We start from the raw sequence: 72089 nt of genomic DNA, 5'->3' as shown, positions 1-72089 counted from the left end.
GAGTTATATTCTTAAAAACAGTAGGACTTTATTCTGACTAAACACAACTGAGCTTCGGGCTAAAGTGCTTAATACATTTAACTGGAATTTCTATTGAAGCCATGAAATCTTCCCCGTTTGAATGTACCTTTATCATTCAGATGAAGGTTGATGATAACATCACCCTGAGCCTGCCTTGGCGGGGAGGGCGGGGTATAAATAAAAACTTATTATTATTATATTATTATTATTATCACTACATAAATTTTTGTTCAGTTTTCAAAAATAATTTATGTTCCTATCAAAATCTGACCAGAGTCTCTTTCTTACTGTACATATGTGCAAGGAGTTCTCACCAGCTCTTCAGTACTGTCATTACAAGTTAAAAACAGCTGGGCTCAAGACAGAAGGGCTGACATAAAAGGACAGCCAGCATCAGAAGAATGTATTCCTTCTACTTTTGCGTGTGTGAGGTGTCTGCAAAAAGAAGATTAGGGTTTCTTAGCTAGCTCAAGATGTATATTTATTTTGTGTTTACGCAAGATAATATTTTAATTAATAAACAGAATCTTAATTTTTTTTTAAAGGCACCCCATTAAACAGAGCTGCCTGAAATGAAGACCACCTATCAGAGTTATGCATAACCTCACTCCCTGACATTTTGTTGTTAGTTCCACTTCCTGTGGCAGCCATGTTGTGGCTGTAATATTAACTGAAAATATTGTGAAAAATAACTAATACTGAATTTTATTACAACTTATAATAATTATATACTAAATCAATGTAGAAGTCTCTAATAAGTCAAACAAGCATTATAACAATGCAATGGATTTCAAATGGCAGTGAGCTCACAATAATGCAATCCAATAAAGTGCTTGTGCAAAAATGTCTCTATAATCCTTCAAAGTCCATAAAGTGCCAAAAATGTAACAACTGGACATCACTGCCCACCTCCGACGTAGCTTGCTATCTGTTCAGCTTGTTTCAATCATCTTCCTCATGGAGGGGTAGTTGACAGTCCATAATTTTCATGTTCTAAACCTATATTCATAATATAATAATAATGGACCAATATATGAAAATAAACAAATTATGACTATGATATAATAATAGATACACTCAACGACTTGCAGGTTTTAACAGTATGAACCAGCACAATATTCTTCCAGTGGAGCAAAAATCTCTCAATGAACAACCAGTGCCTGGAGCTTAAATGATTACACACCCAATTGACTAGGAACAATAATATGCATTATTAAAGCTTCAAACCAGAATTCCACATAACACTTTTTAACAAATTATAACAAAAACCACATATTAATCAGTTACAAAAAACAAGAGAAAAGCACAGAAAAAAAGAGTAATCCAAACTGTTGTTCAACCCTGGAGAGGCAAGGTATGCTCCTCAAAGTAGCCATTTTCTGTAGGGAAATTGATCTGACTTCAGCTTTCCATCTCCCCCTTCTCTCCTGCAGACTCTGCTTAGGAAAAGTACAGTTTTCTCCACAGTGTGAACCAAAGCAGGAGAGAAGGGACCTCAGCAGGTATAATGACACAGAATCTGCCTTACAAAGCAGTTGATTTGAAGACACCAATGGTGGGGGCTGTGAATGCCTTCATTTCGATGGGTGGGTGGGAAGACGCTTGCCCAGAGCCTCTTTCTAGAGCCCATTGTAGTTTTCCTCACAACAGGCCTTATTCCTAGTGATTAGATATCATAGAACCAGCACACACATCTTGCACAAAGAACAGGAAGCTGGGAGTCTTCAACACAAGATCTATCCTAGAATAACTATTTTGAATGCTTGAAAAGAAAGTATAATCTCTTTTTGTTGGATTGCAAAATACCATGGCAATATAAAAGAATTTAATATTCGAAGAATTTAAAATTGCCAGCAGGAATAATCTCACCTACAGTGTACCTGTGCCATTCATCAAAATGTTATTTGAAAAATTGCTTTGATTCTGTACTTGGAACATAAATACATATTAATGTGATGCTAAAACCCCATGCTGTGTGACTGAACAACAACAACAAAACCCCATGGACAGTAACAAAAGGCTAAAAGATATGGCACTGGAAGATGACCCCTCAAGTCCAAAGATGTCCTTTATGCTACTGGGGAAGAGTGGAGAGCAAGTACAACTAACCACAGAAAGAGTGAAGTGGCTGGGTCAAAGCCGAAAGGATGCTTAGCTGTGGATGTGTCTGATGGTGAAAGGAAAGTCCAATGCGGCAAAGAACAATACTGCATTGGAACATGGAAAGTAAGATCTATGAATCAAGGTAAGCTGAATGTGGTCAAACAAGAGATGGCAAGACTGAACATCGACATATTGGGGATCACTGAACTAAAATGGACAGAAATGGATGAATTTAACTCAGAGGATCACTACATCTCTTACTGTGGGCAAGAGTCCCATAGAAGAAATGGTGTGGCCTTTATAGTTAACAAGAGAATGAGGAAGGAAGTAATGGGATACAATCTAAAAAATGACAGAATGATCTCAGTCCATATCCAAGGCAAACCATTCAATATCGCAGTAATCCAAGTCTATGCCCCAACCACTGACACAGAAGAGACTGAAGTGGACCAGTTCTATGAAGAACTACAACACCTTCTAGAACTAACATCAAAAAAATATGTCCTCATCATCATAGGGGACTGGAATGCCAAAGTAGGAAGTCAAAAGGTAACCGGAACAACTGACAAGTTTGGCCTTGGAGAACAAAATGAAGCCGGGCAAAGGCTAATAGAATTTTGTCAACAGAACAAGCTGGTCATAGCAAACACCTTCCAACAACCTAAAAGGTGACTCTACACATGGACATCACCTGATGGGCAACACAGAAATCAGATTGATTATATACTCTACAGATAGAGTATATAAAGATAGAGAAGCTCCTTACAGTCAGCAAAAACAAGACCTGGTGCTGACTGCAGCTCAGATAATGAGCTACTCATTGCAAAATTCAGGCTTAAACTGAAGAAAACTGGGGAAGCCATTAGGCCATTCAGGTTTGACCTTGATCACATCCCTTATGAATATACAGTAGAGGTGAAGAATAGGTTTAAGGAACTAGAATTGATAGACAGAGTGCCTGAAGAACTATGGACGGAGGTTCGTGACATTGTACAGAAGGCAGCAATCAGCACCATCCCAAAGGAAAAAAAAATGCAAGAAAGCAAAGTGGCTGTCTGATGAGGCTTTACAAATAGCTGAGGAAAGAAGGGAAGTGAAAGGCAAAGGTGAAAAGGAAAGATTCACACAACTGAATGGAGATTTCCAGAGAACACCAAGGAGAGATAAGGAGGCCTTCCTGAAGGAACAATGCAAAGCAATAGAGAAATAATAGAATGGAAAGGACAAGAGATCTCTTCAAGAAAATCGGAGAAATCAAGGGAACATTTAGTGCAAAGATGGCCATGATAAAAGACAAAAACGGTAGAAGAAAGCACGGGAGTACCAGGAAAACATCTGTTTCTGCTTCATTGACTACACTAAAGCCTTTGATTGTGTGGATCACAACAAACTGGGGCAAGTCCTTAAAGAGAAGGGAATACCAGTCCACCTCACATGTCTCCTGAGAAACCTGTATAGGGGTCAAGAAGCAACTGTCAGAACGGGATATGGAGCAACTGATTGGTTTAGAATAGGAAAATAAGTTCTACATGGATGTATATTGTCACCCTGCTTATTTAATTTATATGCAGAGTACATCATGCGGAATGCTGGCCTGGATGAAGCAGAAGCCAGAATTAAGATTGCCGGGGAAAATATCAACAATCTCAGATATGCAGATGACACCACTCTAATGTCAGAAAGTGAGAACCTCTTGAAAGGGTGAAAGAACTTCTTGTTGAGGGTGAAAGAGGAGAGCACAAAAGTAGGCTTGAAACTCAACATAAAAAAACCTAAGATCATGGCATCCAGCCCCATCACATCTTGGCAAATAGAAGGGGAAGACATGGAAGTAGTGACAGACTTCAAATTTCTGGGATCCAAGATCTCTGCAGATGGTGACTGTAGCCATGAAATTAAAAGATGTTTGTTCCTTGGGAGGACAGCTATGGTGAACCTGGGCAGTGTAATAAAAAGTAGAAACATCACCCAGCCAACAAAAGTCCATATAGTCAAAACGATGATATTCCCAGTAGGAATGTATGGCTGCAAGAATTGGCCCATAAGGAAGGCCGAGTGCAGAAGAATAGATGCTTTTGAGCTGTGGTGCTGGAGAAGAATCTTGAGAGTCCCTTGGACTGCAAGAAGATCAAATTAGTCCTAAGGGAAATCAACCCAGACTGTTCCCTGGAAGGTCAGATGCTAAAGCTGAAGCTCAAATACTTTGGCCACCAAATGAGAAGGGAGCACTCACTGGAGAAGATCTTGATGCTGGGAAAGACAGAAGGCAAAAGAAGGGGCTGGCAAAAGATGAGATGGCTAGACAGCATTACTGATGTAACAAACACGAATTTGAGCAGACTTTGGAGGATGGTGGAAGACAGGAGGGCCCCATGGGGTCACAAAGAGTTGGACTCAACTGTGCGACTGAACAACAACAAACCTATAGCAGAGCAATCCTATGGGAGTGAATTAACTCAGGGAGCCAACTGACCCTTACACTGGCACAACTTGGAGTTATACTGGCAAAGGGACTTTTATGCCAACACAGGGCACTAATGCCACTGTGCTGCTGTGTCAATATCCATGTGCCAATATCCATGTGTGTGTAGCCACAGTTAGGCAGCTCCCTAAGCACTTTCAGTGCGGAAATAACCCCCAAAAAACAAGTACAAAGTTATGTGAGCAAAAATGCCAGTGTAGTCCATAGGCACCCATATTATGTAAAAAATAATTCCCCATACACAATGCTTGGGGCCCTTGGGAACCCTTCCAGCTCAGGATATGAACTACCGGTAATGGCACACCCAATCATTAACCTCCCTGGCACCAGTCTTACCATTCAGCACCCAATCATAGCCCCTCCTGGCCTACAAATGCTTCCAGCGAGTCACCACACAACTCGTGAGGTAAAGCCCATGGCATGGGATGTTGTCTGACATGTTAGGGAAACTGCTCTCAAAATAAAGTTGGGGAATTAGACTGAGAGACAGCTAGCCCTAAAAGGGAATCTTTGTTATCAATTGTATACCAGGCTCAACCGATCAGAGAGTCAATGCTCAATAAAGGACTCTAATTTAATAAAATCAATTGTGGTTTATTTGAAACAATAGTTCGTTCACACAAGGTATAAAATCAATCACACATTCATACAGTTCTAGGAAAAATAGAGAGATCGATAGGGGAACATAAAGGAATGGACATACAGGGCAATACTACCTCTCGCAGACTCCAATGGAAGGCTCCGATGGCGACGAATGAGGAAATGGGGGAAAGGTCCCGAAACTGATCAGGAATCGGGGGTGTTACTACCCAGCGGGAATGGGGGTTTACTGAGTAGAAGGCACACCTGTGGGTAGCTAGTCCACAGGTTATATAGAGTCACCTTAGTCCTGAGGGGATGGGAGGTGACTGGGAGTGGTAATGGGAGGTTCTGCTGATGACCAGGAAGGCTGGACATCGGCTGGACCAATGGTGGGTCAATGGCGACACCTGATTGGGTGTGTGCTTCAACCAATGAACATCACCTTCATCCTGGGCATCCTGGAAACTTCCAGGTTGCGACAGGGCCTGGGGCGGCTCCGTTGGTATCAATGTGGGAATGGCTGGGTGATTGGGAGGAGATGGGATTAACTGGGAAAGGGACAATAGAGAATCAGATATGCACCTAGGTATTCCGGTGTAGACAAAAGGGCTTGGTGGTATCAGGAGAGATCCTTCCTCTTTCTCAACTCTCCGGGGTGAAGACAGTTATTTAGGAAATCACTGGGCAATCAGGATTAATAGTGGAGCCATTAATCCATTCATAGACTAGGTGGGTTGCTTGTGGGCTAGGAATGACTCAAGGTGTGTACGTGAGGTTTCCACATCGAAGGAATGAATCCCATCCAGGCAGGAAGATGGCTACATGTGGTGTTAGCAAAACACAGTGGTTTCCATGCTTAGCGCTTCACACCGTTCGCCTGGACAGCTCCGTGGCGGCGTAGCCTCCTCCTTACCATGGCGGGTTTCACGCGATGGCGGGGAAACATTAGAGCGCGGCTGCAGACACTCTGTGCCTGACTCAAGCGCTTATATACTTGTTAATAGGTACACGGGAGTCTTATGTAGTTCCTGGGTAGCGTCACTCGCATTCACTGGCCAGGCGGATGCAAGCTTACTTCTCCAGGCGCCCTGGCAACCATGTTTGTGACAGAGGGGTCATTTTCTCACAGACAGCTCCCTGCCATGTGGACTTAGAGTGATCAATGATGCACAGAGAGGGCACTTAACAACACTGGGTGAGCACTTGGCAAGAGCATACCACAGGGAAAGCAAAGTCCACACTTTGTGGCTGACCTCTCCCAGCTTTCACCTCCAACAGGTACCCTATCTCCTCCGCCAGGAACAAAAGGGCAGCCGCACACTAACAGGTAGGCAAGGTACTCTTCCCTGGCACCCTTCCCCTCCTGGTCCAATGGCACTGGCAGTGAGCCACCCTGTCAACCCAGAAAGTAGGCCCCACAGAGCTCCCTCCCCCTTTTGCCCTATGCATAAAGGGGTGTGGGACGTGGGGACCAGCCCAGGACAACTGCCAGGGGTGGGGGCCGAAGCTGTCAGCTGTGCACTGATCTGCTTGCCTCACCAGTAGGTGGGGCTCCTCCTGCACACTACGCCAAGGCGGGTGTGAATGTGCCCCATCCTGAGTGCAGAGCCATCCCACACAATGCCTCTACCCGCTGGCTTGCAGGAGCAGTATTCTGATGCAGCTGACAAGATGCTCCCTCCATTCACTGGTGGCATGGATATGATTGCCAAATAGGTATGGGCACGGGACACGAAAATGGTGATTAATTTCGTTTCATGGTTTGTTGGTTTGCCCAGTTCGGCGGTTTGGTTCATTTCGTGTTCTTTGATTTTCCGAACAAATTATAGTTCATTGGTTTGTTTGGTTTGGGAAGGCATGGAACAGCCCCCATAGAGGACTAGAAAGCACTGGCACACTATGATGTGCCTGGCACGATGCCACCTGGAAATGATGTTATTGTGCTGGGCACGTTGTCAAGGGATGCTTGGGAACAAACTCTATTATAGTGAAACAACACAATGATAACAACACAGATTAATTGCCCCAAAACTAAAATTTTATTTCATGCACAGCACCATTTGTGGAACCAATTCATAATGAACCACAAATTGGACATTTTAAACATGAATCTGTTGACTCGTGCCCATCCCTAGTGCGAAACAGTTGAGACAGTGCCAAACAGGACAGTGCAAGCTTACTCAGGGATAGGGTCACAGCATCTGTTTGCCTCAGGGTCTGACAGGTGCACCGCAGGGAGGCCCTGAGGGACCACCCTGCCCCTGCAACACTTTCACTGAAGCCTGTTTGCCAGTGCTAATCCATGTATTTCTGCTTACCACAGGTGCCGATCCAACAGGGAAAGATGTAACCCCAGCCAGAGAGCAATGACCACTCTCCGTGCCCAGTCTGCAGCAGCAGCCTGCCACAGGTAGGGTGCACCGACATCCATCCTCATGGTGTTTGGAACGCATGCCCTATTTGGGAGCCACCCTGAGAGGGAAAGGAACTGTAGGCCTATGCCTCTGTGGCTGTTGGACATTTGCAGAACTGCATCGTTGTCTCTGCAGCCCTTTAGTAAAGTCCAGTTTATTTGCACAAATGAGGCTGTCTCTGTTTGTGGTGGGCTGTGGACTATGGGAGGGTGCAGAGGTTGGTTAACAAAACAGCTGATCCTTGCAGAAATAACAGCAACATGGCCCTCACTCTGACAAGACCAGAACCACAGGAGGGCAGATGGGGGACTGGGTCAGGCAATGGCATGCCCCCTTTCCCCCAGGCAACAGTATACATTGGCCTCGCAGAGATGGGAGGGAGGGCTGACCTCTCCTTGAGAACAAGGTGGATTTGGGGGAAGGGGCCAGAGGGAGGTGTACAGCCACACTTGGTTTCTCAGTCACCTGGAGGTGCTCGTCTGAAAGGGCTCTGAAGAGTGTCATGGATTCCCTGGGGGCTACCTTGGTCTCATAGGACCGCCATGCCTCGGGTCTACAAGGGAAGGATGCTTTTCATGGGCTTGCCCTGATGTTTGCCTTGGGCAGCTGTAATTTGCGCAGGAAAGCAGAGCTGGTCAATCTCAGGGGGTAATTTCATATGGAGGCCTGGAAGGGACACCCGGATCCCATCTACCTCGGGACTATTTGGATATGCAAATGAGCGCTCTGAGTGATGAAAAGCCACAGGAAATGGGCATCATAGAGGGCTGTTTGCAGAATGGATCAGTGGCATTCCCATTGTGAAGAACAAAAAAGGAAGGGGGACAAAAAAACTTAACCCAATAAATATTAATTAAAAACCTAAACAGTTAAATACATACAAATAGGAGGGCCCAATCCTCAAACGAGTAGATATAGAACATGATAGAAAGATGCCTGCCTGGCTGTCCTCAACAAGAGCCAGGGGTGTTCCGTCCTGGCCCCAACCTAGTGGAACTCTCTGCCAGATGACACTTGAGCCCTGCAGGATCTTGGGCATTTCTGCAAGGCCTGTAAAACAGAGATGTTCTGCCAGGTTTTTGACTGAGGACATTGACAGTTGGCACCTTTCCTTTTCTGTCCCTCCCCCCAAAGGCTCCTCCCACCGGTATGCTCCAATATCCTGGAAAAAGAACTCAATTGGCAAGATATCATCAGGGTCATTTTATTGTAATTTCATCCTATTGTTATGTTTATCTGTGTATTTCTTGTGTTTTAACTTGTATTTTACCAATGTACATCTCCCAGAACCTGGCCTAGGCTGGGATGGGGCGTTTAAGCAAATAAAATGAAATAAATAAATAATCTATAATATGATAAAAGCCCTTTTGCCTTGACAAAACCAAGCAACCTGACTGGGTGGGACTGTGATGCACTAACCTTTGGCTCTTCAAACTATTACTCAAGAGTACCATTGGTTGAGTCCGCTCCTCTCTCCCACCCAAGTGGCTATTGCTAGCCAGCAAAGCTGATTCTGTCAGTAAAAAGCAACCAACATTAGTTCTGGCAGTTACTGGCTCTCCCTACTCTCCCGTTGGCTGAGCCACCTGTCACACTGATTCACAGAGGAGAGGAAGAAACCCTTCCCTCGATTGGCTGAGGGAAGGAGGAGGAGGAAAACAGCTAGAGAAAGACTTCCCTTGATTGGCTAAGGACTACTCCCTATCCTTTGGAAAGAGGAAAAATGACATCCTGTGGCAACAAACCAGAGAGAGAGAGTGAAGTCCTGTGCTTAAGACCAACAACATTATCAGAGACAGACTGTTGGTCTGAAAGGTATCAGTGAAGACCTCTGAGGGAGAAGTCATTGGTGCCAGTCCTGATTACAGCTGCTAGTTCCAGATTGGTGGGAAATTCCTGGAGATTCTGTGGTGGAGTTTGAGGAAAGCATAGGAGTTAGGGTTTCAGCGCAGGATCTGCCAGACACAGGTTCTTGCTGTGGAAGCTGACGGGGTTATTTCAAACCAGTCATAGACTTCCAGCCTAACCTGCCTCACAGGGTTGTTGTTCAGATCAAAAGGGGGAGAGAATGACGTAAGCTGCTTTGGTCCTCTTCCACATATTGTCCTTTCCCTAGGCAGAGGCTGTAGGGAGGGGGGAGGTGATGGAAAACTGAAGCCAGAGGGGCAGATAAAGGGAAGGAAATAGGGTTGCCAACTCCAGGTTATGAAATTCCTAAAGATTTAAGGAGTGTAGCCTGGAGAGGGTGGGGTTTGAGAAGGGGTGGGACCTCAGACAGGTGCAATGCCATTTCCTCCTGGGGAACCACTGTTGCCGGAGATAACTCAAAATTACAACTGCTCTCCAGATGGCAGAGATCAGCTCCCCTTGAGGTATATGTGTGGGGGTGGGGAGTGAAGTGGGTGGGAAGACAGCAAGGGTGGGGGGCACTCACCCAGAGCCTCTTTCTAAAGCTCATTATATTTTTCTCCACAACAGGCCTTATTCCTAGTTAATAATAATTATATAGATAATACAGGTTATTAAAATATATGTATTAATTACAAATGATTTAAAAACAGTTATAGGTCAAATGTCGCCTCAATAAGAATGAAAAACATACATTATTCACAAACATGACCTTTTGTGACCTGATGCATTTTGGCCAACTGACCTTCTTCAGTGGTCAAACACAGGGTTTTTTTGGTAGAAATAGCCTAGCAGGAACTCATTTGCATGTCAGGCCATAACCCTTAAACCACTATTGTTTCACACAGGGCTTTTTATAGACAAAGCCCAGCAGGAATTCATTTACTTATTTGACCACACCCCCTGACACCAAGCTAGCCAGAACTGCGTTCCTGTGCGTTCCTGCTATATATATATATATATATATATATATATATATATATTTTAAAAGCCCTGGTCAAATGTAATTAATACACATCGACTTAACGTTGCAATAGTAAGACAAAATATTAATCAGCATAGGGCCGTGAAAATTATATAATAATTATCAATAGCTCAAGGCTAAGGTATATGACAGAGGCCTCATATAATATCACCCTGTGTCCTAATCAGGTGCATATACCAATTGTATTGCAATAATATGCCTTCCTATTTTGGTCCAAAAAATACAATTTCAAATGCAATTTGGAGTTCATGCAGGGCTTTTTTTGAACAGGAACGCACAGGAACACTGTTCTGGCTGGCTTGGTGATGGGGTGTGGCATAATATGCAAATTAGTTCCTGCTGGGCTTATTCTACAAAACCCTCTGTGTGAAACAATGGTGACACCAGTGGGCATGGCTTAATATGCAAATGAGTTCCTGCTAGGCTTTTTCTACGAAAAAAGCCCTGAGTTCATGTATTGTAACGGGGTGAGCTGACCTAAATTACGTACCAGTTCTCTCCGCAGATTATTCCTTTGCACATACAGCCCCCTCCTGCTGGGTGATATCCACATGGGGATAGGGCAAGAAAAAGGATCAGTGTCTTCCCATGGTGCATCACCCAGCCTCTGGGTGCCCTGAGTGGTTCCCTACACCTCACAGAGTGGGGATGCTGTCACAGGACCATCCTTGTAGGTCACTGAGGGGGCCCCTGGATAAAGTATCAGCCAGAGCAACTGGGCCCCACTCTTACCCCCACAGAAGAGGGTGACTCTGCCATTGTCATGCTCTCATATCCATAGTCAGGCTGCTTCTCTGACACCTCAGGGACCTCACATCATGGGCCCCACGTCCACATGTCCAGGCAGGAGGAGATGCAATTGGGTGAAGAGAAGGTCCAAGGAGGCTGGAAGAGGCAAGGTGGTTCTTAGGGCACCACAGTGTGTGCACCTAACTGGGAGCACCAGCTGACTATCTACCCTCTTCTCCTCCTATCCCTAAGTCTCTATTCTCTGAGGTATGCTGCTAATGTCATGGACCACCTCTGCATCCTCCCTACAATGAGGCAAACAGCAACAGTAGCCTCTGTGGCCCTGTGATCACAGGGCATCACAGAGACCATGGGTCCAGCAGCTGAGGGGGAGGCAACAGCAGGCAGGCTCATCTTTGGACGGTAGCACCCCAGGCTCCCCAGACACAGGGGAGGCTAGGGTTGGCAAGGATGAGGCATGTCCCTGAGGCAGATGCAATGGCTGCAGGTGGACCAGACAAGGTTGGAAATCTGGGCAAGGGGGCCATGCCTGGCACAGCCCATCCCACACACTCTGTCATCTACATGGGCAGTGATGAAGTAGGAGCAGCTGGAGAGCTGTCATGAGTGGTAGGAAGGGACAGCAATTAATGGAGGGACTGGCAGTGGCTGTCATGGTGACTACTGGGCACCTGGAAGCAGTGTTCCCTCTAAGTTGAGTTAGTGTGAGCTAGCTCACAATTTTTAAGCCTCTGGCTCACACATTTTTTTCTTAGTTCAGGAAAAATGGCCCCAGAGCAAACTAATTTATGCAGTAGCTCACAACTTTCATGCCAGTAGCTCACAAAGTAGAATTTTTGCTCACAAAACTCCGCATCTTAGAGGGAACTTTGCCTGGAAGGACTGCTTGCCATTGAGAGGGAAGTGGATGAGGGACAGAGGTGCCTTGAAAGGCTGCTGGGAGATTTCTCAGAGTTTATATGAGCCCTCATGGCACTCACCCACCCACCCTTCCTTGCCAGTACCCACTCCTGCTCATTCTCCAGCCGGTTGGCATAAGTTGGTGTGGAGATGCCCTAGGCAGAACCAGCAGTTTGCTGGATGGTACAGTCACTGGCGAGCTGAGGGCAGCTACAAATCCAGTGTTGTGATGACAGGCCCCACCCCGTTCCAGTCTGGTCCTTGGATACCCTTTGCTCTGTGTGTACAGTGAGATAGCTTGGGGTGCCTTTTGGGTAGACAGATCACACATCCCTTCCCTCTGTCAGATGCCTGGTACTTCTAACGGGAGCCAGTCCCTTTAAAATGGGGTGCTGCTGACAAAGAGTAAGGTTCCTCTAACCCTGTCATCGCAGGGGCATTGAAGTTTCAACAAGGAACAGGCTTGGCTTTGTTGAAAACAAAGTTTCCTTTTATTGATTACAGCAATGCATTTCACTATGCAAGTTCGTTGATACTAATAACGAGAGGGGTGCAAGCATGAGCATATATGGATACACATCAAAGCATAGGGGTTTTAAATCATTTCCCATGATAAAACTGGGGCTCCTCTGTTGAGGATAGCCAGGGCGCCATCTGTTATCTCCCACCTACATAAATTGTCTCTCCTCCCCTGCTGTGGCCTTGCTCATCTCTGCTAGGCACCTGGGAACCGGCTAGATGTTTTGCACTTCAAAAGGCCTTTGGCACCTCGGTTCCTCCCTCCCGGCCATCCTTCACATTCCTCTACAACCCTGGGGTTAGTACAGCAAAAAGTCATAAGTTAGCAGTAAATAAACAGTGCAGGTAATAAAGTAAACTTCAATGTATACAAGCTGACATACTGCCCCCCCTAAGCTGTTGCTCGGGGCTTGTCTGGGTGCAGTAGGTAAAATTGCTTCAGCAAGAAAGGAGCATTTAGGTCAGAATGTTTCACCCATTCATCACAGCTAGGCGGAAAGTGGCGCCAGCGGACTAAATAGTGCAAAACCCCCCGTTGCAGCTTAGCGTCCAGGATCTCCTTCACTTCGTGGTGTTTCTGGCCCCTCACCAGAATAGGTTCCGGCTCGGAGCTCCGAGGATGCCACTTCGACCCACCCGGATCGCGACAGATAAGACTGCAATGGAAAACAGGGTGTATTTTACTGAATAGCTTGGGCAAGTCCAGTTCTACAGTCACTTTGTTAATCACTCTCTTTATCTTGAATGGACCCAAAAACCGGTAGGCTAGCTTCCGTGAAGTCTGAGGCACGGGCAGATTCTTGGTGGAAAGGAAGACTGTCTCCCCCACCTGGAAGTCCCAACCCGGGCTATGTTTTTTGTATCAGAACAAACTCTATGCTAAACTCTCCAAGTGCGAGTTTCACCAAAAGGAATTGGATTATCTGGGATTCCGGGTGTCGGACAAAGGGCTAGCCATGGACCCGGCCAAAATACAGGCAGTATTAGACTGGGAACCCCCGAGGACACGTAGACAGCTCCAATCTTTCCTCGGGTTCGCAAATTTCTATAGGTCGTTCATTCAGGGGTTCACCAAGGTGGCCCTACCACTGACAGACCTGCTCCAGACCAAGGGGAAGGGGCCCGAAGCGAAAAAACCCGGGGCCAAGCTCGCATGGACTAAACAGTGCCAAGAGGCGTTTGACACCCTAAAGCACCTATTTACCAGCGAGCCGCTGCTGGTGCACCCGAATGAGCTTAAGCCCTTCATGGTGCAATGCGACGCCTCCGACACGGCTGTAGGAGCAATATTGATGCAGAAGGATGGGGAGGGTCACCTACGGTCGTGTGCCTACATCTCGCGCAAATTTTCAAACGAACAGCAAAATTGGTCGGTGTGGGATAAAGAAGCCTACGCAATCACATTCGCCCTAAAAACCTGGCGATCGTGGCTGGAGGGCACAAGGGTCCCGTTCGAGATTTGGACAGACTCATGCTTGCACCCCTCTCGTTATTAGCATCAAAATGTTGCACCACTTCTGATGATCGCACTGTTAGTGGGATCCATTCAGACTTCCTCCTATGGCCTCTAGACCTTGACAGGCAGTCAGTATTGTTTGTCACCCTCTCAATGGCCAGCCTTAATCCATTTATCACTAGAGCAATAACAGTTACCCCATCTCTTCTAAATTTTGAATCTGTTCCTTGTTCTCTTCCTGTGGTTTTTAAAAATTCTGTTTATTTTCCTCTTGCACTTGTTTTATAACACCCGCTCGACCTTTAGCATTTCCTATGTAGATTCCATATTTTTTGCACGCTGAGCTAAATCTTAACTTCCTTTAAGTTAGTAACTTCCAAGCAAACAATCTATTTTCCAGTTCGATGTATTATCTCACTTTAGGTTTTTTCTTTAAATACAGCAAACTGATGCCCTTAATGGAGTATTTTTTGTTTTGTTGTAAGCCACCCTGAGTATGTCAGTGGAGAAGTAGATAAATTACATGCACTAATCTGACATCCACCACCACTTTGGAACCTGAGACTGATTCTGCATTAGCCTTTGTCCTGGTCTCATTCTCAGTGCTCAGGTTTGCATGAGGCAGGGAGCAAGCAGGAAACATGCAGCCCTGCTCCAGAGAAGCCAATGCAAGATCTGGGGGGGGGGGGAGAGCCACCATGAGGAGCCTCGCACAGAAGAGAGGCAAGTGCTAAGTGCAGAATGAGTTTTAAAGCATATGGAAATCAGACTTCATTGGGCTGGGATACAGAAGTCCTCCTCATGACCTTCTTCAGGGCCTGCTTGACATCCTTGTTCCTCAGGCTGTAGATGAGTGGGTTCAGCAATGGAGTAATGAAAGTGTATATAAGAGCAAGTTGCCAGTCCTGTTCATCTGAAGAGCTTGACTTTGGACGCAAGTAAACAAGACTACAACAGCCGTACTGCAGGATCACTACCGTCAAGTGGGAGGAACAGGTGGAGAAGGCCTGATGCCGACCAGATGTAGAACGGATCCGCAGAATGGCAGCCACAATGTAGATGTAGGAAATGCTTATCAGAAGGAAAGGGACAGCTAACACCATGATACCAACACTGTATAACACAGTCTGATGGATATGAGTGTCGGCACATGCCAGTCGCAGCACAGGAGGCACGTCACACAGGAAATGGTTAATCTGAGGCTGGTGACCACAAAATGGCAAGGTGAAAATCATAAGTGTAAGTTCCAGACACAGTATAAGGGAAAGCACTAGACAGCCAACAACCAACCTTGTACACATCTTCCAAGTCATGATCAGGATGTAGCGAAGTGGGTGACAGATGGCCACATAACGGTCATATGCCATAACAGCCAACATGAAGCAATCTGTGCCACCTAGTGTTGTAAAGAAGAACATCTGGAGGGCACAATTTATAATGGGGATTGTTCTGTGGACATCTAAAACACTGGCCAGCATTTGAGGCACTACCACAGTGGTGTAACAGATCTCTAGAAAAGAGAGGTTGCCCAAGAAGAAATACATGGGGGTATGAAGGGTCTGGTCAGTGCAGACTACCCAGATAATGGACACATTACCAAGGATAATTGTGAAATAGAGCAAAAGGAAGATTGTGAAGAGAAGATGCTGTAGCACAGGAATTGTGGAGAATGCCTGGAAGATGAACGCAGTAGCAATTGATTGGTTGCTGTAATTTGGGTCTGTCAGGTTCATTTCATCTGTTCGTAATAAAGAGAAAAAAATTATTCCCAAAGTGTTAGAAGAATCTGAGGAAAGATTAACACAGAAGGCTCAGGAAAGAGAACAGAAGCGTGAGGAATAAAGTTTGAGTCTAGTGGCATCTTTAAGTTTTGTTCTGTGTAAGCTTTCATGTGCCTGCACACTTCAGATATTCACAAGGAGTTATTAAAAAAGAATTGTTGAAACTGAAAATGTTTCTTCAAAACTTTTTCCCAGCTTCCATAAAAAAAATAGATTTTTTTCGTTAGTAATGTGACCAAGTCACAAGAACAAAATAAATCATGAACCTGCCTTGTACTGAATCAGATTGTTGGTCTATCAAGGTCAATATTTTCTACTCTAACTAGCAACAGCTTTCCAGGGTCTCAGGAAGAGGTCTTTCCCATCACCTACTGCCTGATTCTTAACTGGAGATATCAAGTAGGGCTCCCAAGCCTCCAGGCCGGGTGGGGATTCTCCCATCTTGGAGGTTCCCAACCCGCCACATTGGGCCGGTGGAGGGAAACTCTCCCAACATTGCTGGTGCGATGATATCACTTCCAGGTGATGTCATTGTGCTGGCAATGTCACGTGCGGCCGCTCTAGCCATTTCCAGGAAAACTCTATGGTTTCCTCAGACGCTCTAGCAATTTGGGAAGGAAAACACTATGGTACAATAGGTTTTCCTGGAAACGGCTAGAGCAGCCACATGTGACGTCGCTGGCATGATGATGTCACTTCCAGGTGATGTCATTGTGTTGCGTGTGCGCAAAGCGTGCAAGCAAAAGTCCCGCACCAGAGAATGCAGGAGACTTCGCAACCCTAACATCAAGAGTTGAACCTGGGACCTCAAGCATGCAATGTACATTCTCTGAGCTACAAACCCTTCCAGCAGAAGGAGCAATGGGGAAGAGCTGGAATGCTGGCTGGAGGCTGGGTGCTTCTCTGCTGTCACCAGATTACTAACTGAAGCCCAGTTGGGGCCTAGTAATTTGTGTTGTATTGGATTTATAATAGAGTTTAAGCATTGCTTTCAACATAGCTATCTACTTCCATTACCCCTGTTTTCACACAAGGATCCCTACCTGAATACACACACATAATGTTAAGCATGGCTGAAAGCTTTCTTCTTCTTGCTATGTGTTGTATACATTTACTCTGTAGTAACCTGTCTTTATTGATTTGTGGAAAGGGGGATGTTAGTAAAATGGTAGTTTACATTTTAAAATTTGAAGAATATTAACCTCACAATTAATCTGGTTTCCATTACAGAATACCTGCAACTGTCAACTCAAAGTATTTCAATAGTGAAAAAGGCAAACTCCATGTCTGTAGTTATTACAAAAAGGGAATGAAAATAAGATGGCCAAAACTGTAATGCTCTTGTAAACACATACTGTATGTATGGCATAGCCTCATTTGGAATAGTGTGTTCAATTCTGGTCACTATATCTTTAACGCTAATACTGAGCTGGATAAAGTGCAGAAGAGGGGAACAAGGATGATTAAGGAACTGAAATACCTTTCTTATGAACTTATGTCCAATCTACCAGGGCTTTTCTTAGGTTCTTACATTCTTATGGTCTCAGAATAAAACGTAATGCAGCCAAGCAAGCTGATTACATTAGAGAGCGGATGAGAATGACAAATGATTTTTTGAAGAGAGGATAGCCACAGGAGATGGTTGGGCAAGCAGCGAATAGGGCGGACTGCATTTTATTTGCCCACAGGGCAAATTTCTCCTAAGATGTTGTGGATGGAATGATTTAACTCAAATATGAAATCCCATCAGTGCTCTTTCTAAAAGATTTCAAGCAGCCTACGTCCTCTATATATACTGTAACATCCAAAAAATTCACATCCTCCATATTGGCTGTGGCTATGTATCGTATGCTCGAGTTAATTCCATTAACCCATTTCAAGAATGGCTCCACCATAGATGATTCTTTAAGCATGGCAAAAATGTCATCAATAAAGCGAAAATACAAAAAAACCCCTTCAAAAAAAGGGTTCTGGGTGTTGCTATATATATGGAAAGCTCTTCTAACTCTGACATAAACACATCTTGAAACTTAATTCCTCCCTCCCCCAAGAATTATGTTAGTAAATTCCAAGAGTACAAAAGTGGGAGGTTCTTTACTGGTTCTTAATTCCAATGTTCTCTCAATAATGCTACGAGCTTCCTCAAGAGGAATGCTCATATAAAGTGCCGCAACACCCATGGTGAGCAGAATTGATCCTGCAGATTCTATTTTCTGAATAAAATCTCCTGTGTCCCTAATGTAAGATTTCATGTGCTGAACCTTGGCCTTAAGAAAGTATCTGTGTACTGCCAAGCAGGTCCTACTCAGAGAAGAATCATTTTGAACATTCAGATTAGGAGCCCTGGCTCTCAATTCCAGTTTAGATATAGTTGGTTTTTGTAGGCTGTAGATTCCAAAGTGTCTATGTGCATGAGATAAAAATTAAAATAAATAAAAAAATTAAATTATTATTGGTCATTAATTTAAATTTAAATATAACATTCGTTTTTTATATTACGTAGTAGGGGATTACAATTCATTCAATTTATAGAATAAAAATCATTTCTGATAATTTTATCGGTTATACAGTGGGATTTGGCAAGGAGTTTTAGAGCTGTTACACTTTTAGTGTGATTTTTAATTCCTCAGCATTTTTAAATTAATTAAACTCATTAAAAAATTTTTACAGATATTTACCAATGTACCGTTGTGCAGTTACATCCTATGGGGACTTTTGGACTTATTTTGAACATTTGGAACTCTACTGAGCCCTTAGAACTGATACAGGTCTTTATTTGTGAAAGCAACATAGAATGGAGTTGGTGCTCCTTATGTATTGCCCAGTGGTTGCTTCTGTTGTTTGAACGAGTCAGCATGTGGAATTAAATGTGTGAATTGGTTTACTATAATTTTCTAATGAAATTGTTTGCAGCAATTTTTGGGCTGTGTGCCTCAGTGGCTTTCCCTATGGCATGCTCTGTCTGATTTGGCACAAGATTTTCAGTATCTATATTTTATTCATTTTCTAGCCCATTTGAATATTCTGTTTTGCTGGGGTTCTATTTGACAGGGAGGAAAGATTCAAGGAGCACCTCCTGCCCAGGAAAAGCCAAAGCTGGCTAACCAGTCAAAGCTGGTAAAAGGCACTCCTGGCCACAGCTGCCATCTGCTTATCCAGCAGCACGCCTGGGTCCAAGAGCATCCCCAGACTATGGTCCTCTTCCTTTTAGAGGAGTGTAACCCGATCCAGAATGTGTGACACCTTAAATCCTTGCTCAGACTTCTGCCCACCACTAGCGCTTCTATCTTCTCATTATTACACTTCAGGTTATTAGTCTGCATCCCAAACTGCCTCCAGGCACCAGTTCAGGTTTCCATTGTGAGAACTGTCCATTGATTCTTATTCTTTGCCTTCTGTCATTTAAACAATTTTTAATCCATAAGAGAGCCTGTTTTCTTATCCCATTACTGCTAAGTTTACTCAGGAGTCTTTGGTAAGGTACCTTGTCAAAAGGTTTTTGAAAATCCATGTATGTAATGTCTACTGGGTAACCATTATCTACATGCTTGTTCACTTTTTCAAAAGAGCTCCAAAAGGTTGGTGAGGCAGAACTTCCCTTTGTAGAAGCCATGCTGGTTTTCCCCTCAGAAGACTTTGTCCCTCTATGAGCCTAACAATTCTGCCTTTGATTACAGTTTCTACTAATTTGCATGAGACAGACAATAGGCTGACTGGCTGACTGGCTTGTGGTTTCCTAGTTCCCCTCTGGATCTCTTTTTAAAAACTGGTGTAACATTTGCTACTCTCCTGTTATAGCAGCTGAATTTAGTGATGGGTTACATATATGAGTTAGTAGATCAACTATCTCACATCTGAGCTCCCTCTTGGGTGTATACCACCAAGACCTGGAGATTTATCAGTTTTTAATTTCTCCAATAGGTCTAGAATAGGGATGGGCACATGTTGTGTCCTAGGCTCAAATGGGAGAACTGTTACTTTTGGAGGGAAGCTGAACAAGCCAAAGCTTGTACTCCACACCAGGGTTCCAGAGAAGGCCTAAGTGTGCCCAATCAGGGGAAGGATTGAAACATAAGTAGCCAATTAACATCTAGGCTCATACTGTACCCTGATAGGCCCTTAGGCCCCTGTAAATAGCCAATCCATGTACATAGTTAAGGACCAATCAGAAGGGGGCAAGAATTGTATAAAGGAGCGGGAGGTTTGAATAGAGCTCAGTCTGTGTTTGTGTTCCTGAAGTAAAGCTTGCTGAAATCACTCTCTGACTCTGGTCTCTTACTGCATCGACCCCAGTACTTTACAGCACAAATTGAAGTAAAAACGGCAATTTGTGCCTAAAATAGCTGATTCATGGTTCATTCTGAACTGGTTCAGGTATTCACAATATGCACGACTCGCAGAACGAAGTGGCTTGTTTTTTGGGTGGCTCCTCGGTGTCATTATTGGTGGGAGATCCTCCCTGTGTGCCGTGATGTGACTGGCGTAATGATGTCACTCGTAAGTAAAGCTATTGCACCAGGCCCATCACCCCGTCCAACATGTCTGGTGTGATAGTGGCACTTACGGATTATGTAATCATGCAGGGCACATTGACAGTGTGCCAGCACTTTCTAGCCCTCCTGAACCAAACAAACTACGATTTGTTCAGAAATTTTAAAATCACAAAACAAACTGAACCACCAGTCCGGGCAAACCAAAGAACCATGAAATGAAACGAACCTTTCTTTTTGCTTTCCTTGCCCATCCCTAGTCTGGAACTTTATCTCTGGTCATCTCAGTTTGGCTCAGTTCTTCAGATTCCCTTCCTTAAAATAGAGGCTGTGTCATGGGTAGGTGTACCAGCAGTATACCATGATTTATGGTATTGAAAGTTGCTGAAAGGCCCAGGAGAATCAACAGATTCGCTCTCCCTCTGTCCATTTCCTGGTTCTAGTCATCCACCAGAGCAGCCAAGACTGTTGCAGTTCCATAACCAAGCCTAAATTCAGATTGGAAGGGATCTAAATAATTTGCCTCATCCAGGAAAGCTCAGTCTAGCCGCCACCCCTTCTATTAATAACTTCTCCCTGTAGCAAAAACTGGTGGGGAGTCTAGATCCCATCCTGGGATGGCAGTTGGACCTGTGCTCCCTCACTCACCCATATTCTATTCCCTTTAATCCATCCTGAGTAATTCCAGGATGGATTGGATATGGTAATCACTGCTACCACTCTGGTAAGAGGCACTATCAACCTGGAAGAGAATGGAGGACACTTCCTTCCTTCTTGGTTCCCCTGGTCAATGCTTGAACATCCCAGTTGAGTTTGAGATGTGAACACCCCAGGAAGAGTTTAAAACTTTATTGAACAGATTCCCTTTCAAACACAGCAGCAAGAGATGCAGAAGCTTCTGGTTATTTGCAAGAAAGAGAACAGTGCAGAAGTCATTAGAAATTTGCATAAAAATCACTGCAGGCATGGTTTACAGGACACTACAAAAGCAAAGTTGCATAGCGATCAGCTTGCATAAATGAAGCAAAGGCATAGCAGGGTTTTAAACAGTGCACATTTGACAATAAGTAAAAACAGTATGGCTAGACTTAGCCGAATGAGTAAGAGATAATTAGGCAAGGCAAAACCAGAGACTGCCCTCATGTAGGTTTCTTGTCCCTTTCATCAAGATGCACCCAATTTACTGCAAGATATGTCAGGATCTGATGTGGGGTAGTCGATCTGTTGCTTTGCAGGGGATCATCTTTGCCTCCAAATATATTCTGCTTATATATTTGTGGAATGCCATCAATATGCAGATTGCAACTTGGGCTTTTTCAGCTGCAGCACCACTATTTTAGAATGGACTGTCTAAAGTGTGGGTGGGAACTGTCATTTCTGGTAATCTTCAGGAGAAAATCTAAAGTTAAATTATTTAAAAGTGCCCTTGTCAATTACCCTGTGGTTATGTTGATTGTTTGAATCTATTTTTGTTGGGTTTAATGTTTATGGTATTACCTGTATATCTGGAAACCACTTTGAGGGTATGTTGGAAAAGTTACATACATTTCCAGTGAATAAAAAAAAAAATATAAGTCTCTGGCACTCTTGCATCCTTAGAAAACAAGATGTGGTGATGCTTGGACTAGAACTTCTAACCACTTAGCCAAGTGGAAGCCATATAAAAATATCTGGTCCAATTACCTTTGTAAGCCAAGCAGCTATGAAAAGCTTCCTAATCCAATATTTAAATTAGATAGTTAAAATTAACTATAATATTAATTCATATTTAAGATTTATAAAGTAACTTTCCCAGTTGGTAGGGAACTAACTACACTAATCGTGTAGTTTGTAATTATATTGCATCAGATCCAGTTATACCCTTCCCCTAAATTGGATCCAACAACACCATTCAGCTAAATCTTGCTTTGACAGAGAAATGCTCCAAGATTTTCTTCATTAGATATAGCAGAAGGGATTCACTGGATACAATTTCTAAGGCAATAGTAATCCATTGTAAGGCTACACCAAGGTCTAGATATGGGCTTTAACATCTGTATCTGTCTCCCCCTTGCCATCAGCTAATAGCAGTTTGGGAGATAGATGTGGAATATCTGCAGTGGGAAAAGATTAAATGCCCTATCCCCCAAGAGGTGAAAGGTCCAAATCAATTGTTTTCTGCATCAGCTCCAGCTTGACTTTGAAGCATGAACAATGTAATTCCATGATGTGACAGAACACTGGGAACTAACCTGTGTGTGGGTAGGTATAAATACACTAAGCAAAAATAAGGAAACTGAGCCATCTTGTGAGGACTTTATCATACCACAGATGATTGTGGCAATCAGATGTTAATATGCCTAAGATTCAGCAGTCTTCCTCACAACCTTCTTCAGGGCCTGCTTGACATCCTTGTTCCTCAGGCTGTAGATGAGAGGATTTAACAGTGGAGTGACAAATGTATATATAAGAGCAAGTTTCCGGTCCTCATCCTCTGAAGAAGTTGACCTGGGACGCAAGTAAACAAGACTGCAGCAGCCATACTGCAGGATCACTACCGTCAAGTGGGAGGAACAGGTGGAGAAGGCCTGATGCCGACCAGATGTAGAACGGATCCGCAGAATGGCAGCCACAATGTAGATGTAGGAAATGCTTATCAGAAGGAAAGGGACAGCTAACACCATGATACCAACACTGTATAACACCGTCTGATGGATATGAGTGTCGGCACATGCCAGTCGCAGCACAGGAGGCACGTCACACAGGAAATGGTTAATCTGAGGCTGGTGACCACAAAAGGGCAAGGTGAAGATCAGCACAGTCAGTTCCAGTGACAATGCAAGGGCAAACACTGCAGAGCCAACAACCAGCCATATGCACACCTTCCAGGTCATGATCAAAGTATACCGGAGTGGGTAGCAGATAGCCACATAACGATCATATGCCATAACAGCCAACAAGAAACAGTCAGTACTTCCTAGTGCCACAAACAAGAACATCTGGATACCACAGTTTGCAAATGGGATTGGTCTATGGACATCTAAAATACTGGCCAGCATTTGAGGCACCACCACAGTGGTGTAACAGATCTCTAGAAAAGAGAGGTTACCCAGGAAGAAATACATGGGGGTGTGGAGGGATTGGTCAGTGAGGGCTACCCCGATGATGGATACATTGCCAAAGATAATTGTGAGATAGAGCAGAAGGAAGAATATGAATAGAAGACATTGTATCTCCGGAACTGTAGAGAATGCCTGGAAGATGAATTCAGAGGGAACGGATTGGTTGGTCTGGTTTCTGTGTGCCAGATGCATCTCATTGCCACTATTAAAAAGAAACAATGAGTTAATCTTTGATATGTTATTCAAGTTGGCCTTCCTGTTCAAATTATAGGTATGAGATTATCAGTTATGGAATCTATTTTGTCATCTTTAGACTTCTCCATCAATTTATACAGTAATCTCAAGTTATGATGATTTTGTTGTTGTTGTTTTTTTAAAAGCTCATTATTTTTAAGCAGAAAGCTGAAGGACCAAGACTATAAAACCTAACCTAAGGTTGTGTTATGCTTTCCTTCACTGCCCTCTATTCATTTCCACAGAGTTCCCCAACATACAAATTTCTTTCTTCTGGAATTGCTACCATGTAGTTGTCCCAGACTGTTTTGGTAAATCACTGCATACCTTTTGGGTTACAGGGGGATTGTGTTGCTATGAAAATTTATTTTAACAGCATTCTGGACATTTTTATACATGAGATTTAAAATCCATTTTGATGCATAAAACATGTTGGCTAGAAGATACATTTGAACTCTCTTCCACATTCTGTTCCACATCCACAAATTCACACATGGTACAAATATCACTATTGTTTTGAATGGTAAGTTGAAATGACCTCAACATGCAAATTACCGTTGCTGACACTGCCATATTTTTCCACCTGATAGAACTACTAGCTTGTTTTCCTGTTATAAGCAAGGCACCTATGTGACTATCATGGACAGCTTTTGATTCACACAGGAGAAAAGAGAAAGTTTCTCACTGCCGTGCTATGTCAATGTTTTGTTCATTGTAAAGCTTTTAGAAAAGCATTATTTTCCTTTAAATGGTGAGCTCCTCTCCATCTAAATACTCAAGTAAAGCACTATCACATTTTTTTCCAACCATTCTCCAAGGAGCTGACAGTTTCAGACATGGTTCTCATCTTCTTTACCTTAACCTCGCAATAGCCTGAGACTGAGAGAAGTAACTGGTCCAAAGTCACCATTTATGGCTGAGTGAGGACTCAAGCAGCCTGCTAACAGGCACATACCCAACTAATATGGCTACTCTCTTCCCCACTTCAAGTCACTCTCTTGATTTAAAAAACTAACCATTTTCTTATTTTGGGGGGGCTCGTGTTCTTCTTCTTTGGCGCTTGTTTTAAAATGGCAAACACAGTTTATTTCACAGCTAATCTAATTCCTCCCTCTTCAACTACTAAATACTCATTTATGTATATAAAGGTTGTACTGTCACTGCCACATCTGACTGGTAGCAATGCAAGGGAAGTTGCTATTGCTGCTATATCTGAAAAAATATCCTTCCCTGCTCTCTGTCATTCAGGCTGGAGGGTATGTGGTATGAGGCTAGAGGGTCTTGTGGTATGAGAAACTGCTGCACATGCCATGCACAATCATCCACCATTCTACTCTGAAAACAAGTTTGTCCTGTCCATTTCATTTCTGAGGGCAGTAAATCCTGAGGCTTAACTGGCCAGAACATTCTCTTCTAAGGGATGCTTCTAAGGGCTTTAAAGTGCTGTTACTTCGTTCTGTTGCTTCAGATCAATATAGCTACCCACCTTGATATTACTTCAATCAGGTTTGGGATGCAAATGTAATATCCACATTAGTCAGGTTAATGCTCATTTGCATCTCCTCTTCTGTATTTATCTGTACAGGCAATAACAATCAGACCTTAAGAGAAACAGTAAAAGGGAGTCTCTTTGCCCTCACTCAGGATTAAGAGGGTAGTTTTTTTTTTTACCCCAGACTTTAAGGTGGTATGAAAGAGGGATCCCTGGTCATACATATTTTGCTTCCAGTAAACAGGTCCTGCAGAGTATTGATTCAAAAAGATGTGCAAGTCCATTTGACTGGAAGCAATATTGGGATAAAAGAAATGTGTGTGTGTGTGTGTGTGTTTACAGGAAGCTTTCCTGAAACCCTTTTGAATTACCTTCAGAACAATAGTCCGTCTCCAGTCCCAGATCGTCCCCCATTGCTTGACTCAAGGGTAGAAGTCTTGTTGTGAACATGTGTTAAGAAGAAAGGAAACAGCAATGCTGTGTAGCTCATATATATATTTCAATAAATATTATAGAGGTTACAGGGAGGAAAATACAGAGGAGAAGTGGTGACAGATACAAATCCTGCTGCATGGAATATTTTATGTTTGCTTGAAGCATTCTATTACTTTAGGCTTAACATGGCAACAACAGTCTATAACTGACCATGACTGCAAAAGGCTCTTACCTCGTGATGGGGGAGGGTTTCCACACCTTTACAATATTGTGGCTACTGCTCCTGCTTTTAAAATCTTCTGGCTGGCATTTTGGCCCTAACAGGGAAAGAGTGAAAGCTAAAGTTCGTCAGACTTCTTATCGGAGAGTTGGACAAATGCCACTGTTCAAGGAAAAGCTGGCTGCCCTCTGTCAGCCCCATCTGAGCTTTCCATCCAGAGCAGCAGTGGATCCTTGGGTGGATCTGTGTTGCTTACTGAAAACTGGGACAATAGGCAGAGTTTTTTCGCTCCTAGTCTTCCTCTTCCTCTGTGAAACTTCAGTGGAATAAAAGATCAGCTCTTCATTCATTGCTGCTATCTCTTTCTCCAGCCAGCAAGGGTAATATTTAGCTTCCTTCAAGGAGACAAGAATTATTCCCAACAGGGATGAGATATTGCTGCTTTAGGAGCTGCTTACTCTCTTTTCAAATGTCAGTTGTGAAAGTTTTTTGTAATTAGAGATTTCAATACAGAAAATTAATTGTAAACTTCCAGTCCTAAACAGTGTCCTTCCTCTATATGGGAACCATGTAACTATCTCAAATGAGGGAACAACATTTCCTCTCAGTTTTAACTATTAAAAAAGCTATTTTCTGAGGATCATGCCAGAGCACAATCTTTATTAACCTCACTAACCTTCATTAACCTCAAGGCAAGGTTCAAAGATTTAACACACATGAGGATAGCTGTCAAGTATTCTGTTGATTATCTCCAGAAGCAGATTTGTCAAAATTAGTATCCCACCTCAGGAGGATTTTCCCCATGTTGATAATTATTTGATTGTCCTACATGGAGTGATGTTGGCTTTTTCAGAACAGGCATTCTGAGATTTCAGATTTGCTCATGGACCCTGTCTTGCTCTTTGGATAGCAGTCTGGCATGCTGGTCAGAAGTACCTTCTATCAACAGCATCTGTTTCACCAGCTCTGTTGTTCCACACTGAACCATATTTCTGTAACTTCAGAGTTGGATCACTGCAACATCCTCTGCATGGGGCTGCCCTTGAAGACAACCTGGAAACTACAATGGTCCAGAATGCAGAAGATGACCCATTTATCTTACACCAGCTGGGGGATGTATGGAAGGAGTTGAGGCAACTGATATTACCAACTGCAGAATTGGAGTTTGTTTTTAAATTGTTATATTGCTTTTAGATTGTAAATTGTTTTATTATATGTATTTGATTTTAATCTTGTATTATTGATTGTTGTTACTTGCCCAGAGCCCAATTGGGAACGGGCAGGCTAATAAATTGAAAATAATAAATAAATAATAAGCCTGACTATTGTTAGGACTGGCCATTGGAACCATATATGTTACCCATTCTGAACCAGTGAAATTGACTACCAGTCTGTTTCTAAGTTCAGTTTAAGGTGCTAGTTATGGCCTTTAAAGCCCTTCACAACCTGGGACACGCAGATTTGAAGGACCATCTCCTTCCATATTTCCCTGTGTGCCAACTGCAGTCTTCATGGCCCATCAGGCATAGACCAGACACTATCCCTTCACTCAGGGCCTTTTTTGTAGCAAAAGCCCAGCAGGAACTCATTTGCATATTAGGCCACACCCCCTGACATCACCATTGTTTTGAAAAGAGATTTTTAGCAGAAAAAGCCTAGCAAGACTTATTTGCATATCAGTCCACACACCCCTGACACCTAGCTAGCCGGAACTGCATTCCTGTGCATTCCTGCTCAAAAAAAGCCCTGCCTTCACTTATCTATTACAACAAGTCGCCTCTAAGAGGCCACTTCTCTTATCTTAGCTAGCCAGCATGGGCATACACCCACTATGCTGTGGCCAGCACCTTAATGGACAGTTACATCAGACATTTTAATTTTGGGGGGCAAAGCATGCTCTTAATCATTATATTTATTATTATAGGGGTATTAATTAATTTTTCAGGGGCTCTCTTTCATCAGCATATTAGAGACCCAAGTCTCTGATAAATCTAAAATATCCTGATAGACCTTTACCACCACCCCTTACCTTTCATTTTCCTCCAGTACCAATATTTAGCCTCTGCTGTGTTATCTTGCCATTGCATTTATTTTAGATTATGCTGCTTGACTTTGAATTGTATCTTCCAATGCTTTAAGAACCTTCAGTAAATATATTTAGGAAGCTAGAAAAACAGAATAATAGAGTTGGAAAGGACCCCTGCACAATGCAGGAAAAGTACCTCCTCCTGCCCTCCTTCTCATGATCTAAGTTTACAGTATCAGCATTGCTGTCAAATGGCCATCTAACCTCTGTTTGAAAACCTCCAAGAAGGAGAGCCCACCACCTCACAAGGAAGCCTGTTCCTCCGAGGAACCACTGTAACTGTCAGGAAGTTCTTCCTAATGTTTAGCCAAAATCTCTTTTGATTTAATTTCAACTTATTGGTTCTGGTCCAAAATTAGCTTTATTGTTTTTATGTACTTTGAACCCTCACTGGAACTATACTGTTTTTAAACCTTTTCCTTTATAATAAAGCTTATTTAGCTTAATGGTGTCTCCTGACTGGTCCTAACCCAGGGTAATCTTGGTTTTGTTATCAAAGGAGGGTATTGTTCCAGAGTCTCAGGCTGGAGACAGGGGGACAATCCTCTCAGAAAAAGGCAGGATAATTTTTACATCCTGGTAGATCCTGGAGCAGGATGGCCAAACTTGCTTAAGGCAAGAGCCACACAGAATAAACAGATGTTTGAGAGCCACAAGGAAAGAAGGAAGGAAGGCAAATAGATGGGGGAGGGAAAAGGGAAGGAGAGGTCTAAAGAAAGCAACTTTAACTTCAAATGCATTCTCTAAACTGCCAGCTGACTTGGCTTAGAGAAGTGATTTAAAGAGCCTTCTCTAAGCTGGCCAACAAGGCACTGGGGGTTTTGAGAGCCACACAATATTTGTGAAAGAGCCACATGTGGCTCCCGAGCCACAGTTTGACCACCCCTGTCCTGGAGAATACCTTATGGAAAACTATGCAGCATAATTCTGGCCCTGCCCTCCCCTGGATATCCCAGTCTTGTCAGATCTTGGAAGCTAAGCAGACCTGATCCTGGCAAGTATTTGGATGGGAGAGCTCCAGAGAATACCATGGTTGGGAGAGAGAGACAGGTTATCAAGCCAATTCTCTGAATGTACTCCCTGCCAAAAGGAATCACTGGAGGTTGCCATGACTTCCAGGCACAGGCGTGAATGCACACACACACACACAAATAAATGCAAAAAAATATATATTTTTGAAAGAAAACTATGAAGCATCCATGCAGTTTGTATCCAGGGAAGAGATTAACAGAAATATACTGGAGAACTATGCCATACTGAAATGTAGCAAAAAAAAAGGTCTTTATAAAAAGAAAGTTTATTAAAAAGAAAAGAAGAGTGATTGGACTTTAAAAAAGGGCAAAACAAAATACATGAAAAAGGCATACAATCTCACAGCACACAGACAGACTTCTAAATAAAGAAGAAACTAGATTTATACCCTGTAGGGTTGCCAAGTCCAATTTAAGAAATATCTGGGGACTTTGGGGGTGGAGCCAGGAGACTTTGGGGGTGGAGCCAGGAGACATTAGGGATGGAGCCAAGATCAAAGCTGTGACAAGCATAATTGAACTCCAAAGGGAGTTCTGGCCATCACATTTAAAGCAACCGCACACCTTTTCAATGCCTTCCTTCCATAGGAAATAATGAAGGATAGGGGCACCTTCTTTTGGGGCTCATAGAATTGGACCCCCTGGTCCAATCGTTTTGAAACTTGGGGGATATTTTGGGGAGAGGCACTAGATGCTGTGCTGAAAATTTGGTGCCTCTACCTTAAGAAACAGCCCCCCCCCCAGAGCCCCAGATAACCGCGGATCAATTCTGCATTATTTTCTATGGGAATAAATCTCCCTAGGGAATAATAGAGTTCCCAGCAGACATTTTCCTCCCCTCCCCCCGCTTTCTGACGACCCTGAAGTGGGGGGAGGGCCTCCAAACCGGGGGATCCCCTGCCCCCACCTGGGGATTGGCAACCCTAATACCCTGCCGTTCACTACCCAGAGGAGTCTCAGAGTGGCTTACAATTTCCTTTCCTTTCCCCTCCCCACAACAGACACCCTTTGAGGTAGGTGGGGATGAAGATGAAGAAGATGATATTGGATTTATATCCTGCCTTCCACTCCGAAGAGTCTCAGAGCAGCTCACAATCTCCTTTACCTTCCTCCCCCACAACAGACACCCTGTGAGGTGGGTGGGGCTGGAGAGGGCTCTCACAGCAGCTGCCCTTTCAAGGGCAACCTCTGCCAGAGCTAGAGTTGCTAATCCCCAGGTGGGCAGGGGATCCCCCGGTTTGGAGACCCTCCCCCCGCTTCAGGGTCCTCAGAAAGCGGGGTGGGGGTGGGGGGAGGGGAGGGAAATGTCTGCTGGGAACTCTATTATTCCCTATGGAGATTTATTCCCATAGAAAATCATGGAGAATTGATCCGTGAGTATCTGGGGCTCTGGGGGGGCTGTTTTTTGGGGGTAGAGGCACCAAATTTTCAGTATAGCATCTAGTGCCTCTCCCCAAAATACCCCCCAAGTTTCAAAAAGATTGGACCAGGGGGTCCAATTCTATGTGCCCCCCCAAAAGGTACCCCTATCCTTCATTATTTTCTGTGGAAGGAAGGCATTGAAAAGGTGTGCCGTCCCTTTCAATGTGAAGGCCAGAACTCCCTTTGGAGTTCAATTATGCTTGTCACAGCCTTGATCTTGGCTCCACCCCAATGTCTCCTGGCTCCACCCCCAAAGTCCCCAGATATTTCTTGAATTGGTCTTGGCAACCCTAGCCAGAGCTATGGCTGACCCATGGCCATGCTAGCAGGTGCAAGTGGAGGAGTGGGGAATCAAACCCAGTTCTCCCAGATAAGAGTCCGCACACTTAACCATTACACTAAACTGGCTCTCCTGGCCCTGCCCTACCTCTGACAGAAACTGCTCTTGAAAGGAACACCTCTGCGAGAACTTGTGACTGATTCAAAGTCATATCTGCAGGTGCATGTGGAGGAATGGAGAATCAAACCACACGCACTAAACCACTACACTAAACTGGCTCTACAATAGCAGTAAAGTCAGTCTAATTTAACTAACCTCACTTTAGCTAGGATGTAGTAGATTCCTCAAAGCATTCATAGAGTTCTTTGCAGTAACAAGATGTTGTAGGAGTCTTTAACCCTTACCCAGCGCCTCCTGTGGAACCCAGTTTCATGCAGTTCCATTAAATATTAGGGAAAATCTCAAATGCCTAGATATTTATAGTCAATCATGGAATCTAGCCCAAGCCAGCCCTCTCTGTAACAGTGACTAGCTGATCCTATGCAAATTTCCATCTCTGATGTCAGAGGTTACCAATATCCATAACTAAAATGATAGTCCCTCCTGCATAGTAGCCATTAAAGACTCTTAATTACCATGACAAACAGTGGGTCCTGTCCACACTGCTTTGTCCTTTGTAAAAAAATAATTTTGGCAAGATGACCCAGTGTGGAATGGGAACGTATGGGTTATTATAATGTAAACCTCAGGGGTCCAAGATCCCAGACACTAGGTGGCATTCTTGAGCTGTAGTAAAGTTTTAAGGTTTCAATGAAAATGTGCAGGCATAAAAAGAATATCAAAAAAGTTATGGCAAATAAACTCCCAAAAATCCTTTCAGCGCTAGGGATTTCTTATTATTAAGCAGAGTCTTCGTGTGTTTGAATGTGTAAGAATTTCAGACTCAGGGAACATATATGTAGATATACACAAATATACCAACGGCTTTAAAAATTGATACAAGGACTCCAAGGAAAGGACCTTTGTTGAAGCAACACAATCCTTAAATACAGAGTTTTGCTATCTCAAATAGGGTTTCCATTTTTAAAAACATCACATCACTATCCCAGGAAAGTTGCTAATATTAATTAATTTTTCCTTATCACACATTTATTTTCTCAGTCCTGGTGTTAACACTAGGACACCCTTAAGAACGTAAGAGAAGCCATGTTCGATCAGGCCAATGGCCCATCCAATCCAACACTCTGTGTCACACAGTGGCCAGAAGAAACCAGGTGCCATCGGGAGGTCCATCAGTGTGGCCAGGACACTAGAAGCCCTCTCATTGTTGCCCCCCTCCCCCACAAGCACCAAGAATACAGAGCATCACTGCCTCAGGCAGAGTTCCAACAATATACTGTGGCTAATAGCCACTGATGGATATCTGCTCCGTATGTCAAGTTCAGACCTTTATTGGCATAAATGCTCCATATGTGTTGTGTCCTAGGTTCAAATGGAGAACTGTTACTTTTGGAGGGAACTGTTACTTTTGGAGGGAAGCTGAACAAGCCAAGCTTGTACTCCACACCAGGGTTCCAGAGAAGGCCTAAGCGTGCCCAATCAGGGGAAGGATTGAAACATAAGTAGCCAATCAACATCTAGGCTCATACTGTACCCTGATAGGCCCTTAGGCCTCTGTAAATAGCCAATCCATGTACATAGTTAAGGTCCAATCAGAAGGGGGCAAGAATTGTATAAAGGAGCGGGAGGTTTGAATAGAGCTCAGTCTGTGTATGTGTTCCTAAAGTAAAGCTTGCTGAAATCACTCTCCGACTCTGGTCTCTTACTGCGCCGACCCCAGTACTTTACAATATGTCTATCCAATCTCCTCTTGTATCTGCCACCACCTCCCGGGCAGTGAATTCCATGTGTTACTCACCCTTTGGGTGAAGAAGTGCTTCCTTTTATCCATTCTAACCTGACTGCTCAGCAATTTCATTGGGTGTCCACAAGATCTTTTACTGTGAGAAAGGGCAAATAGTACTTCTTTCTCTACCTTCTCTACCCTCCTATGCATAATCTTGTAAACCTCTATCATGTCACCCCTCAGTTGACGTTTCACCAATCAATTCATGATTATTTTATTTTAATAATGACTAATTTAAGTTGGATCAGGATCTATATTACTCTTACCTTGGTCTATAGGATAGATTCATTTATTTTTACATTTCTGGAAATTAAAAAAAAATCTGTACCAGCATTAATTAATCAGCAATTAATTGGTTGCATTTCTAAACTTTTTTGAAATTATACTTGGTATATAATACCTGCACAATAATATGTAGATTTTTTAAACTTAAAATATTGTTGCTGAATACTTTAGATTCTGAGAGTTTACAGAATCTCAGTTGTCTTCCGTCAAGTGCCTGTTTGAATCAGGATCATTTTTTCTGGTTTATGGAAAACATGAGGTGGGTGAAGCAGGAGCCTAAATGACAGCAATGAAAGTGATGCTTGGTTCTGCTTCCTGAAGATCTTTTGGAAAAAAATCATACCTTGATAGTGGGAATGATCTGTCTTCAAAAGAATAGTCTTATGGTCACTGTTCATAATTTGCTTTGGTGCTACTTCCCAGCAGTGTTCCTTTTAAGCTGAGTTAGCATGAACTAGCTCAAAGATTTTTAGCCTCCAGCTCACATATTTTTGTCTCAGCTCAGGAAGGATGACCCCAGAGCACACTAATTTATGCAGCAGCTCACAACTTTGATGCCAGTAGTTCACAAAGTGGAATTTTTGCTTATAAGATTCTGCAGCTTAGAGGGAACATTTCTTCCCAGTTTGTGGGGAGGGAGGCACAGTACTGGGATCTTCACCCATTTATAGAAATAACTAAGTACAGAGTACTAACTATGACCATCTTATTATTTATTTTTTTTATTTTATTCCATTTATATCCCTCCCTCCTTACAAGTGTGGGTCCCATCATAAAACCATACAATAAAAACCTTTAAATAATTAAAATCCATTTTGAGTAATCAGAATACCACCATTAAATGTAACCAGTGCCTCAACAGATGCCCACCCAATTGGGCCAAAGTGGTCACTTGGACCTGGAGTCACTGGAGGGGGGGACAGATATAAAATGAACACCTGTTGCTTCAACTAAAGGTTTGGCGGAAGAGCTCTGTCTTACAGGCCCTTCTGAACTGTAGTAAGTCCTGCAAGGCCTTGATCTGTAATGGAAGCTCATTCCAGCAGGTGGGGGTCAGGGCCAAAAAGGCTCCGGCCCTAGTTGGGGTAAGATGGACAGGGGCCAGGAACCACCAGGAAATGTTAGTTTGTGGATCATAGAGTCCTACAGGCTCACATGGGGAGAGGCAGTCCTAGAGGTATGCTGCCCCTGGCCATATAGGGCTTTAAAGGTAAGCACCAACACTTTAAAATGTATCTGGTACTCCGGGGATGGCCAAAGGTAGCTCTCCAGATGTTTTTTGCCTACAACTCCCATCAGCCCCAGCCAGCATGGCCAATGGCTGGGGCTGATGGGAGTTGTAGGCAAAAAAACATCTGGAGAGCTACCGTTGGCCACCCCTGTGGTACTCAGTGAGCAGCCACAGTGTAATTTTGGGAAGTTGAACATTTGTATCAATAGTTTAAAGCTGCAAATTACAAGAGATTTAGTGTCCTTGCCTCAGCATACCTTGGAGTCCTTGGGTGTTTTTACACTGACAGTTTGTGACTCTCTATCACCGCATTGGAAACTCACCTTTTACATTACCTAATGTTCTCATAACTGTTTTGCATCATTGCTGCCCGAAGCATCTACATTTGTTTCAGTGAGATGAGTTCTGGCACTGCTGCTGCAGCGTTTTTCTCGAAACTAGTTTTGATCCAGTCATTTTTCTACAGGCGTTTCAAATTTGTATTGTAGAAGTTTACTCCTCCAAAAGCCACAAGGTGCAGTAATTTGCATGAGAACTGACAGCGTTGAAATTTTTACATATCATTGCTTGCCTCATCTTGTAATTTAAATGTGTATTGTTTTTGCAGTGTTGACATGATTTCCAAGCAATCATGTACATTCAACTAAGCACTGGTATTCTGGCTGCCCTCTGATCAGAGACACCCCCCCCCCCCTCCATTTCAAACGGTTTCAGCAGGCAATATAAAAGTTTGGCTACACAAAATGAGCAGAGCAAATCCACCAATGTAAAAGGAAAATAATTAAAGCGGAATGGTGGCAGGCGATTTGAAGACTCTAAAACTCTGGATCAAACTGAATGTAAAATATTGTCAAGGCGTCTTCCAACCTCACAAGAGGAATGAGAGATTGAGATAATGTTTGCTTTGAATGGGGCTGTTTGCAGTCAAAGTTAGCAAAACAGTAGCAAACAAAAGTTGCTAATTAGAACTAGCAGAGCTAACAAAGAAAATTACAGAATTAAATGAGAAAAAATAAATATTAACTGGCAGAAGATTTCAGCAGGAGTTTATTTCGACACCATCTGAGATTCCACTATACTAGAGGTAGTTTTCTTATAGAGCCAACATTAAAACTCTTTGTCAGCAAAGTTATTGCCCATTTACTGTATGGATTTGAGATATGGCGATGGAAAGAGTCAACTGTCAGCAATTTGGACATAATTCAAAATATTTTTATGAGACGTATTTTAGCCCTACCAAAAGGGACACTTGTGGCCTTGTTACTAGTGGCCTTGTTACAGGCAAAACTCAGCCTTCCTTCTGTCAGGGCACATGCCCAAATAGCAATCCTTAAATTATGGGGGAGAAACTAGCAAGTAAACCCTGGTTCTCTTAATAAACTTAGTTTTCAGTTGCTGCAAAGCAAGGATAAGACTCACTTAGTTTTCTTTAATGATACATCATTCCAGATGATCTTATTCACCCTCTGGAAATACTGTCAAGTTTAGGAGAATGGATATAGAGGGAGGATGCCCACATTGATAACTCTTTAATCAGTCAATCAAAGTTTGCCCCATAGTATAAAATCATTAAAAAGATCACTTTGGAGCATCTTATTTAACAGAAATTTCAGCCTACGATCTCAGAGTGATACCCTCATCACTACACTTACAGGCTATGTCCACTGAGAAGCTTGCTGGATGCCTCTGGATCAATGTATATATATCTGCGGAAGACTTCCGCAAAGAAGACCTCTGGATCAATGTATATATATCTGCGGAAGTTCAGTAGAGGACCTTTCCCATTGTGTTTTGTTCTCTATATCTGGACTTGGAGCCTAGGAAAAAAATTCTTACCGATATTTTATCTAGTGCTAATTCCATGTCTGACTGCAAGATCAGCCTTAGACTGTCTGGCACCCTAGGTAAGGCTAACTTCTGGCACCCCCACCCCTGCACTGATAACATCACCGAGTCACATGGAGGGCGCCCAATTCCGTGCCCCCAGAAGGCTGGCACCCTAGGCTATTGCCTAGTTTGCCTAGTGGCAGTGCTGGCCCTGTCTAACTGTGATAAATTAGCTTTTATGCTTTCAGACACTAACCCTTTTATATTCAACAGAATGGCACTTTTTTGCTCTGTCAGCTAAAAAGATCAGAGCAAACTGGTCATTAAGAAAAACATGAGATGACACTCATCGAATGGCTCGTTGGCCCCTCTGGTAGCGGTAGGCCTCTGAGAGCGGAGATGGGTGCTGCAATGGTGAGGGACTATCTTTCAGAACCCAACAAGTCGCACAAAACATTTCCTTTGGACTACTGGGTAACTAAGGAGGGGGTCTGGCTGGCCCTCTCCTCCGTGGCCAACGCGTTCCTCTCACGCCCACCAACGAGCGTGCAGAGCTCTCTCTCTCTCTCTCTTTCTATCTATCTCTCTCTCTGTTTCTCTCTCTCTCTCCCTTTCTCTCTCTTTCTCTCTCTCTCCCTTTCTCTATTTCTCTCTATTTTTCTCTCTCTCTCATTCTCTCTCTCTCGCTCTCTCTTTTGCTCTCTCTCTCTCTCTCTCTTTCACTCTCTCTCTCATTTTCTCTCTCATTTTCTCTCTCTCTTTTTCTCTCTCCCTCTTTCTCTGTCTCTCTTTCGCTTTCTCTCTCTCTTTCTCTGTTTCAGCAGCTGGCCCATCAATCACTCTCCAGGCACCAGTGTCAGCTGTTAACGATCAATCTCCTCCAAGCTCTCCTCCTCCCATCTCAAGAGTTCGAAGCAGGCTCAGAGGAAAGACATGAGGCAAGCTGATGCTTCAGATCTCTCAGCCCTGAGTTCTATCAGAATCACTGCCACCCAGGAAGCAGGCTGGTTGAGAACTCCCATATAGCTCCCACCCAGGACCTGGTAACCTTGTGGAAGCAACAAGTCTATTCTCTGGCTTGCATCCACGCTCCTTCCTGATTCCTGATCCTGACCTGCTTGATTTCCTTGGCACCCTGACCTTTTGGCTTTTAGACATTGACTTCTGATTCTGGTTTGTGATTCTGCATTGGTGACTTGGCTCCTGCTTGACTTCCTGGACTTTGACCTTGGACTGGCTTTGGACTCCTGCCTGCCTGCACCCTGAGAACATGACAGGGGGTATCACTACAAATTCTAGGGAGTAACCATTTGTTACTGTATCTAACACCCTTTGATTGCTTATAGAGAGATGCCCTTGGCTCACAAGGTACTGGAGGCATCCCCCAATCTCTAGATTTCCATGAAAACACAATGTAGTCATTGAGACAAGACTTTTTATTTTGTTTGCTTTAATTGTCTTTATTTGTTGGTTGCCATTTGCCCTTGAAGAACTTGAAGCTGCCAAAGTGAAAGAACTTCTTTGAGGGCTGAAAACTTCTTCTAGGTCCAGGGCCAGCTAGCCCTCTAGGCAAATTAGGCATATTTCTAGGGCACTGGGCAGGGGGGGGGCACCAAAATGGGCTCTCCCCCCCCCGGCACCCAAGACAAATGCCTAATTGCCATGGGGCAGTTAGGCAGCGACGGGCAGGCCACTCCCCACCCCCCGTGTAGGCAGGCCACCTGGCCCCCCTGGCGCGCTCAGACGCCAGCCTCGTGCTTATCAGCTTTGGCCAGCATCGCAATAGACCCTTCTGTTAATATAAAGCAGGAAGAGGCTTCAATCCTCCCTCCCTTCCTGTTCCAGAAGGGAGGAGTGAGAGCGAAGCCTTTTCCTGCTTTATATTAACAGAAGGTATATTGTGATGCTGGCCAAAGCCGGTAAGCACGAGGCTGGCGTCTGAGCGTGCCAGGGAGGGGGAGTGAAGTGTGGCGCTGCATTATAGCACCACAGAAAAAACAGGAGAGGGTCGGCCTGGTGGCATGCGAGCAGTAAGTTTGCCTGGGGTGCCACACGCTTTCAGGCCAGCCCTGTCTAGGTCTAGTCTCCTTTTTTGAAAGAAGCACCTTCTCCTTATTTTCAATAAAATATCTCTCCAAAAAGGCTACCTCGCCCCTTGAATGGTACTGTCTTTTTCCTGGCTGCTACACTGCACATCACTGACCTGGCTGATTGTTACAGAGCATCCAGCAATGCATTTGCCATAAAAACTGTGGCCAGAGCAATTTTATTGTTCATCCTTGAGCTCTATAAGAACACTGGTGTCTGCTGAAGCTGAGCTGAAGCCCATTTATAAGCTGCTCTAGCAAAGAGAGGACTAGCTACGGATGCTCTAGTGGCACACACTGATGCTACAAAATCTTTGTGAGGTGCCTGTTCTGCTCTCCAATCACAGGTGTCCTTTGAGAGACCATCAGCATCCCCAGGAAGCACAGAATTGGAAGTGAAAGAATTGCCTGGATCATCCATTACCTGAAGCTTGAGCCTCTTGGTGGCTTCTGGAATCAATTTAGAGAACACATATTGATTAGCTTTAGATCTAGAAAGAGGTTCCCTTTCTGCCTTTATAATAATATAGAAAGGAAGTTGGCAGGGGAATCCCAGACTGAATAAACGCCAGCTTTGGCATCATTTTGCCTGAACCTACTGATAACTCAGAATCAAGATCCTCCCTTTCCTTGGGAGTCATGGAAAACTCCAAGGTCCTCCTAAGTACTTTAGGCAAAAAATTTAAGTACAGCACTTGAGGAAATAATCTAATTTGAACCGCAGGCACTATTTTCTCCTCTTCCTCAGGCAGTTCCCCTGCTTCCTAATCAGATGACTGAACTGAGGAATCAGGATCACACTCTGGGGTACTAACAATCAGATCTTGATTCAAGGATCTGACATATCTGTTCTTCTTGGGTCTGAGTGGGGAACAAGAAGTACTTTGCTCCCTCCCATCTATAGAAGAGCGTCTCTTGAGTGGTCGCCCCCCATTGCGAGAAGATTCCGCTGCTCTGGCTTATCATTGAATCTCTGAGTTTAAACACTGTAGTAGGCTAGACTAGGCATCTTCTGCCGATAAGTCTGAAACCTGAGTGACAAAACTAAGAGTGGATTGAAATAACTTGGGCATGTCAGTCTTGCTGGCTGCTCCCACCACCGCTAGTTGAGGAACCTAGTCAGAGTAGCCATAGGAATGGTTGGCAGCCTGAAGGCTGAGGGGCATGACTACCTGCAACAACCCAGGTAAGTCTGGGTTGCTTTCTGTCTCCAGAAAATTTAGTCTGAAACTGACTCATCTTGGAATACAAGCATATATTTTCTGCCCAGTCAGATTTCAACATTGAGATTTATGTAAGACTAGTAATAAGGCCTGCTGTGGGGAAAAAAATACAACAGCTCTAGAAAGAGGCTCTGGGTGAGTGCCTCCCCACCCTTGCTGCCTTCCCACCCACTCATGTCAAGGCATTCACTCCCCCCCCCACCCTTGGTGTCTCTCCCCCCCAACTTCCCACTCCCATTCCTCGTTCTAATACCACCACCACCCCAACTACCTCTCCCTTTCAAGTACCCTGCACCCTTGGCATGCTCCTACCCTCCCATCTGTGACATTCAGTCACCCACACCATTGCTGTCTTCCCACCCATCCCCAACTCTTGGCATTCACTCACCGCCCCCCTTGCTGTCTCCCCCTCTCCCCACATAGCTGAAACAAATGCTGGCTTCCCCACCCCTGCGTATGTGTGTCCCTGTGTCTGTGGTGGCTCAAAACTCCGAAAGAGGCTTAGAATGGAGATAAGGAAGAATAGTTATGGGGGGGGGGGCTGATGACAGTCACAAAGACACTGAAGTTCAGCATTCCTTTTGTTTGCAGTGCATTGTTGCCGCCTTTTCCTGTCATATTCATCCTTGTGGCATTTAGCATCAGTGTGAGCTTGTGGCGTGATCTGGAGTTTTTTTGTGTAGCTTGGTTGTGTTATGGTATTCCATACAGTATGCACCTCAAGGAGAATTGATCTGACTTCAGCTTTCCATCCCCTCCCTGCAGCCTCTACCTAGGAAAAGGACAATCCTTCTCCACAGTGGAGACCAAAGCAAGAGGGAAGCAGCCTCAGCAGGTTATAACAACACAGAGTCCACCCTGCAATGCAGTCATTTTCTCCAGGGGAGCTGATCTCTGCCATCTGGAGAGCAGTTGTAATTCTGAGTGATCTCCAGGCCCTCAGCTGGAGATTGGCAATAATGGTTCCCAGGAGGAAATGGCTGGTTTGGAGGGTGGCATTGTACCTGTCTGAGGCCCTCCTCAAACTCCATGCTCTCTAGGCTTCACACCTCAAATCTCCAGGGATTTCTCAACCTGCAGTTGGCAACCCTATCTCCTTCTCAGCCAACCATCCTGAGACGAAGCTGAGGGCTGGAGGCAGAGAGGGAGTGACAAGAAAGAGGCAGGAAAGGTGGGACAGCTCCCTAGCTATTTTGGGGGCCTTTAGAGGCTGCCTGTGCTGGGACGCCATCTGTGTGGGCTGTTGATAGGGCCACAGAGGTCTGTTGCCAGTGGTGGTCATGACACCTTTTGTGAGGCCACAATGGAATAGCACTCCTTTCTGAGCCTGGTTGACAGAGAGGACACAGAGAAGCATCAGAGATGTGTCTCTCTCTGAGGTAAGACTGTTTTGGCAGTCTGTTCGACATTCTTAGGCCTGAGTAGGTGGGGGCAGGAGAGTCAGCCAGTATGAGGCTCAAATCTCTGACTGAGCCATGATTGGATTTATATCCCGCCCTCCGCTCCGAAGAGTCTCAGAGCGGCTCACAATCGCCTTTACCTTCCTCCCCCACAATAGACACCCTGTGAGGTGGGTGGGGCTGGAGAGGGCTCTCACAGCAGCTGCCCTTTCAAGGACAACCTCTGCCAGAGCTATGGCTGACCCAAGGCCATGCTAGCAGGTGCAAGTGGAGGAGTGGGGAATCAAACCCGGTTCTCCCAGCTAAGAGTCTGCACACTTAACCACTACACCAAACTGGCTCTCTTGATGGGCCAGTTATTTGTTTTGTGCAGGTATTAGTCAATGGTCACACTTGATTTGGCCACCGCAAGAGAATTTTGATCTATGATGCATACTTGGCAGTTGATTCTGCTTTGTTTGCCTCCAGCACTCCACATTAAAGAGACAAGATTCAGTGAATGGATTAATCGGGTTTTATTGATGGCTAGTCTGCAAGTGCAGCTCATTCAGGTTAATTCCTCTATTGAGGGTAGGCCATATGGCTAGCAGTGTCGACAGTACCATCCTGGCCATGCTTTGTTCTTACAACCAGCACACCAAACTTGTACACTGAGAGGGGTCAGGCTTTGTGCTTATCCTCCCATGCTGGCTGGCCTTGAGGCTAAATGCAACTTAGCCCCAAGTCCCTTTGCCAATTCCCTCTAATTAACTGAGCATGAGAAATTGCCTTAGCTTAATTTATGTTCATCACTGAATGCTTCAGGGTATTTGACAATTTACTTTCCACACTTGGCCAAAACCTCACACTATTGTTGGCATTGGAGGAAGTCAGTCTAGCTTAACGCTCCTTGACCTTCTTGCTAGGGTGCCAGCCTCCAGATAGGGCCTGGAGATCTCCCACAATTACAACATCTCCATACTAGAGATCAGTTCCCCTGGAGGAAATGGCAGTTTTGGAGGGAACACTTTATAGCATTATACCCCACTGAGCGCCATCTCTGCCCTCCCTTCCTCCACCCACAAATCTGCAAGAATTTCTCAATCTAGAGTTGGCAACCTTACTTCCTACTGACAGTAAAGTCACACTGGCTTTACATGTAGTAAAGATCAGTTAAGAATATGTCACATCCTTCTATGGTTAAATGACACCTTCCTTCCTGTAGATGTTGCAATGAAAGTTGGATGCCCAATTGGGGAATGTATCCTTCCTTCCTTACCATGAAAGTGCCAGACCAGGGATCATAGCCTAACCATAGAAAAGGTCCTTATTCTCCAGTAAACTAAGTAATAGTCCTAAAGTCTGACTCAAATTACTCTCACCAAGATGCAACTTGATGGTGTTGACTAAGCCACATGTGCCAGATAGGAAAAACAGCTGACTCCATCTCCTTTCTTGCCTTTCAAACCATTGCAGGCCTAAGGAGAAGCCTCTAAAATAAAAGGGAGGACAGCCTCTAGACAGTTCACCTCAATGTGTGCTTGGATTTAGTCAGTTGCTGTCCAGAAACAACTATAATAGCAATATACATCTAAGCAAAAATGTGCCAACGCACTTCTAAATCCAAAGAAACATGCCAAACTGCATGAACAATACAAATATTCACATTTATTATTTTATGCATTCTGTTCATAGAGCTCCAAAAAATATGAAAGATTATTTAAGTATCTGTTACAGTAAAAGTGCAATACTGAGAGGAGACTTAAGGATAAAATGCTACCCAAACCAATTTGCAACACATGACTGCTTGCTTGCATGCATCTATGAGATTCAACAGAACAGGCAAATTGTATATAGAGAGAATGGGCAACTAGCGAGTTGGAAAGAAAGAGCAAGTTGCTGGGGCACCTGACAATTTAGAGAAATGCCAATGCAATGATGGATTTTTGGGGTGAGGTCAACTAGTAATAGAGCCCCGTGGCGCAGAGTGGTAAAGCTGCAGTACTGCAGTCCAAGCCCTCTGCTCACGACCTGAGTTCGATCCCGGCAGAAGCTGGTTTCAGGTAGCTGGCTCAGGTTGACTCAGTCTTCCATCCTTCTGAGGTCGGTAAAATGAGTACCAAGCTTGCTGGTGGGAAAGCGTAGATGACTGGGGAAGGCAATGACAAACCGCCCCATAAAAAAGTCTGCTGTGAAACATCATGATGCAATGTCATCCCAGAGTCGGAAATGACTGGTGCTTGCACAGGGGACTGCCTTTACCTTTTTTACAACTAGTGATGCCCACAGAATCAAAAAGCTAGCAATGTGCCAGAAAGCCTTCAAGTCTTGCTCCCAGCAAAAGTAAAAGACATATATAAGCTTTGATTCATAATGATGACTGGAGAAAAAGTATGATTTAGTTACAAAAAAATCAGTATGGAAAGGTTTGGTGAAAATGAATGGTTTCCAGTGAGGAAAAAACTGCTTATTACCAATCAGAAGAAATTCCTAGAAACTAGACCTGTTCAGAATAGCTATTACTTTCTTGAGGCTGCAAAGAAACAGCTACTATAACTATTCTTGATAAAATACAAGATTAGTACAGGTGTTCAACATATAGTGGAGCAGAATGTATATCTAACACCAGAGTCCATTGAAGTTTGTTGCTGTATCATGGCAGCTCAGATTATGGCAATATTTTCCATCACTAATCTTGTGCCTTTTTACATAGGAGTAAATCTGACTAAATTCACTGGAATGAGTCCCAAGTAAGCACTCACAAGACTTCATCCTTAACCTTTTTCCAGGTCATCTCCTCCTTCTTCTCCAGTTTGGTGTAATGGTTAAGTGCATGGATTCTTATCTGGGAGAACCAAGTTTAATTCTCCACTCCTCCACACGCAACTGCTGGAGTGACCTTGTGTCAGTCATAACTCTTTCAGAGCTGTTCTGCTCAAGAGCAGTTCTCTCAGAGCTCTCTCAGCCCCAGCTACCTCACAGGGTGTCTGTTGTGGGGATGGGAAGGAGATTGTAAGTTGCTCTGAGACTTCAAGCGAAGGGTGGGGTATAAATCCAATTTCCTTAGAGTGTAAACCCTATATATACATGGTACTCCTACCTCACATACTTGGAAAGCATGTTATGTGTGATCCTCTCAATATGTACCATCACCATTTTATGTGAATAGGGCACCATGTGTGATGTTTCCAGCTTCATTACAGCGATGAGCAAAGCAGGGCTGTTGCAGGTATGTATCCGCATGTAACAAAGTTGGAAAATACGCATATTGCCTAGCTGTACAAAATGGTGACCGTGCATATTCAGAGTATCACACGTAGCATACTCTTCCAGTACATAAGGTATGAACACCAAAAATATAATGACCAAAAATCGCTAGCAGAAAGATCAAACAAAGAGTTTGTTGAAGCAAGAGTTACAATAGGCTTTGCCATTTTGCTCCTGAAAGATACCTTTGTGCAGTTGGGTAAGGCAAAAGGCACAAATAAAGTGCTCTGGATGAAACCTATGCCCCATGGCACTGACACAGCGCCCAACAATGGGCTTCCCACATCCATGGCACACTGTTCCCTGATGATGGTGAAAATGAAGCTCACAGTAGGGCCGCCCATCTAATTCAAAGAAGGCACCATTGGAGAAGCTGCAGAGACAGTCCTGAAAGAAAAGGAAGACAACATCAAGTCACTGGGCCCTAACTTGAATGTTGTTGGTTTTGCCTTCAAATCACAAGGTGATTTGTGACTGAAGGTGGCCCTGTAGGGTTTTCAAGGCAAGAGATGTTTGGAGGTGGTTTGCCATTGCCTGCCTCTGCATCATGACCTTGGTATGCCTTGGTTGTCTCCCATCCAAATACTAGCCAGGGTTGGCCCTGCTTAGCTTCTGAGATCTGACAAGACTGGGCTGTCCAGGGCAGGACCTTACTTATTAACCAGTAATTCAGTACACTGTGCTGGTTCCGGATGTCATCTTCATAAACATGGTCTCTGAGCTGCTGCTGCTGCTTGAAAGAGGAACTGGTTTTTGTAAATGGGATATAAAAATTAAGTTAAAAATCGTGTTTCAAAGCTCTGAATTTAAATTCCTAAAAATGAAACATCTTGAATTTTAAAGTGGGAATACACATCACAGTGTTGTGAGGATAAAATGGAGGAGGAGAGGATGATGCTGTAAGCTGCTTTGAGGCCCCTTTGAGGGAAAAAGCAGGGTATAAATACCTAAATATTGGCCGTTTTCGCACTCACGTTTTACTGGCGCCACGACCATCCTGACGCCGGCGAATCTGCATGAATTTCGCACCAGAAGCTCCGGCGCTCCCAGAAGCGCCGGCTACTTCCGTCGCTAAGCCAGCGCAAACGGAAATCGCAAAGATGCAGGAAAACGTTTGCGCTGGCTTAGCGACGGAAAGCGCCGGCGCTTCTGGGAGCGCCGGCGCTTCTGTTGCGAAATCCATGCAGATTCGCCGGCGTCAGGAGGGTCGTGGCGCCAGTAAAACGTGAGTGCGAAAACACCCATTGTTTCCAAATTTGATATGAAGCTACAAATCTAGCAGTTCAGATTGGATTGCTAAAATATTATACCCAATATGTGGCTTTTGAAATCCAGGATTTGAATTTCATAATTTGGTTTTTACAATCCAAACTTTGCAATTAAATTTTGTAAAATGTCAGCTTTGGCAGTTTGCAGTTTGGTAGCCTTCACATGAAAGCCTGCAATTTGGCATTAGTAGGCAAATGAAATTCCTCCACAGACCAGACAGCCTTTTTGGTTGCTGCCCTCTGCTTTGGAATAGTACTGGCAGAGGCCTTCACTTGGCTTGTAAAACTGAATTATTTAGGATTAGTATTAAAGTGGAGGAGAGAAGAAGGAAGGAAGATGCTTTGGGATATAAGCAGAAGGCAGGATATAAATGAAGTAAATGAATACATATTTCCCGATAAGTGAGACCTTTTTGACTATTTATTTGCTGCTGTTAAGGAGGTTTTTGGCTATGTTATTGACCTGATTATTTTATTACAGTTAGTTTTTGTTGTTTTGAATGTTGTTGCCCCACAAGGTCCAGCTGTGCGGGGGAAAGATGCAGGCCTAAAATATTTTGAATAAATAAAATATGAAGCCAATTGGAATTAAACATCCTAATTGTGTGCACAATCAAAGCCAAATTCAGCTCTCAGTGGAGTGTATCATTCCTGCTCATTCCCCCAACATCTTCAATAAAGTTTCATAACTCAAGTATGTTCTTTATCTAGCTATTTATTGTGATCTTCTAAGTACCATGGGCTATTTTGTATGCTTACCCCACATACAAAGCACTCAGGATGCCAGACAGCATTCAGTGCTGACAGATACTGATCCATCACTGGCCGGTCACAGCCTTTGCATTTGGGAGAGAAAAGAGTCAGGTAATCTCTCCGGCAATATGGCTTCCCATCCTTTTCATGAAAACCTATGGAGGCAAATATAGGAAGATTACTATGGAGTGAGGAGTTACCATGCAGACTTAAAAACATAACATCTTTCTATTTGGAGAACATGGAGGAAAGCTATCCTCTAATACTGGGAAACCTTCACACTGATTCAAAGAGTCATCTGTGTTTTCAGTACCAAAGCAAGATCCGTCACATCCAGACCTTTAGGAAAGCTGTTCATTGTTGCCTGTTTCAACTTCCCTGACAGCTTGTAAATTAAACATATCCTATGTATACACAATAAGTCTACAATGAGATGAAATTGGGGTGTGTCATAAGTGAAAATCAGAAAACACAAAGGTGTCCCAGTGCTGATTTCTTAATGCCTTATACAAAACCCAAACAACATCCAAATCAGATCTAACAAAGCCCGCCCTCCTAGGGTACTGACGAATCACCTGCTATTCCTACCTGCCTTGGACAGAAAAAAAAGGTTGGCAAATAGCTGGCAAATCACAATGAATGTCTGGCAGGGTGTGCTCTGCTTGGTTGGTCACTGGTTACGCAGGCCTGCTCAGAGGAATTATAATGGAATAACCTATATAGAGCCTTACTTCATAAGGTAAAAAAAAAAAAGACATTCTAATTAGATGCAATGCTTTTAGAGAAAGAACATTCCTCCATTCTGGTCAAGGTTAGACTAGGATTACACTACACTCATCATGTGAAGAGTGTTTCTGACTACTGAGATGCCTTCCCCAGAGAAAGCTGGAGAGGATTGTAGAAGTGCTGACACCAATGTTCCCTCTAAGCTGCCGAGTCTTGTGAGCAAAAATTCTACTTTGTGAGCTACTGGCGTTAAAGTTGTGAGCAACTGGCATTAAAATTGTGTGCTGCTGCATAAATTATTGCGCTATGGGGTCATTCTTCCTGAGCTAAGACGAAAATCTGTGAGCTGGAGGCTAAAAATCTGTGAGCTAGCTCACACTAACTCAGCTTAGAGGGAACACTGGCTGGCACCTTCTTGTCTGGTTTTGACCTATGCTTATCAATCCTTAACAGCTAATTGCCTTTGCATCGCCTACTCCCATTCCCTGCAGAAAATTAAAGGGCAACTAACATAAGTGTAGATGAACAATGAAAGGTTAGCCAGATCCAAGTATTAAAGAGATCCATTTTTCTTTGCCTGCTCTGCCCTACTGCCCAGAAGCCTTCACAATCATCAACAGTCAGAGTCTGGCTTTGACGGGGCCACTTTCACTTGAGGCATATAATATGTGGATCTCCCTCTTGCTTTGGCGCAGAGGAGGAGCATTGACCTGCTGCCTCCCGATTGATGCATCATGAAACGGCAAAGCAGACTGTGTGCCCTGATCAACTTGCGTTGATTGATTGTTCTGTACAGGACCAGGGAGTAATGTTCCCTTTTCCTCAGCTGCTTTATTTCCCTGGGGCTCTTTTCTTAGGGATTTAGAGTTCAATGAGCCATTGTGTTCAAGATCCCTTCATCTGATCTGCCTGTCACTTATTTCATGGAAACATGCTTCTCTTTGGACTCAAAACGTATTTTTCTTGACAGCTTCATTATTGCACAAATAGTGAGTTGATGTTCTAGCTAGGTATAATGTTTTCCCCCTAGCATCAAAATGTAGCTACTTCATACAGATTAAACTGTTCACACCACTGATCACCTAGCTGTGTTAATGCATATGATTCAAAGAGCAGTAATTTGGTACAGCCGGTATCACGTCATAGCAAGGTCACAGATTTGATGAACACTTGTGATGGCAATGCTTTTGAGATGTTTACTGCACAAGAGGGGAACAATCCATGATTGCGCAAAGCAATTTTTGTACCGGAACTTGGGATACAAGCCATCAAACCAGGGATTGAGAAAATACTACCAATGTACGCAAATTTCTGCAAGTTGTTTCTTCTAGCATGAAGCAACCAAGTGGAAAGTAATTATCAGGAGAAGCTGCCCCGATGACAAAGCGTAGTTGGCAAAAGGACCCAGTCCATTTAGAGTTTGGGAAGGAAGTGGATTCACCAGCAAAACTTTTTGTACTCCAATTATAATTAGCAGTTTGGGGACCTGAGCACACCACAAAGTGCTCAGAGATCCACTAAGGGCTCAATTACTGGAGGTTGGCTCCTGGGAACATATTAGTGCTAGTTTGTGATAAAAGTCCCACAGTGGGTTTGAATATGTTTACGCTCTTCTAATGGCTTTTCCCAAAGAAAGAAAATAATAGGACTCTGACCTGCCACTGAACTCCCAGGAGAGAAATACAAGATTTTCTTTTTAAAACACACACACAATGAACTGATGTTGAATTCCATAGGAAGAACAACCAGTGGCACCATAATGATTGCAAACACAAGCTCTGCAAGACTGGTCACATTAATAACATAAGACAAAGAGACCTTGGAATCACAGTAGAGAGCTCAATTAAAATGTCATTCCAGTGCACCACAACAGTGAAAAAGGCAAACTCTGTGCTGAGGGTTATTAGGAAAGGGATTGAAGATAAAACAGTCTATTTTACAACACCCGTGGTTTAGGTATATGGTGCAGCTTCATTTGGAAATACTGTGTGCAGTTCTGGCCACTGTATCTCATGATGGACATTGCAGAGCTGGAAAAAGTACAGAAGAGGGCATGATAGAGGTTTGTAAGGATTAACAAATTATAAACCAGTTTAGTGTAATTTGGTGTGGTGGTTAAGCACATGGACTCTTATCTGGGAGAACTGGGTTTGATTCCCCACTCCTCCACATGCAACTGCTGGAGTGACCTTGGGGTAGTCATAACTCTGTCAGAGCTGTTCTCTTATGAGCAGTTTCTGTCAGAGCTCTCTCAGCCCCACCTACCTCACAAGGTATCTGTTGTAGGGAGGGGAATGGAAAGGAGATTGTAAACTGCTCTGAGGGAAGGGCAGGGTATAAATCCAATCTCCTCCTCCTCTTCTTCTCCTAAAATTATGTACAGGGTAGACAGAATGGACAGAGAGAACATTTTTTCTCTCTCCCAAAATAGTTGAACACAAAGGCATCCAATGAAGTTGATGGGCACTACATTCAAGGTTGACAAAAGGAAATACATCTTCATTGGAGTGATCAATATTGGAATTGCTGCCATAGTAATGGACACAGACATAGATGGCTTTTAAAAAGGGATTAAACAGGTTCATGGAAGATAGATCAATAAATATCTACTAGCCATGGGGACGAAAGGGAATCTCCACATTCAGAGGCAGTAGACTTCTGCATGTCATTGCTATGAGGCAACATTGGAGAAGACCTTGTCCTATTGTTGGCCCTCCAGAGTAACTGACTGGCTACTGTGTAAGACAGGATGCCGGTCTAGATGGACCATGACTCTAACCCAGTAGGGCTCTTCTTACGTTCATGTATGGGGGAATTCTCAGTTCACATTTAGTACATTCCAATATATGAACATTCATGTGGAATAAGAAGCCCAGGAGATAATTATATGTCAGAGCTGGCTATTTGTTCTTCAATCATTCATCCTTTGATTTATCACCTAATGAAACATCTGTTTCATTTCTGAGATCCTTCCCCATTGTAAAGTCTCTGCATAAATTCATTTAGGAAGGAAGACCAATTATAGGAACAACAAGGAAACTGAAGAAAGGCACAGAATGGTTTTGCAAATATGTGGTGAGATTTCCTGGTATCTCTTAATATAAAATGCCATTTTTCTGTAGGACTCCACAGAAAACAACAGTGTTGATCCTTCAGATTTGTCATGAAGGAAGACTGCAGCTGAAAACAGAAGGTAATGTTAAGTAAGTAAGTAAAGGTTAAAAGAGCAAACTATGGATATGTATTGTGTATGCAGCCATGCAAAAGCCAAGGGAAGGGTCATGGATTTGTGGGGAGAGATGGGAAAAAAATAACAAACCATCATTCCCAAACATCTTTCCACAGTGGGCACAAAAGAAATGTTCTGGATGCCAGGTCTGATCCATGGCTGTAAGAACTTTCTGCAAAGAAAAGAAAAAAAGAAACTGAATTCCAGTACTGAAAAGCCATGTTGGTTAAAAAGGTAACAGGGGGGGAAGAGAAAGACAGAGGCAAACAGAGTGGATAATTTCCCAGCTGGCCTCAGCTCGGAATCAGAGAGAACCAATAGTCAGAATGCAAGATCAATATTACATACCTCTTGAATGGGTGCAGTACAATAAGCACAGCGAGGGGAGAAGAGGTGATGATAATCCTCCTGACAGTAGGCCTTGCTGTCCCGTTCAAAGAAGGGTTGGGCACCCATTTCTTTTCTACAGTGGGCACAGGTGAAGTGTTCTGGGTGCCATGTCTGTCCAAGTGCTGTGACCACCTAAAAACCAGCAAGTGCCATATAAAGTTCTTGTAGAAGGTACAGTGATGAGACGCATTTTCCTTTCCGGTGAAATGCTGGTCCAGGAAAAGAGATGTTTCCAGAGAGCTTTAATGAAATGTTTCCAGAGGGCTCAAAGAGCTGAGAAAGGAATGGACCTGTCTTGGTTGAGCTGAGTCAGCTAGGCTAAGGGGAAGAGCATGGGAATGAGCTGCTGGAGAGGTGTTTTTTTGCCTTTCTTAAACTGCTGGGGCGCATTAACTGAGGTTGCTGCATGAGAGGACAGTGCTTGTGGGTGAGTGGGTGCTTGCAGCCTACAGGAGAGTGGGTTCTATTTGGTTCTTTTGTTTATTTTATTTATTTATTTATTACTTTACATTTATATCCCGCCCTCTCCGCAAGCGGACTCAGGGCGGCTTACAATATCATAAAAACAATCAATTCCATAAAACATATAAAAACATAGTTCACTTATCAATTTAAAACTATTTGCGCTGTCTCAATCCAGTCTGGCGGTATTGGGTTCTGACTATGATCGCCAGCTTCTGTAGGATGTCCGGTGGCAGCCCATTTTCAGTCAACCAGAAAGGCCTGTCTAAACAGTTCGGTCTTACAGGCCCTGCGGAACGCCGACAAATCCCGCAGGGCCCTTATAGCTTCTGGGAGGGTGTTCCAAAGTTCTGGTGCTGCCACCGAGAAAGCCCTGGATCTTGTTACGCATAGCCTGGCTTCTTTTGGGCCAGGGGCAGACAGCAGATTTTTTGTCCCTGATCGCAGTGCTTGTTTGGCTTGTTGCTGATTGCTGATTGCTGCTGGAAGGTCTGGGACTGATTGTTGGCCCCGTCCTCCGGTGTTGCTGTTAAGAGGCAGGTGCTGTGAGCCTTTAAACTCTAAAGGCTCCTCCTCATCAGAAGTGTGAGCTAAATGGCAAGAGTCATAGGGCTCTCGGGCCTGGGGACTGGGCCTGACAATCTGGTAAGAGCCTAAGCTTCCAGGTTACATCAACACACAGGAAATTCTAGGGTGAAGAAAAACACTTGGAAAGTGGCAATGAATGCTCGAGGTAGGGAGTGTTCTATGTTTGTTTTCTTCCCTAAGGACAAGATGAACTTCATTTGTCAGAAGTGTAGGCTGATGGGCTCTTAGAAGAGAAGGTCTGGAGCCTGGAGGAAAGGATTACTACTCTTCATGTGATCATAAGAACATAAGAACATAAGAGAAGCCATGTTAGATCAGGCCAATGGCCCATCCAGTCCAACATTCTATGTCACACAGCGGCCAAATATATATATATATATATATATATATATATATATATATATATATATATATATATATATATATATACACACACACACACACACACACACACACTGTGGCTAATAGCCACTGATGGACCTCTGCTCCATATTTTTATCTAGGAAGAAGAAGATTTCATTGGCCCTGCATAGGGATGGGGAGACTCGTCAAAAGGACAGCAGAGAGGTTGACTGCTGAGCACTACAGCACAACTCCAAAGGTGGCACTCAGTGCCATCGGAGCTCAGGGATCAATTCCAGGCCTTTGCAGTGACAACGGAGACAGAAACACTGGCAGAGGAAGAACCACAAGGTCATAAGAGACCGTGAGGAGGGCATGGAAATATGAAGAAATGCCATCAGAAGGAAAAGGGAAATGCTAGCCATCTTTGACTCTCTGCTGAGGGGGACAGAACATCATGTGTCCAGACCTGACCTCCTAACCCAAGAGGTGTGTTGCATGCCACGGGCAAAAATTAAAGATATTGCAGATCAGATGTCAAAACAGATCAGACCTACAGATCATTACCCATTTGTGATGATCGATATGGGAATGAATGACACGGCCATGGACACCTCACACACATTAAGGCTGACTATGAAGTTCTTGAGAGGAAGCTGAAGGGAATGGGGCACAGGTAATATTCTCTTCTTCCTGTCAGAGGAATGTGATGGGAACAGAAGATAAAGTAGATAAACCACTGGCTGCTTTGGTGGCGCTGACAGGAGCAATTTGAATTTTGGAACCATGGGCTAGGTTTTCTGGAACACTACATTAGCATGTGATGGACTTCACCTATCAAGATCAGGGAAGGATGTGTTTGACAGGAACCTGGAGAGATTCATCAGGGGGGCTTTAAATTGACACCATAAGGGGAAGAAGAAGACTAACAGGTATTTCAAGGAAGGACAGCAAACAGCAGAGGCCCATCTGGGAAGCCCAGGTCAAATGACTTTATGATGTTTATAATGTTTTGGGATAATAAGACAAGAGAGAAAGTGTTCTCTCATTTGTTTTACAACTTAATAATGGCTCTTTGGTTCTTTCTGTGATTGAAAAATATGAAATGATTACATTACATATATTATACTTTTAAAAGTCTAGTAATAAAAAAAATCCCCTTAGCGCTATGTGACAGAAACAGCTGACTTCAGCACAGTAGGGTTTTTTTTTATTTACCCATGACATATCAATGATTATTAAGAACAACCCCAGTAGGCTGGAGAGCCACTAGAAAGGCCTGCCAGGATTCATGACCCATCACCTCTCACCTTTCCAGCAATAGGTTTGTGGCAGGAAGCACAACTGCCCTTTGGCACAGCTGCAACACCAAGGTCCTGGAGTCCCTGAGTCAGGCCTTCCAACATGCTGTCTAGGGTGTTAGTGGCATTCTGTTCCCCTGACGATGGCTCTGCAGGGCCTTCTATCCCATATGTAGTCTACAGAAACAGCAAAGGAGAACTTTTAGCAAACCGTCCCTTCTCCAAACCTTCTCTCTCTCTTACCTTTCTAGATCCCCCCCCATGTACCCAGTGGGAGAAAATGGTTACGCCAATAAAGGAACTTTGACTTTGCCATCCTGAAATGAGAGGCACATAAGTTGCCAGTAACCTGGAAAAAAAAGTCTTGTTAATTGGGGCTTAATGGAACGTTATTGTCCAGGTGCTATTTTTTACCTCCATGCCGTTAAAGCCTGCAGCTACCCTTTTCTATACAACAAGTCTTTACTAAAGAGTCACAGCAACCCTAGGTGTCCTTCAAGCTCCTCACAGTTATATTTAAAAAGATCCTCCATCTCTCTGGCCATTTAATCACCCATCTCATCTGTCCTTTGGAAGATGCTTATTTGACTCTCTGTAAACTTTCACAACACTCCCCCCACTCCATCACTTCTGTGCCTCTTTTATGTTATTTTCTATCCCTCAAAGAGTCTCCATCTTCTATATCTCTCAAGCCACTATCTGCTTCCTCAAAGCCCTCTTATTCTGCTATGGTATTCCTGGAAATCATGCACAGACAACTTCTCATTATGCATGGGTCGTAGCCAGGATTTGGAAGATTGGGGGGCATTTACATTTTTCAGGGGGCACTGATGCCCCCCAGCGCCCCACACAACCTTCCCTCTAGTTGTTCTCCCTCTCTGACACCCTCCACTCCCCCCTCCCCCCCAAGGAAGGGAGGGTGGCAATGAGAGTGACAGGCAGGAGAATGGGCAACAATCGGGGCTGGGAGAGATGGGAAGGAGGCGAGAAGGCAGCGATCAGGGCTGGGAGGGAGGGGAAGAGGCCAAGAGAAGCCGGATCGGGACTGGGAGGGAGGGGAAGGAGGCAGGGAGAAGGCGGTGATCGGGGCTTGGAAGGGAGGGAGGGAAACTGGGAAAGAGGCCAGGAGAAGCCGGCGATCCAGGCAGAAGCAGCCCCCCACCTCCCCGCCAGTTAAAGGGCCCAATGATCAGCTGTTTTGCGGGCCCTTTAACTAGCAGGGGGGCTGGGGCTGCTTCTGCCTCCAGCCCCACAGTGCTATTTTAATGACAGGGACGGGAGGGTGGTGGCGAGGGACAGGCAAGGAAGAGCTTCCCTTCCCTGCTGTGTTCCCCACCACCACCCTCCCTTCCTTCCCCACCATTAAAATAGTGTGCAGGGCTGGAGGCAGAAGCAGCCCCAGCCCCTGTGCTAGTTAAAGGGCCTGCAAAACAGCTGATGGGGGCTCTTTAACTTCAGCGGGAGGCTGGAACTGCTTCTGCCCTTGCCTGCCAAATGCTCACGGGGCCAGCGGCAGCCTCCAGAGGGCTGCTTGAAGCCTCCAGTCAGGGGGCCTCACCCAGAAGTCGGGTGCTGTGCCCCCACAGGCCCCCTCATAGCTACGGGCCTGTTGTGCTCTCCCATTTACTGTTCCTTCCTCAAACTACCATACCCTTCGGAGCAACTGCTGGGCCTGAGATCCTCATAAATTAGCTTGTTACTTTTATTAAGCCCACTCTTCCCCCTTCATTTTTCTCCTATTCTACTTAGAACACAAGACCACTGAACATGGGCCAATTGCTCCAATTTACAATATTAAATACATGAAATATGTAATATAACTACAAGAATTGCTCCTTCAGGAACAAGGAGGTGTTGGCATTTCATTAAAGTCTGAGAGTTGCTACTGTTCCTTCTACACAGGTCAGGAGGGCCATAATTCACCTTGGACTGCATTGTTCCCAAGCAAGCCAGCAGGTCATCCAGCTGCTGAGCTGCTGAGGTGGAAGAAGTTGAAGAGACCAGGGGCTGCGGAGTTGGCACCTTGCTGCAGACAAGACAAAATCATACTTGTAATGGAAGAGAAATACATAGTTCAGTTCTAACATCCTCTTTGCCAGGCACAAGCTCAAAGAGAGCCCCCAAACCCTGCTATTTATAAACTATTAGCAGCCTCAAAAGCTCACCTCTGAGTATTCTTGTAATAACTTCTCCATACCTCTATATATTTGGTAGTACATTAATGCAAAGCATCTGCTTCATGTAAGCCAGCTATATCACAACAATACTTATCCAACAATACTAAGCTGTGGTACCATTCAACATGACCAGGGACCCCTGAGTCAGTAACACATAGCACTTACCCATCATGCAGTAAAGACTTAACACTGCCCCAGTTACAGAGAACAGCTACATGACTTTTTGACCCAGCAACCACTAGATGGGTGGGAAGATCACGAGTCTAGCTACCCAGACAAAGGTCATCAGGGACTTTCTCAAATGTGGGGAAACAGAGATGTTCTTACATCTGTCACCTTGAGACAAGTTATTTCTGGATAATTGTCATAGTAGATTTCGGTAAATGTTTTGCATGTCCCTTGTGCGAATCTTGTGATTGTGATGACAAAATCTGAGACCAAAATCCTATAAAGACTGCTGGCTTGCAAGCTGAGCAATTCTCCCAGGACATGTGTCTTGTGTGGTTGCTTCCTACACTAAGCACTGATCCCTATCATCCCATATGGTACTATGATGTCACAGGATACACTGTAGATTGCTTCACAAACCCCATGGTGTGTGTGTGTGAGTGTTTTAATCATGGCGCTTCTTTATTATGTACAGTGGGTTTAATGCTAGTGTCAAACTGGTAACAGTTGAAAATACCTAGCAGACTTTATAAATGGGATCGTCTGACAAGGATCAAACAGACTTTCAACAACTCAGATTGTAACGAAGTTGTCTCACCACAACCACCCCTTCTTTAGCTATATTTATTTATCTGAAGTGAATTTAAGACCATTACCTGGCTAAATACTGGCATAAAATTGACATTGTGGATTAAACTGTGATCCCAACATTACTGCCAGTTAGTGGATACTTTGAGGTCCAGAACTAGGCTTCATGTTGAATTGCTGAGGGATCTTAGAAACAGTAGTAATTTCCAGCACGGGGTATCCCAGACTTGGAATATATATTTATTATTTTGAGAATATCCCATTAAAATTGCTAGTGTATTTCTTGTTCTGAAAAACCATCCCACATGTCAATCAATCTATCCATACGCACTTTGAAGAGACTAAAAAGGGCTGGCCATTTCCCATGATTTAGGGTATATTAATCAATAGATCTGAAATGAAAATAATCAAAATACAAATTTTTATCCCTATGGAAAATGAGAGACTTCCTTGCTGTTGTTGTTGATCAGTGGGGGGACCAAGAGATTCAGCTTCTAACAGGCTCCCCACCCCCAATCTACATTTCAATGTGCCAAAATGAATGTATTAGCTAATAAGAGGGTTGCCAGGTCCCATGGGGCTTACCAAGAGCAGGGAGTTTCATCTGAAGATCCAGTGATGTGCCCACGTGACTTCAAATGTGACCCAGAAGTGACATGGGGATGTCAGGGCAACACTCTGGTTTTTGGGCAAGCTCTACCACAGAGTCTTTGCCCAAAAAAACAGAGTGTTCCCCTGACACCCTCATGTCACTTCTGGATCACGTTGAAGTCATGTAGGCATGTTGCTAAAATGTTGAGTGTTCCTTCTTTGGGTGAGTAAGTCCCCCCCCCCCGCCACCAGCCTGCAGATTGGCAGTAGAAAGGTGAGGCCTGGCAGAGGAGGACACCCCCGTCCCCCGTCCCCACCAGGGTATCTGGGAACTCTAGCTAAAAATCAGACTACTAGAAAAGGGGGACATTTAATGAAGCAGTACATGTACTATGGTCATTCCAACCAGCCTTCTGTCCCTCTCTATCTATAGGTAAATTCTACAAATGTTCTTGGACACACCCCAAGCTAGAAGTGATCATCAGCCTATTCAGTATACTGAAAAGTGTGTGGGGGAGGGGTATCTAATTTTAACTTGGTCATGATCTGATTTCAAATGCGGTGACAGGATGAGCTAAATGTGCTATCTTTTTAACCTTCTTTTATATTCTTACATCAGCTGCAGATGTGACCTTTGCATGAACAACGCTGAAGTTGTTGTGTGGATTAACAACTAGAAGGACTTTAAGCATCTCATCTATCTGTTTCCCGTATTCAAGCCCATTCCAACAAAAAGCCATTATAACTATCAAGAATAAATATTTCTAAACTCTCAAAATGGTTGACTGTTTGCCTGAGGCAACAGTATTTCTATTCACAAGTTACACTGAATGAATATACAATCTATGTACAGTGTACATTTGTTTTTTCTTTATACGTATGTTGAGTAATTCTTATGGTACATTCAAGGGTTGTGCAACTGAAAGGACAATTAAAATTCCACATTAACCCTGATACTGGTCTCCAGTTTCATTTGTAAAATGAATGCAAGTTAGCTGTTTCTTAAAAAAAGGCGTACAAGTGTACATCCAAGCTTTACATCTACTCACTATATAACATGTGAACAGGGCAGTGTTACTTCTAAATCTCAACTGAAACAAAATGGAGTCAGCAACGGTATTTGTCTAATCTCACAAATGTTTTCTTAACTTGGCAAAAATAAACTAGTTGTAATCTAGGAGGCAATTTTGCAGTTGCCATTGGATGAAAATAAAACATCAAAGGAACTGAGAGGTGAGAAGTCAAATTTCCCTTTGGGATTGGAGGAATGATTGAGTTAAAACATTTGTTACAGGCATGTTCAGCTGGAGTTCTCCTATGGAACACAATCTATATGCATTTTAAGAAGTCATTGTGCTACATATTAATTGGGATATGTTATGTCTTGTGACTATTAATCACTCACCATATATAGTCACCTTAGGTTTAATTCTGAATATACTTCAACATGTTATTTGCTCAATGCAAAACTAGTTTTGTTTTCCCAGGTATGTCATTAAGAAAAGAACTTGTGATATGACATTCTCATACAAGTTGCAGTCATTTCCAATAATGAATTTTTGTGCGAGTATAACATGTTTTTATGGGGAGTTCATCTTATATTCAGGGTCATCTTCTTTTCAAGTAAACCACCAAACGGTCTGGCTGTTATCTGTGGAGAACTTCCCACAATATACAAGGAACAAGAGGGGACAGTGCAATGCGAAGGCAGCTGTGCCTTCTTGCTGTAGCATTTACCTGTAGATACTGTCCGCATCTTCATCATGTTGGTTGTTCAGTGCTGGTTGTACCTGGGGATGCACACACATAAAACAACTGTACAATGAGAACACTGTATCCTTACAAAAGCACTTGCACAGACACTGCTATCCAGGGATATATCTATATCTGAACAGTGGCAATGTGGATCAAAAAAATCCTCAAAAAACAACCATGTTCCGATAGGTGGGATATTTCTGCAAATCTGGGAGGAGCTCCCAAGTTTTCTGAAAAATCTAAAAACGGGTTGGGGAGAACGGGACAGGGATTTAAACATTCCAAACCTTTAAAAAAAAAAAAAGAACTTGCTGTATGACTGCAGCTGCCATTTTGGGAGATACCAAACAACCCCTAAGATATTTGGTGGGGTGGGCAGTGGAGACTGCTGGAACACAAAAAACAAAGGCAGCCAGGGACAGTGGATGCTGAGCATTGATAGTATTTGGGCTACCACCCCAACGGAAAATGTAATGGAAAATGTAAGCATTGCAGACTGCAGTAGATGACTGAGCAAAATTAATTTCCTGCAGGGGACAAGCTTCCTCTTGAGAAGCTTCAGCCTTTATCTGAAACATGTACTTCTTGCTGAGGAGGAAGTTTAAGGATGATACCTTTTTACTTTCTGGAGTAACCAGTTTCTTGTTTTGCTCGACGCGAGCCTGTGCCGCTGTTGATGCTAGTTTATCCTTGTTGTCACGTTCCAGAAGAAAGCAAACTTTCGGGGGGGTTGCATCGATTTCACTCAAACTCTCCGAGGTTAGTTCCAGTTCTGCCAACAAAGCATCTGAACAAAGCCAATACATATTTGTAAATTCTATCTGTTCACCTTTTGTTTTCTGCTTCTCCCATCTGACTACAAGTGATTTGGCAACAAAATTTCTGTGTTTTTCAGTAACTAATGTCTGCTATTTTAATGGTCTAGATCTGGACGAGCAAGGCTTTTGCAAGTCTAGGCTGCCACTGTCACGGCGGGGGGGGGGGGGGCAGAATTAGCAAAGACCCTGCAGGAAGAAAACTTCAGTTACCAAGCTATATACTGCAACAGGGCTCCCCAAATATTTTGAGCACGTGGGCACTCTTGGTTTCTGACACAGGGTGGCAGGCACAATTACAAAATGGCTGCTGTAGGAGGTGGAGACAACCACCAAATGTGAAGTCATATATAAATCTAATAGTACATCTTCAGTATTTCAGGCAGACACTCTGTTGAACAGCATGCCTTTTAATATGCACAGCCAATCAGAAGTCCTGCTAGGCAAAAGCCCCACTTAGCCCTGCCCACTCTCTAAAAGCACTTGGCAGGCATCAGGAAAGATGTCCACTGGCACCATATTAGAGACCCCTGCTCTACAAAATAAAAAAAAGCATCTAAGACCTTTGGGCCACAAGGATGCTGAACAAAGCCCAACTCACAGATCTCTTCCAGGTGGCCCCAGAGTCAGACTCTACCACTGCCACAATAAGCAGCTACACCCACATAATTTCATATACTGAGGTCAGTAGCTTTGGAAGAGTATAACTGCTTAGGATGGCACTAAACAGGGCTTTTTTCTGGGGGGGAAAGGTGCTGGGACTTTCAAAAGGGAAAAGGAGAAACACACACATTTAAAAACATTTTTTGAGAATTTTGTTTCCCCAAATAGGTTCCAGAACTCTGTTCACTGTGTTACCTCAGTAAAAAAGCCCTGGCACTTTATATCTGATCCCATCCTGAAGGCTAAGGACAGGCTGTTACATATGCTTCTGAAGACAGTTTAGTTGCAAGTTGTACTCTAAATAATATTTTTAAATAACAATTTAAGCTACAGGATAGGATAAAAGTTTAATGATTATAGTCTCTCTGCTTGACATTTTTCTTGCACTAACCAACATACAATTATTGTAAGAACATAAGAAAAGCCTTGCTGGATGAGACCAGCAGCCCATCTAGTCTAGCATCCTGTCTCACACAGTGGCCAACCAGTTACTCTGGCGGGCCAAGGCATAGAGGCCAAGAGATTGCAAGCCACAGGCTGCCACCTAGCATGAGTTTGGGGAGCTCAATGGTCTTGCTGCCTTCAAACAACCCCTCCCACTCAGGTGCACACTAGAGTTAAGCCCTGTGGTGAGGGGGGAGAAAGGGCACGCTGCACGGGCAGCAAAACTGGGGGCGGGGGGGGCCTGCCTGGGGCATCAGAACCCCTAGTGCCAGCCCTGCCGAGGAGTGACATCATGCTGCTCTAGGATTCAGTAGAAACTTTTTTTTCTGATTTGGCCTAGAAATATTGCCCCACTTTGCTTACTAGGCCTTCTGCTATAGCTGTTATGGCAGGAGGCTTCCCAGAAGCAATCCTTATTGCCTTCTAACACTCTGAGCAGTAGTGGAAGAAAAACAAAATAAAAACCAGCAACGTTGCTGATGCTGCTACATCACTTCCAAGTAAAATCTGGAAGCAAAACCTGGAGGTAACATAGGGTAGCTCTAGGAATTGCCAGAAATTCTATGGCTTTACATGGAAGTAATGCAGTGACACCAGCAACATCACATGCATGTCCCCTTGTCTCCATCTCCAGTCCTCCCTCAGGCTTGGCCTGCATCACACTATTGCTGCAATGGACTTTTTGCTTCATTTTCTTCACACACTCTCCAGCCCTACTGAGTGATGCAGGGTTTAGGGATTGCCAACAGGATGCCTTGCAAGAGACTTTGGGGGTGGAGCCAGGAGACATTGGGGATGGAGCTATAAGCAAAGTTGTGAAAGGCGCAATTGAACTCCAAAGGAAGTTCTGGCCATCACATTTAAGGGGACCTCATACCTTTTTAATGCCTTCCCTACATTAGGAAATAATGAAGGATAGGGGCACCTTCTTTTGGGGCTCATAAAATTGGACTCCCTGATCCAATCTTTTTGAAACTTGGAGAGCATTTTGAAGAGACTCATCAGATGGTACACTGGTACCTCTACCTCAAATAACCGGCCCTCCAGAGCCCCAGATACCCTGGGATTAATTCTCCATTATACCCTATGGTCCAGCAGACATTCCCCCCCCCCTCGGTTTCTGATGACCCTGAAGCTCCAGAGTGCCTCCAAACTGGGGCTCCTCTGCCCCCACCTGAGGATTGGCACCTCTACTCACAAGCTGCTGAACTTTCAAGTTTTTCACAGTAACACAGGGCAACCAAAGGTTCGAGTTTACCTTCACACTATGCAAATGACCTCTGCAAGGATTGTGCAACAAATGGAGGGTCTTCACAGCCATGTTGTTCTGCCTTTCCATTAGGGTTGCCAATCCCCAGGTGGGGGCAGGGGATCCCCCGGTTTGGAGAACCTCCCCCCGCTTCAGGGTCGTCAGAAAGCCGGGGGGCGGGGGGGAGGGAAATGTCTGCTGGGAACTCTGTTATTCCCTATGGAGATTTATTCCCATAGAAAATCATGGAGAATTGATCTGCAGGTATTCGGGGCTCTGGGGGGGGCTGTTTTTTGGGGTAGAGGCACCAAATTTTCAGTATAGCATCTACTGCCTCTCCCCAAAGTACCCCCCAAGTTTCAAAAAGATTGGACCAGGGGTCCAATTCTATGAGCACCAAAAAAAGGTGCCCCTATCCATTATTTCCTATGGAAGGAAGGAATTGAAAAGGTGTGCCGTCCCTTTTAATGTGATGGCCAGAACTCCCTTTGGAGTTCAATGATGCTTGCCACGGCCTTGATCTTGGCTCCACCCCTAATGTCTCCTGGCTCCACCCCCAAAGTCCCCAGAAATTTCTTGAATTGGACTTGGCAACCCTACTTCCCATTCCCCTTCAGCCTTAAAGACGCAGACACACCATCCAAAGAGGAAGGCTTTCTCAAGTAGAGACTGAAGCCTCCAGAGAATGAAAGGCACATGATGGCTGTGGGGGCGGGGCTTCCCCCCACCTGCCAGCTGACTGGGGGCGGGAAGGAGCCTGGGAAAGCAGGAGAACCCCCGCTGGGACCTGGGGATTGGCAAGAACTAAGCACTGATGCAACCCTTCCTTCCCTCCTTCTCATGATCTGCCTAATTTACAGAATCAGCATTGCTGTCAGAATCAACATAGCCACATCTAGAACATTCCAAGATTTTCTCTAAGAATTAAAAACCTTATTCTGTTTCCCCATCTAAAACTTGTTCCTATCCAGTTTGTACTAATTACTTCTAGGACCTACCAACCTATTTGAATAGTGTTCCCTTTTCTGCTCATTACCTTTTACTGCTTGTGTAAAGTACACCCTTTTAACCATCTATTAACAAATTTTCACTTGTGTTAATTATTTTCCATCTCTGCAATTCATTTTCTTGTGCTGTTTGTTTGTATCCATGCTAGTAACTGAAGCACAAGTGACCAAAATAAAGCTGCCAACTTTGTCCCGAGAAAGTCTGCATGTCTGACAAAAATTCAACACACAACTTTGCCGTTATAGGAGAAACTTGCTCTGGTTAAGTGCCAGTCTTTTGTGCAACTGTTAAAGGAACAACCCCTTTACAATAAAATACGTCGTATCTCTCCCGCTCACCCAGCAGCCTAACAAAACTGAGTACATCTGCTGCACTAAGATCTCCATCAGCTCTATGCTGTCACTTCTTGCTATTTTGCCATGGCTGGAAAGTTACTTACCTAACTCATCCATTGCCTACTGGTCACAGAAACTTCTCTCTAGGAGCTCCATGAGACAGTGGGATTCAGACTCAGTTGATGGTGGAACCAAAGGGGAAATGAGCAAAATGGTGAGTGGCTCTGTGGTTTAGGCAGACTTATTCAGTTCCTCTCTAGCTGTACTTCCTCTTTTTCAAGATTGAAGGTTTCTTTCCCTTAGCAAATCACATTTCAAGCTGCTCAAATGTATACAGATTGCTAAACAGGAAGAGATGGTGGCCTAGTCTTATCAGAAACATGCAGATCTCATGTCATCATTGTGCCATTTTTCTTGCAGCTGGGGCACCTATCCTGCTGTATCAAGTAGAGGAATTTTACTGACAGATGGCAGGGCATTCTCTGGATTCATGTAAGAGGGTGACTCACCTGGGAAGAAGTTAATCACTGGGATTACCCCTTGACAAAATGCAAGGGGGGGAGAAAACAGTTACATACTGGGATGCTTACTATCTCTCACGCGCACACTACTCAGGTGCATAGTGTGGAAATAGTGGACAGATTTCCCCCTTTGCTCCTTAACTTGGGAGACATCCAATGAAAGCGAGTGGCAACAGACTCAAGACAGACAAAGCGGAGTCCTCTGCATACTGCATATTTTATGCATAGAATTCACTGCCACAAGATGTAGAGGTCACCGCTGACTTTAAAATGTGATTGCACAAGGAAATCTACCGGCAACCTCCAGCCATTCTAATTATGCATAATGGAGAAATAGTGGATAGATTTTCCCTTCTTCTCCATAGAGGGGGAAAAAAAGATACCCATTGATGGAAGGCAGTGCCAAACAAGGAATATTGCCATGACATGTTCCTTGTAGACTTCCTGAAAGCAGCTGCCTGGCCACTGTGTTAAATGGGACTCTTGACTGGAGGGAACCTTGGACTGATCCAGCATAGCTCTTGTGTTCTTATATAGAGGTTGCTTGAAAAGTTGGCAGCCCAACTTGTTGGCAGCCAATTTAAGAAGATAGAGAAGAATTTGCTATATTTCCAGCTACTTTTTTTTTTGCTTCAAAAAAACACACTTGCACTATTTAAAGTGGCCACTGGGTGTCAGAGCAGCACTATGAGAGAGAGTGCTCAAGAACCAGAGCACTCAACTAAATAACCCTCTTGCTTGAATTCACCACATTGTTTGTATGTATAGCTGCCCGTAGTTCTGTATTTTTCTTTTTAAATTGTTAATAACATTATCATTTAGAAACATACACTACTGAACATGTATAACTTCAGTTCTGACAAGCAGCAATCTTGGTTGCATCCACATGGCAACAATTCTCCATGATGCTTTCATGGCCACTGTGAATGAAGAATAAAGGATCATCATGATCACAGTGAATTCCTGCCCCATTCAAGGCATTTTGCAGCATCACCTTTCCTGGTAATCCAGATGAAAAATGCCTTCACCTTTCCACTTATATCTTCACAACAAAAAAAGGCTAGAGACTTTAAAATGAAAGCTGTGAATTCAAAGCACCTAACAGAATTCAGCAATTGATCAATATAACATCATTATGCTGTAACACAATAACAATAACAATTAACAGTTGTTTTTTTAAACCCTTTGTGGTGGGGAAACTGGCAGTCATGAGACTGATAGAAGCCAAAAAATAGGGAATATCTCTAGTTTAAAGGATCAAGCAAGAGGTCATGTGAAAGACCTCAACCCTGGAGAGTTACTGCCAGTTAGGGTTGCCAATCCCCAGTTGAGGGCAGGGGATCCCCCTGTTTGGAGGTCCTCCCTCCACTTTCAGGGTTAACAAAACAGGGGAGAGGGAAATGTCTGCTAGGCATTCTGTTATACCCTATGGAGACTCAGTGTGTGGGTATCTGGGGCTTGGTGGGACTGTTTTTTGAGGTAGAGGCACCAAAATTTTAGCATAATATCTGGTGCCTCTCCTCAAAATACTCCCCAAGTTTCAAAAAGATTGGACCATGGGGTCCAATTCTATAAGCCCCCAAAGAATGTGACCCATCCTCCATTACTCCCTATGGAAGGAAGGCATTTAAAAGAAACAGTACCTTTAAGTGTGATGGCCAGAATGCCTTTTGGAGTTCAATCATGCTTGTCACACCCTTGCTCCTGGCTCCACCCCCAAAGTTCCCAGATATTGCTTGAGTCAGACCTGGCAACCCTAAAGGCCAGCTCAGGTAGACCTGACATTGATAGACCAAGGGTCTAATTCATTATAAGGTCGTTCCCTGTGTTCGTGTGTAATTATAATGAATCTGTCTTCAGTTCTGTAAATTCTTAAAAGCAAAATAGTCTTGTAACTCCTTACAAATGAACAGGTATATTCTTGCTGCACCAAACACAGTAACATTTTAAGTACAGTTATATGTAATATTAAAATATTCCTGTTGTTAACATAATTTTTTTCAATTAATGTTTCAGCATGTTTGGTTTACCATCTTTGTTATCAAACATGGGTTTTAGAAGATTAAGGTGAATGCCCAAAGGCCATAACTATGGCTACAGTTGTTAGCTGCCTGGTCTTAAATAACTCTCAGTATTTTCTTTCTTTCTTTTTCTTAATAACATGCTTTGTTAATTTGTACAAAGGAATTATTTGTAAATCACATGCATACCAATCACATATGGAAAGTGACAAAAGACCTTTTAATTCTTACTGAAACAGCTGCAAACTTGCTGGGTAATATACATTTCCAGTGTGAGAACATTTTTTAAAATCCATAATAAACAGCTGACTAAGACAAGTTCTCATGGATTGCTGCCTTGTCGTGGTGAGAGGGCTTACGCGGTTCAATGAGGCTGTGGGCTATGCAATGCAGGGTCACCCAAGATGGACAGGCCACAGCTGAGAACCCAGACTAAATGTGATCCACTGGAGAAGGAAATGGCAAACCACTCCAGTATCCTTGCCAAGAAAACCCCATGAACAGTAACAAAAGACTAAAGATATGGCGCTGGAAGATGGGTAACAGCGTTCAAGTAACCACAGAAAGAGTGAAGCGGCTGGGCCAAAGCCAAAAGGACGCTCAGCTATGGATGTGTCTGATGGTGAAAGAACAGTCCAATGCTGCAAAGAACAATACTGCATCGGAATGTAGAATGTAAGATCTATAAATCAAGGTAAGCTAGATGTGGTCAAACGAGATGGCGAGACTGAACATCGACATCTTGGGAATCAGTGGACTAAAATGGATGGGAATGGGTGAACTTTGCTCAGAATTTACATCTATTATTGTGGTCAAGAGTCCCATAGAAGAAATGGTGTGGCTAGCCTTTATAGTTAACAAGAGAGTAAGGAAGGCAGTAATGGGATACAATCTCAAAAATGACAGAATGATCTCGGTCTGTATTTAAGGCAAACCATTCAATATCACAGTAATCCAAGTCTATGCCCCAACCACTGATGCAGAAGAGGCTGAAGTAGACCAGTTCTATGAAGATCTACAACACTTTCTAGAATTAACACCAAAAAAAGATGTCGTCCTCATCATAGGGGACTGGAATGTCAAAGTAGGAAGTCAAAAGGTAACCGGAACAACTGACAAGTTTGGCCTTGGAGAACAAAATGAAGTCGGGCAAAGGCTAATAGAGTTTTCTCAAGAGAACGACCTGGCCATAGCGAACACCCTCTTCCAACAACCTAAAAGGCGACTCTACACATGGACATCACCTGATGGGCAACACAGAAATCAGATTGATTATATACTCTGCAAAGATGGAGAAGCTCCTTACAGTCAGCAAAAACAAGACCTGGAGCTGACCGGCTCAGATCATGAGCTACTCATCGCAAAATTCAGGCTTAAACTGAAGAAAACTGGGGAAGCCATTAGGCCATTCAGGTTTGACCTTGATCACATCCCTTATGAATATACAGTGGAGGTGAAGGATAGGTTTAAGGAACTAGAGTTGATAGACAGTGCCTGAAGAACTATGGACAGAAGGCAGCAATCAATACCATCCCAAAGAAAAAGAAATGCAAGAAAGCAAAGTGGCTGTCTGATGAGGCTTTGCAAACAGCTGAGGAAAGAAGGAAAGCGAAAGGCAAAGGTGAAAAGGAAAGATTCACCCAACTGAATGCGGATTTCCAGAGAACACCAAGGAGAGATAAGGAGGCCTTCCTGAAGGAACAATGCAAAGCAATAGAGGAAAATAATAGAATGGGAAGGACAAGAGATCTCTTCAAGAAAATTGGAGAAATCAAGGGAACGTTCCCTGCAAAAATGGCCATGATAAAGGACAAAAATGGAAGGGACGTAACAGAAGCAGAAGAGATCAGGAAGAGGTGGCAAGAATACACAGAAGAATTATACAAGAAGGATCTCAGTGTCCCGGACCTTGAGCCAGACATCCTGGAGTGTGAAGTAAAATGGGCTTTAGAAAGCATTACTAACAACAAAGTGAGCAGAGATGATGATATCCCAGTTGAGCTATTCAAAGTCCTAAAAGATGATGCTGTTAAAGTGATGCACACATTATGTCAACAAAGTTGGAAAACACAACAGTGGCCACAGGATTGGAAAAGATCAGTTTATATTCCAATCCCAAAGAAGGGTAATGCCAAGGAATGTTCAAACTATCGCACCATTGCACTCATTTCACATGCCAGCAAGGTCACGTTAAAGATCCTACAAGCTAGGCTTCAGCAGTATGTTGATCGGGAACTACCAGAAGTTCAAGCTGGGTTTCGGAGAGGTAGAGGAACTAGAGATCAAATTGCCAACATTCGATGGATTATGGAGAAAGCACGGGAGTATCAGAAAAATGTCTATTTCTGCTTCATTGACTATGCAAAAGCCTTTGATTGCATGGATCACAACAAACTGTGGCAAGTCCTTAAAGAGATGGGTGTACCAGACCACCTCACATGTCTCCTGAGAAACCTGTATAAGGATAAAGAAGCAACAGTCAGAACGGGATATGGAACAACTAATTGGTTTAGAATAGGAAAAGGAGTTCGACAAGGATGTATATTGTCACCCTGCTTATTTAATTTATATGCAGAGTACATAATGTGGAATGCTGGCCTGGATGAAGCACAAACCGAAATTAAGATTGCCGGGAAAAACATCAACAGCCTCAGATATGCAGATAATCCTACTCTGATTGCAGAAATTGAGGAGGACCTAAAGAACCTCTTGTTGAGGGTGAAAGAGGAGAGCACAAAAGTAGGCTTGAAACTCAACATCAAAAAAACTAAGATCATGGCATCTGGCCCCATCACACCTTGGGGCAAATAGAAGGGGAAGACATGGAAGTAGTGACAGACTTCACATTTCTGGGATCCAAGATCCCTGAAGATGGTGACTGTAGCCATGAAATTAAAAGACGTTTGCTCCTTGGGAGGACAGCTATGGCGAACCCGGGCAGTATAATAAAAAGTAGAGATATCACCCTGCCAACAAAAGTCCGTATACTCAAAGCGATGGTATTCTCAGTAGTAATGTATGGCTGTGAGAGCTGGATCATAAGGAAGGCCGAGCACAGAAGAATAGATGCTTTTGAGATGTGGTGCTGGAGAAGACTCTTGAGAGTTCCTTGGACTGCAAGAAGATCAAATCAGTCAGTCCTAAGGGAAATCAACCCTGACTGTTCCCTGGAAGGTCAGATGCTGAAGCTGAAGCTCAAATACTTTAGCCACCAAATGAGAAGGGAGCACTCACTGGAGAAGATCCTGATGCTAGGAAAGACAGAAGGCAAAAGAAGAAGGGGACGGCAAAAGATGAGATGGCTGGACAGTATTACTGATATAACAAACACAAATTTGAGCAGACTTTGGCAGATGGTGGAAGACAGGAGGGCCTGGCGTGACTTTGTCCATGGGGTCACAGAGTCGGACTTGTGCGACTGTACAACAAGAAAGACAAGTTCAATTTGACATCAGAACAGAAAACTTTATATTCTAATAGCCAGCCACCTGCGGCCCCCATCTGCAGATAGCTAAATCTGCCATTTGAGGCTAAAGAGATTTTTCAGTAAGTTGGTTAAAACAATTTTATTTGGTAACGTATGGTAACAAATTATATTTCTTGCATCATTAATAACTTCTTTTATCTATCCCATATATTACTTTCTACCCACCCCTCCCCCCGTTACTTGACTCCCGCTGGTGTTATTTACTTAAAATACTAATATTTAAAGGTACCCTTAACTAATAAAAACAAAAATTAATATTCTCCTTTCTTCTAAGACTTAATCATTATCAAAAATTGTCCAATGTCCTTTTACTTTCCACTCTTTTTCTACATATCTTCTGAACTTTTCCCACTCCATCTTAAAAACTTCTAAATCATAGTCTCTTAGAATTCTTGTTAATTTGTCCATTTCACTGCACATCATAACTTTTACAATCCAGTCCCATTTCTCTGGTATTTTTTCTTGCTTCCACAACTGGGCATATAATGTCCTAGCAGCTGAAAGCAAGTACCAAATTATAGTTCTATCTTCTTTTGGAAATTTTTCCATTTGTAATCCCAACAGAAAAGTCTCTGCAACTTTCTTAAATTCATATCCCAAGATCTTAGAAATTTCTTGTTGAATCATCTGCCAATACTTTTTTGCCCTTTCACAAGTCCACCACATATGGTAGAAAGAACCTTCATGTTTTTTACATTTCCAACATCTATCTGGCATCTTGTTGTTCATCTTTGCCAATTTTTTAGGAGTCATGTATCATCTATACATCATTTTAAAACAGTTCTCTTTAATACTATGATGCGCTGAAAGCTTCACAGAATTCTTCCACAAGTATTCCCATTTCCATCTGTATTTCTTTATTTACATTAATTGCCCATTTAATCATTTGAGATTTCACTACTTCATCCTCCGTAGACCATTTTAAAAGTAATTTATATATTTTTGAAATTAATTTTTCATTGTCTCCAAGCAGAACTTTTTCCATTTCTGTTTGTTCTTTTCTTATTCCTTCAGTTTTGATATCATTATCCACCAAACTCTTTATTTGTTGCATTTGAAACCAATCATATTTATTATTCAGCTCTTCAGCAGTTTTCAATTCTATTTTGCCACTTTGTATTTTTAATATTTGATTATATGACAACCACTTTTCTTCACCTATCTCAGCTGTTATTTTTATTACTTCAGCTGGCACTATCCATAGCGATCTTCTCTCATCTCCATATTTCTTATATTTCATCCATATATTTAACAAATTATTTCTTATATAATGGTGAGAGAAAAAAACATCCATCTTCTTTTTTCCATAATACAAATACGTGTGCCAGGCAAATTTATTTCCGTGACCTTCCAACGCTAAGAGTTAACAGCATTATCCATTCCTTTATCCACACTTAAAAAATTCTCTTTTTATTCCCTCTTGGCTAACCACCTCTCTTCCATCTACCACAATTTTATTAATAATTTTATTTTCTCTCTTTTTCTTCAGTTGCCAAGCCAAATATTTTCCAGGTTTGTTTGCATCCTCAAAAGATTTCTGCTGCAATCATTTCAGATTCCATTCCAATTCTTTATTTAACAAATGTCTCATTTGCATTTGTAGTATTGTAATTTTTCTTATAATTTTCTTTTTCCCTGGCCTTTTTTTCAACTCCCCTTTTTTCTTTATTTCATTTTGAATGTCCAACATCTGTTTTTCTTTTGCCCTCTTATCTTTGTTATTCAATGTAATCAATATTCCTCTCATTCCTGCTTTATAAGCATCCCAGACCGTCTAAAATTCTATATCTTCTTTATCGTTTATTTGGAAGAAAGCTTTAGTTTCATTTTTTAGAGATGTCACTATTTCTTTATTCTGTAGTAAATCTTCATTCAATCTCCATCTTCTCAACTTCTTAGACAATTTTGTAATCCACATTATTGGGTTATGGTCAGCCCCAATTTTAGGTAAAATCTCTATTTTCTTTGTTATAAGGCCTAAATCTTTAGTGCCCCACAACATGTCAATTCTGGAACAAGTTTTATGTCTTGCTGGAAAAAAGGTATAGTCCCGCACTTCAGGGTTAAATTTCCTCCATATATCCTCCAAATTTTGTTTGACCAATTCAAAAAAAGACTTTGGCAATTTTTCTTTTTTATTATTATTCCCCCCCCCCCCCCAGACCTATCCAGTGTATTCTTAATCGTTCCATTAAAGTCCCCCATTATCAAAACTTGGTCATAAGTCAGTTCATCAAATTGTTGTGTAATGTCTTTTTAAAAAGCATCCTTTGCACCATTTGGTGCATACAGTCCCAATAACAATGGGTTTTTTTGCATTTAATATTATATCTACTGCTACAAATCTTCCATCTTTATCTTTAAACACTAATTTCGGCTCCAATTCTTGTTTAATATAAAAAAAATCACTCCCCTTTTCTTCTGTTCAGCCAATGAATAAAATTCTAATCCCAATTGTTTATTCCATAAAAATTTGTAATCCTTTTAATATGCATTTCTTGTAAACAAATTATATTACAATTCTGCTTTTTAATCCAATGAAACGTTGCCCTTCTTTTTTGTGGTGAATTTAGTCCATTTACATTCCAAGACAATAATTTGTAATCCATCATGGTGCAAATTCTTTATGTTCTTCATAAAATTTACGCAGTTCCTGTGCATTTGTAATTCTGGTTCTTTTCCCCTGAAGTTCAAAGCTCAAACCTTCTGGTATTATCCATCTATACCTCATTTCATTTTCCCGTAATTTTTCTGTCATTTTTTATATATTATTCTATCATTTATTACTTGCCTTGGCAACTCCTTCATAATTCTTACTCTTTTGCCTCCCACTATCAATATCTTTTCAAAGTTTTTATTCATGATCTTTCCCACCATTTCTTTTGTCATATATCTTATGACAACATCTCTTGGTAAATTATTTTTTTTTGCATAGAGTGAGTTCACTCTGTACATATAATCATACATATTCTTAGTCTCTTCAGGATCTTCCTCTAAAAATTCTGGAATTATTTTTATTATATATTCTTTCAAATCACCATCTTCCTTCTCAGGTACTCCTCTCGTATCTGAGTCTCCATCAATTTGCAGTCATGGATTGCCACTTTTTCTTGAATATTCAACAAGGAGGAATCATGTACTTTCATTCTCCCTTCTACCTCCTGCACTTTCTTAGATGTTTCCTCTGTCTCATTTCTGAGATCTTCGATACCTTTTTAAATCTCTTCTATAATTTCTTTTTTAGATGCAGTTATCATCTCTTTCATGCCTTTCATCATTCTGGCCTCCATTGCCTCTAGTTGATCCTGCAT

The 72089-nt window shown here is 43.3% G+C and overlaps 3 protein-coding genes across 3 annotated transcripts; all 3 read right to left on the bottom strand.

Moving 5' to 3' along the window:
- Positions 1–14884: 14884 nt before the first annotated feature.
- On the bottom strand, positions 14885–18081 carry LOC132589685 (olfactory receptor 10Q1-like). The gene is made up of 2 exons (XM_060262417.1): positions 18000–18081; positions 14885–15858 (listed from the first exon to the last, which is right to left on the bottom strand). The coding sequence occupies exons 1-2, from the start codon at positions 18079–18081 to the stop codon at positions 14885–14887; spliced, it is 1056 nt and encodes a 351-aa protein (XP_060118400.1).
- Positions 18082–22707: 4626 nt separating this feature from the next.
- Positions 22708–23684, bottom strand: LOC132589684 (olfactory receptor 10Q1-like). The gene has a single exon (XM_060262416.1). It carries the CDS (start codon positions 23682–23684, stop codon positions 22731–22733), a length of 954 nt encoding a protein of 317 aa, XP_060118399.1. The 3' UTR covers positions 22708–22730.
- Positions 23685–42280: 18596 nt separating this feature from the next.
- On the bottom strand, positions 42281–63071 carry LPXN (leupaxin). Its single transcript, XM_060261970.1, has 9 exons — positions 62854–63071; positions 58850–59022; positions 58218–58270; positions 54880–54982; positions 52966–53133; positions 50222–50395; positions 49964–50045; positions 45925–46073; positions 42281–44284 (listed from the first exon to the last, which is right to left on the bottom strand). The coding sequence occupies exons 1-9, from the start codon at positions 62864–62866 to the stop codon at positions 44018–44020; spliced, it is 1182 nt and encodes a 393-aa protein (XP_060117953.1). The 5' UTR covers positions 62867–63071; the 3' UTR covers positions 42281–44017.
- Between the last annotated feature and the right edge of the window lie 9018 nt (positions 63072–72089).

The sequence above is a fragment of the Heteronotia binoei genome, chromosome 21, assembly GCF_032191835.1.
Source record: "Heteronotia binoei isolate CCM8104 ecotype False Entrance Well chromosome 21, APGP_CSIRO_Hbin_v1, whole genome shotgun sequence".
Lineage (NCBI taxonomy): Eukaryota > Metazoa > Chordata > Lepidosauria > Squamata > Gekkonidae > Heteronotia > Heteronotia binoei.
The sequence above is the reverse complement of the archived record's forward strand: the minus strand, read 5'-3'. Positions and strand labels throughout refer to the sequence as shown.

What these genes read in the sequence shown, in the direction of transcription:
- LOC132589684 (XM_060262416.1), bottom strand. Translation starts at nt 23,684, where the DNA reads ATGCATCTGGCACACAGAAACCAGACCAACCAATCCGTTCCCTCTGAA.
- LPXN (XM_060261970.1), bottom strand. An exon ending in TTACTCCAGAAAGTAAAAAG is followed by an intron (nt 58,271 to 58,849) that starts GTATCATCCTTA and finishes GTGCATCCCCAG; the next exon opens with GTACAACCAGCACTGAACAA. An exon ending in GTACTGCACCCATTCAAGAG is followed by an intron (nt 50,046 to 50,221) that starts GTATGTAATATT and finishes TTTTCTTTGCAG; the next exon opens with AAAGTTCTTACAGCCATGGA.
- LOC132589685 (XM_060262417.1), bottom strand. Translation starts at nt 18,081, where the DNA reads ATGGGTGTTGCGGCACTTTATATGAGCATTCCTCTTGAGGAAGCTCGT. An exon ending in AACATTGGAATTAAGAACCA is followed by an intron (nt 15,859 to 17,999) that starts GTAAAGAACCTC and finishes TATTACGAACAG; the next exon opens with ATGAAATGAACCTGACAGAC.